Source organism: Struthio camelus, chromosome 4, assembly GCF_040807025.1.
Source record: "Struthio camelus isolate bStrCam1 chromosome 4, bStrCam1.hap1, whole genome shotgun sequence".
Taxonomy (NCBI): Eukaryota; Metazoa; Chordata; class Aves; order Struthioniformes; family Struthionidae; genus Struthio; species Struthio camelus.
Window position 1 is genome coordinate 25,362,470 of NC_090945.1, and position 72,089 is coordinate 25,434,558.

Sequence of the window (72,089 nt, forward strand, 5' to 3'; positions counted from 1 at the left end):
GTGGGCTCCCGACGCGGCCGCGCGCTCCCGACGCGGCCGCGCGCCCCCGACCCCCGACCCCGACCCCGACCCAGCAGGGGCAGTAGAGAGCGCGCTGAGCCGCCCAGAGCGGCAACAGCGGAAGTGACTGCGACCCGCGCCCACCTCCCCTCCCGCCGCGCGCGTGCGTCACCGCGCGGCGCGCGCACGCGCGCGGCGGGTTCCGTGTGCGGGGGGGCCCCCCCCGCCGCCCCGCCCCGCCCGGCCCGGCCCGGCCCGGCCCGGCGCCTCCCCCCGGCCCCCGGCTCCCGGCTCCGCCTGGGCGCGGCCCCTCCCTGCGCCGTCCTTGGGCGAGCCGGGGCGGGGCCGTGGGCGCGCACACGCACACGGCGGCAGCAGCAGCAGCAGCTTCATCCGCTCGAAACATCAGCTGAGAAGGCGCATCCTCGCCTCGCCTCGCCGCTCCCGCCCCGGCCCCGCGGCCATGGAGCTGCCCGAGAGCCAGTGCAAGAAAGTCAAGCTGAGCAACAGGGGGCCGAGCTGGGTGAGCGGCGGGCGGGGGGCGGCGTGCCTAGGGGGCAGCCGCCGGGCGCGCAGTGGCGGCGGGAGGGGCGGAAGAAGCGGCCGGAGGCTGTGTGGTGATGTGGCACAGCGGGCTGCGGCGGGGGACGGGGCTGCTCTGCCCCGCAGCATCTGCCGCCGGCCGCTCCCCGAAGCCGCCCGGGGAGGCGAGGGATGCGAGACGGCGCGCGCGGGCGGTTGGCGGTTGGCAGTTGGCGGCGCGAGCCCGACCGTTAGCGGAACGGCCGCGCGGGCTCCCTGAGGCGAGCGTCGCCATGGAGCCCCGGCGGGGGCGGCTGCTCTCCGGCCCCGGCTGTGCTGGTTTTCGTTCGCCGCCCTAGGGGAGCGGGGCCGGGCGTCGGCAAGGGCGGGCAGCCTGTCCGGGGAGGACTGCGGGGCGGGCGGCTTCGTCCGTGTCTCTTGCGCCGTGAGGCCTCTGCTTCCCCAATTTCGGGAGAAGGAAGACTTGAGAACGCGATGTACAATGTGGCTATTCATAAGCCTGGGATGGCCAAAGACTGAGGTTCTTTGTATCGTGGGTGTGATGTGGAAAACTGTCGAGACGGGGCTTAAAAAAATTAACTAAAGCCTGCATTCTTCTTCTTAAAGATGGGGGAAGATCAGTTTACAGTGAAGACCAAAATGGAGCTATTTAGAAGATAAATTGCAGGTTTTTACTAAGAACATTTGATGTTTTTGATGAGGAAAAAATAGTTGTATGATTATTTTCTAACAATACTGAGCAGAAGCAGATGAGAGATAAGAGCCGTAAAACATTTGATATGAAAGTACCACTGTAAAACAGTCTTTGAAGCCTTGCTGCAAGTAGTACGTGCCACAACTTTTGTATTAACGTACCAAATCTCTGAAAGGAAAAAAAAATCTTCGCTGTTGGCCGGTAAGTGAGGAAGTTGGTACTGTGCTAAGAAGTGTTCAGTAGGTATTGTGCCATTCCAGACCTTTACCAGTGTGTGCAAGTTCAAACTTGCTTACGTTAGAGGGTAGTTGGTAAGTTACATTCTTTACTTTCTGTGAGAAATCAAATGTTATGAAGAAGAGAGTAAAATAGATCACATCTGTGGGGCTGGTGAAGTGATTTCAAAAGTTATTCTGTATCATTTAATTTACCAGAAGCAAAACCAGGGAAATCATGTATTTTAAAAAGTTAATTAACATTAATTTGTTTGCTGAATTTAGTTGAGGCTGGCAAGCTCTGTAAACATTGTGAGAGAGTCTTTCACTTCTCCCTTCTTCTGTAGAACAACTCAGCTCAAATGCTCTTTTTTACCCCAGAACTCTACCAGAAGAAAATTCCTGCAGATTCACACACTCCACAGACAAACGTTTAAATGTTCTGACTCTCCTCTCTTGATGTCTGCTCATTTAAGAGCAAAGTCAAAGCAACCTTTTATACCCTGATGGGCTTGGCAGCCCCTAGCTAAAGCCTTGTTTTCCAAACTTTATATAGGCATCCAGCGCTATTCACAGTATTCCTGTGTCTGTGGAAACCCATGGTTCTTGTGCTTGCCATGCTCACCTCTGAGCACAGCAGACCCCAAGTTATAGAGCAACATGCAAAGTAGCTGCAAATACTACTGCAATTTTACTAACTTGATAGGAAGATTCATGAGACTTTTTTTTAAGGTTCTTAGTGTAGATCAAACTGTGGTGGTGCTAGGAAATGATGCAACAAGAACTCACTCCAGTTTTATTTCCGCCAGCATATTCAGCTGAGGCATTTCTGACTTTTAATACTTAATTTTTGGCCATTCCGTATGTCTCTGCTTTTGGTTACGCTGTTATTGCAGCAGGTTGCAAGGGAAGGTATACTTCTGGCAAGCAACTCAGTGAAAACACACTGTATCTGCTGTTACTGTAGAAGGTTCTGGCTGCTTTCTGTTGCAATGATTTGTGAAACCATCCCAGGATTAGAACATCTGGCAAAGAAAAGCTAGTTTGTATAAGTGGCAGGGGAGTGTGCATTTCACAGATTGGCTGGTGTTACATGCAAAACTGCTTGGATGCTTTATTGCAGCAGTATCACTGTGGCAAACTGCTTCTGCAAAGCAGTTGCAAGCATAAAGGTAAGAATTTCCACTATTGTAAAGGTAGGTAGGAGAAAAACGTAATGTTTTAGGCTATTGCGGAATATGGATTGGTGATTTGTAGTTTTTTTTTTAAAGACTATAAAACATTTTATTATTTCGATATTATTTCTGGACTTACCCTTCATTCCCAAGCACAGATATCCAACCCAAAGCACAAATTTTCAAACCAGAATTTGAATCAGTAGTCACTAGAAAGCATTTTGGGACCTATTTGCAAAAGATTTGCCCTGAACTTCATCTAAATATGTGACAAAACAGACTGTCAGCTGAAGTGCAGTAGAGGAAGAAATTGTGTGATTGTCATAAAAAATATATTGTTATCAGGGTGTTCCTGGTTCATAAGAGACACATGGTGAACAAGTAAGCAAGTGGCCTGGGATGACTGGGAAAGGGGGAAGGCATTAAAGATAAGACTATGTTATGAATAAGACATTCTGTATGTATTGCTGTTGTTAGCTTATGGAAGTTTTTAGCTTGGAGAATAAATATTAGAGTGGAGGAACAGGGATTTGGTCTCAGCTTCTTGAGTATATATGATTTGTTTAGAAACTGTGCCTGTTCTTTACACAGTTTTTTTTTTCTGATGTTTACTGCCTCAGAGCTGTCCATTTCAATTCATGCTGTAGCTTAGGAAGTGTCGGCCTGGTGTAGATGACTTTACTTCCTACCCCAAAGGTGTTCCTTTGCAAGAAGTTAATATGTGATGTAAGGTGAATGCAAAAGCATAATGTTTCATATTAGCTTCCAAAGTAATGAAAAATAAACTCACTTTGTGCCAGTGTAGAGCTGTTTGTTAACTGTGATAACATTAAACAATAATCTTTTCTTTCTGCTGTCTTTTGATCTTGGTGTTGCAGTTTAGGTTTGCTGTTCTTCATTTGGATGTCTGAGATTTTACCCCAAAGGTATTTGGCACTGGTAGTAAGATTTGGCTTTGGCCAAACAAAATTATATTTGTGACTGGGCAAAATGTCAAGAAAAGAAACAAAATCAAAATATGGTGAAAGCCTATCTTAGCAAAAATTTGCTAAGCTGGCAGAGTTAATACTTTTCTTTTGGTCCCCATCTCCTTTCTTTTTCCATTCTTGCAATTCTTGGATGTTCATATTAATTTGCCTGGTCAACTATCTAGCTTGCTAAACGGTTACCTTTGTGCTAAAAAAATAAAAAATAAATTGCAAGGAGTGATCCTTCTTTGTCCTTTCCTCATCGCATCTCACCTGTGCACATCTGTCACAGGCTGTTATTTTAATTTTACATTTTTTTAAATCTGCGCTTCAGTATAAAGATGCTAACCCAGTACAGCACTTCAAATTTCATGAGACTAACAAGGTACTGTAGTGGGGGAGGAGAAGAAAGGAAGGATGGTATGTCAGCCTTTTCAGCTCTACCATTACTGCTATAATGCAACCCAGTGGGCTGAAGCATTATTTAACATGACAAATAGAGAAAATATTAAAATGCAATGGTTTTGTAAGTACTACAGAAGCACCTGGTATGCAAGATGGGGAGGAAAAATTATTTTTGTGGACAAGTCAGAGTGGAAGCTCGAATAGTTGTGAAAAAGCGGATAAATAGACCTTTAAAATTGATTCATTTTTCTCATTAGCAAAAAAAATTATGAAAAACCCCTGCAGTGTATGCTTTCAGTAGAGGTTATTATAGTGAATGTAATTAGGCTGAGAAGTTTAAGAAGTTGAAAATAGCTTATTTAAAGAGTACTTGCTTATTGCATTGAAGTTTTTCTATTGCTTGTTTTCTTAACAGTTTGATTTCTTTTAACATCAGTTATATAGATTTTCAAGGGGAGCAATACTGTGATTATACAGTATAAAGTGAAATGATTCTTTGTTTCCTGCTGGTCTCCAAATAGAATTTGATGTCAATGTTCCACAGTATCTGAACTCAGCAAGATAACTTAAGGGTGTACTGATAGCACAAACTCAGCTCTATTTCATTCTACCTGTCATTTTGGATGACTGTTAATTTCATCAATTGATACTCATCCAATCTTACATATGGATTATTTGAAGATTGCCTAAATAACTTAAGAGCACAGCTGGTGTCAACCACTGATTTCTGCTCCTAGGTGTCTTTCTGTGTAGAAATACTACACTTTTCTGTGTAGTATTTCTAGTAATTGTGTGTATTAGAGACGCTAAATAAAACTCAGCTTTGAGGATCTAGTATTCAGCTTTAGCTGCTCTGTGCTGGCGGTAAATGGTGTAGTAGCAAAGTGTGCGTGATTAGGAAATATTACTAGTTTTGTTGCAGCAACTGAGAATGGCTTGCTAATTCATTAACTCCTCAGAGCACTTGCATAAATAGCTGTTTCCTATGGAAGATAAGAGAGGTTTTGCTACTTCCTTGCCCATGAGTAGGATGGAGCTGTCTTGTTTGCATGCATGCATATACGCAAAAGGTTGAGCTGCTGGGGAGGGTGTGTTTTCTGAATGGATACAGACTGTTCCTGCACTCTGTTCAGGGTTTTTTTCTTAACCTTTAGTTCTTAAATGCTTGCTTCTGAAGTAGAGCTATACTGTCGCTCCCGTGAACTTGCTGAATGCTCTGTTGCACTTGTTGCACTTCTACTCTAGCCCTGTGTTGGCCTTCTGGTTGTTGCGATTTGTAGTCTCTGCTAACTGATCCCTTACTTGATGGTTGTTTTTTTCTTCTTCTTTTTAAAACTCAGAAACCCACTGTCCGCTTCTTCAGGTTTTCAGATGTTTTTTAAGCATAGTGGTACTGAAATACTCTGTTAATTTCACAACTGCTTTTCTAGTTGGGGAAACAAAAAGCTTAGGTACTTTACCAAACACCGGCTGGAAAAAGCCTTATTGGATAAGGCAGTTGACCTCTAAAGTGTTTGAATACGATAATAGAGTTATTGCCGGGAATAAAAAGCTAACCGTTTTTTACAATTTGTTTTAATGTCTGTGTTTCTCTTGGAGATTTTTCTGGTAGTCTGCAGTTTTGGAAGTTCTTAAGTATGGACAAGGCACTTCTGTTAGTCAAACTGAGATTCTTAATATCTGAAACTGGAGGAAATATTACTTGTTAGCAGTGTCTACTCTAGCTTTACTGAGACTATTAGCATCAGTGGAGCTGTGCTTTGAGACCGTCTTCTGTTTATGCAGTGTCTAGTACAATATGGTACAACTGGAGTTAATGATTAAAGAATGTTGCTGTTAATGCATTAGTTTGGATTGTCGTGTGCATTCGTTATCACAATGAAGGGAAAACTGTGTGGATCTCTTTTAAATTGAAGGCTAAGCAAATGTATGCGCTGCTTTCCTCTCTCCTTCCTTCGTGCCTCCAAAATTGGTGAGATTGTCCCCTGTTTCCAGTGATACCCAGTGTAAAGCCTTTCTACTTTCTTAAAATGTATGTTGGCACCAAAAACATGGGCTGCTGCTGAATCCAGTCTTTGCCATGTGTGTCTTTAGAAATACCTTAAAATTGTGTGCTACGTTTTGCCTCTAAAAATACATGCCCCGTGTAAGTTTTGCTATAAAATGACCATAAAATGGCTCAATTAAGAAGCATGCTCGTGTCATTGTAATGCGTCAGCAAATTCTGTATTATTTTTCAGTTTTCTCCTTTTGCTGTGCCCTTCAATTATTTTCCTTATTTTCAATCCCACAATGAACACTTGTTCACTGAGATGTCTGATTTTATGAAGTGCATAGGTATATTATAAGAAGAAAATCTTTTGAGTTCTGCTTTTAGTTAGCTCTATTGCACTAACTTTATCTGCAAAATAATTTTGTTTTAGGAGACAAGTTATTTGAAGATAACGTTACCAGCAAGAATAGCTTAATTTATATGGTTATAACCTGTTTGCAGGTGGTGGTTTCTTCTTGGCTGATATTCAGTCTTCCTTTTAGATACTGATCCTTCACCACTGAATCACAAAGTGGTCGTATTTAAAATTTTGAACATCAGTTTCTAGCTTGTGTTTCTATCTGCATCAGCTACAACAAGCCCAGCTGTGTATAGAAGTGTGAACATATAATTGCTCAAATTCATGTATCCCAATTAAATAATGGATAACTAAATTTTGAGGTGCTTTTCTGTAGAAGGAAGAGGTATTGTATCCTCCAGCATTTCCTGAAGTCATAAGTATACTACTCTTCTGTTAGCCCTGCTTTGTGGTATCTCTTTTAAAAAGCATGAATCACAGAATGGTTGAGGTTGGAAGGGACCTCTGGAGATCATCTAGTCCAAACTCCCTGCTCAAGCAGGGTCCTCTAGAGCATATTGCCCAGGATCACATCCAGACGGGTTTTGAATCTCTCCAGCGAAGGAGACTCCACTACCTCTCTGGGCAACCTGTTCCAGTGCTCTGTCACCCTCACAGCCAAGAAGTTTTGTCTCAGGTTCAGATGGAACTGCCTGTGGTTCAGTTTGTGCCCGTTGCCTCTTGTCCTGTCCCTGGGCACCACAGAGAAGAGACTGGCTTCATCCTCTCGACACCCCCCCTTCAGATACTTGTACGCATTGATGAGATCGCCTCTCAGTCGTCTCTTCTCCAGGCTGAACAGGCCCAGCTCTCTCAGCCTTTCTTCATAGGAGAGATGCTCCAGTCCCCTCCTCATCTTCGTAGCCCTCCGCTGGACTCTCTCCAGGAGCGCCATGTCTCTCTAGTCCTGGAGAGCCCAGAATTGGACACAGTACTCCAGGTGAGGCCTCCCCAGGGCTGAGTAGAGGGGCAGGATCACCTCCCTCGACCTGCTGGCAACACTCTGCCTAACGCACCCCAGGAGACCATTGGCCTTCTTGGCCACAAGGCCACGCTGCTGGCTCCTGCTTAACTTGTTGTCCACCAGCACTCCCAGGTCCTTCTCGGCAGAGCTGCTTTCCAGCAGGTCAACCCCCAGCCTGTCCTGGTGCCTGGGGTTATTCCTCCCGAGGTGCAGGACCCTGCGCTTGCCTTTGTTGAACTGCAGGAGGTTCCTCCCCGCCCAGCTCTCCAGCCTGTCCAGGTCCCTCTGAATGGCAGCACAGCCTTCTGGTGTGTCAGCCACTCCCCCCAGTTTAGTATCCTCAGCAAACTTGCTGAGGGTGCACTCTGTGCCTTCCTCCAGGTCACTGATGAACACATTGAACAAGACTGGACCCAGGACTGACCCCTGGGGGACACCGCCAGCTACAGGCCTCCAACTTGACTCTGCACCACTGACCACAACCCTCTGAGCTCTGCCATCTAGCCAGTTCTCAATCCACCTCACTCTCCACTCATCTAGCCCACACTTCTGGAATTCCTGAGGACTGGCCTTAGCAGTAAAGACTGAAGCAAAGAAGGCATTCAGTAACTCTGCCTTCTCTATATCCTTTGTTACCAGGGCACCCGCCCCATTCAGCAGTGGGCCGACATTTTCCCTAGTCTTCCTTTTGCTCTTGATGTAGTTGAAGAAGCCCTTCTTGTTGTCCTTGACATCCCTTGCCAGATTGAATTCCAGCTGGGCCTTAGCCTTCCTTGTCGCATCCCTGCATATTCTGACAACGTTCCTATGTTCTTCCCAAGTGGCCTGTCCCCTTTTCCACGTTCTGTGTACTTCCTTCTTCTGCTGGAGTTTTGCCAGGAGCATCTTGCTCCTCCATGCAGGTCTCTCTCCTGCCCGCTTTGCTGGAGTTCTTACTCAGAGGGATGCACTGCTCTTGAGCCTGGAGGAGGTGATGCTTGAGTATTAACCAGCTTTCTTGGACCCCTCTTCCTTCCAGGGCCCTAACCCATGAGGTTCCCCTAAGTAGCTCCCTGAAGAGGCCAAAGTCAGCTCTCCCGAAGTCCAGGGTTGCGATCCTACTCGTTGCCCTGCTCCCTCCTCACAGGATCCTGAACTCCACCGTCTCATGGTCACTGCAGCCAAGGCTGCCCCCAACCTTCACATCTCCAACTAGACCTTCTTTGTTCGTTAGTACAAGGTCTAGCAATGCACCTCTCCTCGTTGGCGTCTCCACCACCTGTGTCGAGAAATTATCATCAGTGCCTTGCAGGAACCTCTTTGACTGTCTGTGCCTAGCTGTGCTGTCTTCCCAGCAGATGTCAGGGTGGCTGAAGTCCCCCATGGGAACCAGGGCCTGTGATCGTGAGGCTACTTCCAGCTGTCGGTGGAAGGCCTCATCGATGACTTCCTGCTGGTCAGGTGGCCTGTAGTAAACCCCCACAACAGTGTCACCCATGTTAGCCTGCCCTTTAATCCTTACCCGTAGGCTCTCCACTTGCTCTTCATCCACCCCGAGGCAGAGCTCCTCCATACATTCTAGTTGCTCCCTCCCATAAAGGGCAACTCCACCACCTCGCCTTCCTGGCCTGTCTTTCCTGAAAAGCACGTAGCCATCCATGACAGCATCCCAGTCATGTGAACTGTCCCACCATGTCTCTGTCACTGCAACGAGATCATGGCCCTGCGACCGCACACAGATCTCTAACTCTTCCTGTTTATTCCCCATGCTGCATGCATTGGTATACAGGCATTTCAGGGAGCCAGTCAAGCATGCAGGCTTCCTCAGAGAGGTGCAAGAGGATCCTCCATAGCCATGTCCCATGCTGTCTCCCCTGGCTGCATGCACCCGCTGGAGGCATCCTGACTTGAGCGGTGTTTTACTGACTCTCCTGCCACTGTACCACTCCCCTTCCCCCATCTTTCCTAGTTTAAAGCCCTCCTCACCAGGCTGGCTGGTCTGTTGGCAAAGATGCGCGTGCTTCTCTTGGTAAGGTGGATCCTATCTCTCCCCATCAGCTGTCAATCTTCAAACAGGGTTCCATGGTCATAGAAACCAAATCCCTACTGCCAACACCAGCGGCGCAGCCAGCTGTTAGCTTGGAAAGCTTCTCCACTCCTCCTCCCGTCCTTTCCCCTCCCTGGCAGGATTGAGGAGAAAACGACCTGAGCTCCCAGACCCTTGACCACCATTCCCAGAGCTCTGAAGTCCTGTTTGATGGTTTCCAATTTGCCTTTCGTGTCATTAGTGCCCACATGGGAAAGCAGCAGAGGGTAGTAGTCTGATGCATGGACAAGCCTTGACAGTCTTTCCATGACACCTTTTCTTCGAGCCCCTGGCAGGCAGCAAACCTCTCTGGACAAGAGGTCAGGTTGGTGGATAGGTGCCTCTGTCCCCTGCAGCAGGGAGTCACCCACAACAATCGCTCGCTGCTTCTTCCGGGGGTTCCTGCACGCCACAGGGTCTGCCAGGCCAGTTGCCTCCCTTGGAGCCATGCCCAGCTCCTCCTCGGCTTGGAGGGCACTAAACTTGTTCTTTAAAGGCCAATCTTGAGGAGAAGCAAGAGCTTTTCTCCATCTACGAGAGGTGACTAGCTTCCAGCCTTCTTCAATAGTGTTATGCTGTACCGTTAGACACGGTACAGAGCCCTCCAGCAACTCCGCTGCAGTGGGGGGGTGGGGACTCCTGGAGCTGCATAGTCTCCGAGAATGCCCTGTCAATCTCCTGCTCATCCTCTCGGATGCTGCGCAGCCTACTAACTTCCTCCTGTAACTCCTTTATTTGGAATGATGAATAGCTCTCTGCTAGTACTCTATGGATATTCCCTCCCTTTCTTTTTTTTCTCTGATTGGATGTCATGAATGTCTAATTTTTACTGTGCAACGAGTGCTCTCCTTTCCAGCTGCACCGATACAATGATGGAAGAGAAGATAGTGCAAATATCTTACAGTGTATATGTAAGGAGGAAAAATGAAAGCATTATTACGCGTGCAACTAATCCCTTTCCTTTTTAGAAAGCTTTTTTTTTTTTTTGTATTGCATTGCTCATACTCTATTGTCTGATTATCTAAGGTCATAATCTTAACTGAATGAAGCTCCTATAACCAGATACCCCTAAAATTAAGGGAAACTGAGAGTGATCTTCCTGTGGGTTCCTGGCTTTAGATTGTGAAATTTGAGTGATAGCCATTTTGTCTTACTTAAAATATCTATACAGCAGTTTATTATGATCAGGAAAAAGTTTTAAGAATGTCCTAAACCGAATATGTTTTTAATAAAATAATCTTACAAAATTCTAGCTTTGTAAGTAATTTTTTAAGAAAGTCACTTAGCAATATTACTTCCTTTAAACACTTGGGATATATGGTAACCATCTATATTTTCATGATTGAAATACCATGGGAAAAGGCAGAGTAGTTAGAGGTGTGACTGCTGAATTGAAACTTGGACCACACGTGCACGGTTTGCAATGAAAAGACCTCTTTTTATGGATTAAAAAGAACCGATGTTTAGCCCTCTTAGAAACCTTCAGCCCTGAGACAAGAATCCATTATTCATTTATTAGATTTAAATGACTTGAGCAGGAGTTCTAGCAGTTCATCTCAGTGGATTGATTTTCTTAAAGTAGTGGTTGGCTAACCTGGTAACTCCAAATTTCAGCAAAGGAGCACAATGTATGTAGTGTTTATTGGGTGGCTTTTCTAACTTTCTTTGTGCCCTTCGACTTATGCTGCAGCGGATGGATTGGCATTGTCTGTACTTTCATTGGTCTATCTCCAAGTATCTTTGTTTCTGTGAATAGGTTTTAGTAGGCTTTGGCAGCTTACCCTTCCAGAGGTCAAAGACATAATTGACAACTTCTTCTTTTGCAGGGAATGCAGAGGGCAACCAATGTTACCTACCAAGCTCATCATGTCAGCAGGAATAAGAGAGGCCAGGTGGTAGGAACGAGAAGTGGTTTTCGTGGATGCACAGTCTGGTTAACAGGTACAGTTATGGATTTCTGAGGCTCCTTGTGTCTTGCTTTGTTTGAAAAGCTGCAGAGCTGTAGCTCCTTTTGATTAGTTGAGGGGCCTTGGAGAAGTACAGAGAGGAAATACCTTGTTTGTATGTTAAAACCTTCTCCTCCCCCCAAGCTTTTACTTCATAGAAAGTTGAATTTTTGGAGAATCCAAGACCTTGATGCCTTTTTTGTTGTCTTTAGGCAAAAAAAAATGCCCTGGGACAGATAGTAACTTCAGAATCTGTTCTGTTGAGTACTCTAGGAATATTAAGTTTACTTGGCACTGTCCAGCAGTTTCCATTCCAGTCCATTCCAGTTTGGAATGATAAAGGTACCTTCTCTTTAGCATGTTATTATCTCCTTAGGTTGAAATAACATTTCGAAGTAAACCTATGTGTTTGGATAGCAATGACATGCTGAGGCAGTGTGTACTGGGATTTATTTTTAAAATCAGCACGGTGCTTTTCCACTGAATTGCTTTGATTGTAAAAAGAGGGGGGTAAGTACATTCTGTGAGAGCTGTGTTTCATAACAGTAGATTTTTTTGTTCAGTCTTTCAAAGTTATCTGGAGCTGTAACAGACTCCCTTTGGAGTTTTTAAGAAAAAATGAAAATAAAGCAGTAAGTGAAAAGAGCTATGTTTAATTAGTTTGTAAACCACTTAGAACACTCTTTTGTTGAGGTACAAAGATGTTTACAGAGTATGAGAGAAATTCACTACATTAAATTTTAAATGTTGAGTGTGTGGAGAAAGAATAATAATTACAATGGTAGTTGATAAGAAATTGCTGGGAGTCCAGATAAATGGATTTGATACAGTAACCTGTTGTCATGTATTTCTTTGGTAGCAGAGTGGAGCCCTTTTTCTCCCTGTTTCTGTCACATGGCTCCAGCCTGTGTCCTAATCCTCAAATGACCTACGAGGCTGCCTTTCTGTTTCTCTTGCTGATTCATTGATGTCCTTTTGAAAAAAGTCACAATAAAAATGTATTCTCAGCCATCCACATAACATCTTCCAGTCGTTCTTTTTGAACAAATATAGTCTTAACCCCCAGTTTCCCTTTTTCAGGAGGAAGAAGGGTGGCGGGAAACGTGGAAAAGAGGGAAGGCTAAGATATTAAGAAGAGTGTGTTGGGAAGGTTAGATTTTTTAGAGATGTCGGAGTACTAGTGTTAGGGAATTGAGATGAACCACTGAGATTAAAATAATCGATAATGGCCGTTCTAGAATTGTGCAGACATGATTCTTCAACAGCCTCAGTGAGCTTTTAGAATGAAAGCTGAAATGGTGCCATATTTCCTTGAAGGTTCTCACCCTGGTCAGGAGTCACGAGGTAGCAGTATAGGGAAAGTTAAAATTGCTCTTAATTTTTAAACTAAGAATTATTTGAGAGCTGAAGTCTAATGAATGATGTGTGCTGTCGAGTCTCTGGGTCCTAATAAGTAAAACTGAGAAATATATCAAAAATACAGAAAAGTATTACTTTAAAGTGTAAAGTAATGTGCAATTTTGAGAGGGTAAATTATTCTAAAAGACTTGTCAGCTAAAAAGCTCTTTTTAAAGCTTACAGTGATACAACCTTAACTTTTGTATTTCATTATATGTTGGAGCCCGGGTGTTATCTAGACAAAATGAGCATTTGAGTGAATGACAAACGAGATGCAGTGACAAAATTGTAAACCAAAGGCAGAATCAATGAAAAGTATATTATGAAATTATTTAAATTTTAGGCTGGACTACCATACTTATCTTTTCAGATGTGGGTATGCTTAATTGCTGCAAAAAAAGCTGTGTTCCCAGGCTTGCTCTTTTCTCCCACCTTGTGCAAGCTGTAGTGCTTGCCCAGTCTAAACTTGAGATGATTCGACTTGTTAAATAATCAGCAAATTTAACAAAGCCCAAAAAATAGAGTGGTTGGTGAACTGAGTTGGCTAATGAGCACCGAAGGTGCTGGAACAGAGAAGGTAGGATGGTGTGAGGAGGGAGAGGGAGGCCAAGAGAGCAGGACCTCCTCTTTTAGCAACTGAAACTGGCCTAAGTACTAACGTGCAACTTCATGTATAGCTGTTGCCCTTTTTAATGTAGACAGGTAAGCACTGACATGAGAAACTCGAGCTGTCTAAGGAAGCGTAGATAATTTTTATACATGATATCTCATTATTCACAGCTTACTGATTTTTTTTTTTTCAGAGTTCTGGGTACGGACCTAACCATATTGAAATCTGTAAGATATGGAGGGTGTTTCTGTGGTTGTTTTGTTTTGTTTTGTTTTTCTTGGTCTTTTGAGAGAGAGTTGTTGGTTTAGTCTCTTGTTGTGTAGGACTTGCCCCGGGATACACACACCTAGGTAAAAAAGGCACTTGTATCTCAACTAGATATCTACAAAAAAAGCGAAGTCATGCGTTGCTGCTGGTGCCTGTCGCTTTTGTCTTTTGTACCAGCAGTGGTACATGTACTACAATTTACCCTAAGTTGTTTCTGTGCTTACCGTATATGTTATTCTTTTGGAATATTTTAGGTCTATCTGGTGCTGGGAAGACTACAGTTAGCATGGCACTGGAGGAGTATTTAGTATGCCATGGTATTCCTTGCTACACGTTGGATGGTGACAATATTCGCCAAGGCCTTAATAAGAATCTAGGCTTCACACCAGAAGATAGAGAGGAAAATGTCCGTCGGATTGCTGAGGTTGCGAAACTGTTTGCAGATGCTGGTTTGGTGTGCATCACTAGCTTCATCTCTCCCTATACTCAGGTAAATACCCTGCTGCATTCTGTTCTTGCACTGCTGCAGTGCATGGTAGCGCATGCGTGTTGCAACTGTGAAAACTCCCTAGCTAAAGCGTAGGCAAATACAAAAGGCAAAACGTCACTTAGAACTTGAATTCTGGGAATCCTCCACAGAATTTATCTGAGATTAAATGCTTATTTGTTTTTTTATTTGTGATGCTTGTACTTTGTAGAGATGATTACTCAAGCTATAGAGAAGCTAAATTTAAAAAAGAATCTCCACTACTCCTAAAACTGCCATTCAGTCTGTTAGGCAAAATTACAGATTAGGAACAAAAGAAAAGATACTCCAAGAAAGACTCTAAAATTGGGGAGAGAGAAAAATGATGCATGAACACCAATCGTCTTGAATGACTGGGGGCTGTAGCTCAGCTGTTCCACTGCATGAAAAGATGACTTTATTTCTTTGGTTATGGTGGCACAAACAGTTCTTCAGATAATAATTTGGAGACCTCAAGATCTTCCAGTTAAACAGAAGTCTTTAGATATGACGAAAAATACTGTATTTGATGATAGATGGTTTTCGTGTTTTGGGTTTATGAAGATTATGAAGATGACTAACTGAAAATGATATTTAGAGTACGCAAGTCTTGTCAGATTAATGAACGTGGAGAAAACTAGTGTTCGGGGGCGAAGGGTGGTCGTATCAGGAGATGCAAGTAATAGCCACTTTGTGACTTCACTGAGCCAGACAGATGTAACTGTGGTGGCTGTAACTCCTAACGTTGTGGCAGGTATTGAAAATTCTGCACTATGTACCTATTATAAATAATCGGGTTATATCAACTCATTATATCAACTTTACCATGTGGCAAACTTCAGACAAGCTGTGGTATGGCTTGCAAAACGTCAGTGGATCAAATCCCATTGTTTGCTCGCGCTCGCTCTCTCTTTTTTTTTTTTTTTTTAAAACTTGTAAGCAAATTCTCAGTCAGCTTTAACTTTAAAAGCAGAAAGACAATAAAAATATTATTTGGGGGGCAATCTTTTAATACTTTTTCTGTTTTCCTTCAGGATCGTAATAACGCCAGACGAATTCATGAAGGTGCAAGTTTACCCTTTTTTGAAGTATTTGTGGATGCTCCATTGCACGTCTGTGAGCAGAGAGATGTTAAAGGACTTTACAAGAAAGCCAGGGCTGGAGAAATTAAAGGTGAACCTAGATATAGTCACAGCCTTCCTGTATAAGTGGATATTGTAGTTAAACTCCTGATAAATGGGTGCATTGAAGTCTGTGGTGTACCACCCTGAGAAGCAGCAGAGACTGGGGATAGGACTGAACAAGAAGTCTGTGCCTTTTAGCTGGGGGCAGCTGGCTCATTTAACTGCATAGGACAGCAGAAGGGCAAAAGCATCTATCCTTGTGTAGATGCCCTGTAATTTGCTCAAGATTTTTCAATTGCAAGCTCTTATGAATGAGGAGTAGTCTATTTACTTTTATGTGTCCGCTGACTGGTTAAAAAAGAGCCTGATTCTCTTTAAGGTCTATAAAGAATTGCAATAATACGAGTTACTAACTCTCTGCTTCCAGTAGGTAAAGTGTGGTCACAATCTTCCTGTACAGACACTTCAAGAATACCTTTAAAGATGACTAATTTTTATTTTGAAATTGGAGTTCTATACTAGTGCCCACAAATATGATTTATCTATCCCTGACCTCAAACAAAGATTTAAATAAAGCCTGCAAAAAAAAAAAAAAAACCCTAAAAGTATTTGGTAACTCAATACCAGCATTATTTCAAGTATGTCTTTGCTATATATTATATATAGTTTGCAGAGGTTGATGATGGCACTTTTTACCTGTATTTAAAAAGCAAAACAGTTTTTGAAGGAAATTCAGTTTCAGGAATGTTTCATTTTGGGAATGGAGTTTGCAGATGCTGTAACAATGACATTGCTGTTAATCAAGACTGATCTAAAACTCAGGAAGTCCAGGACATTGCAAGTGATTGGTTGCTTGATGTTTCCAGCACTATCAAACACATAGTGTGAAGAGCTAGGAATAAATACAGCTGAAGTAAGATTTATTCAGAATCAAAAAAAGACAGTTAGAGATGACAAAATTAAAAGGATATTGTACCTTATAGAATCATTATTTGTGTTACAGAGCTTCCTTAACTGTTCTTGTTAATTTTACCAGCCCCCTAATGGAACTGTATTACTTTAGAAATGAGAATGAAAGATAGCATGCCTAGGTAAGTTACAAGGGGATACAGCAGTTGCTGTGTCTTACAGCCTGGTTGACCTATAAGGGAAGGAACTTGTGAAACTTTTCACAAGGAGTGCCATCAACTATGTTATATTCCTTTCCTCTAGGCTAGGTAATATGACATTTTCTATTCCCCCTGATGTCACTTCCTCCAGTTCTGAGATATGCTTAAAGCATACAGTTTTAGGAGCAGATACTGGCCTTTATATACAGTCAGCATTGCAGCAATTTGACCTTTTCTCAGCTGCAGAATTAAGCTACTAATTTAGAGGATATTTAAGTCTCAAGTGCAAAGGTGATGCTTTACTTTCTGCATTTGCAATTGTGGCGGATACAAAAGTTCAGTTGCTGCAGCCCAACTGATGTATTTACTGCAGATCTGATCCTGTAGTACTTGTATGATTTGCCATTGGTTCCTGGGAAGTATAACTGTGAGCTTAATTTTTCCCTTCCTGTTTATGCATAGTTAGTTAGGGTCTCCTCCATTTCAAATGAGATTACTAGCTAAATAGGATGAACAGCTGTTGCTGGTAGCTTATGTGGGCTGTGACAAAAGTCATTATAACTATGTAACAGACTGACAGAAGACTTCCATACCTTAACCAGCTACCTTAGGATGGGTATACTGGCCAGACTAATATAATATAATAGATTATGGAGTTCCTTACTCTTCTGAGTAAGTATTGCTTGGTGGCATGAGTGGATATTTTACCAGTTGTTCTACTGTCAGGCTAAGTGTTTAAGAAGCAATCAGAGCTAATACTGAAGGAGAGCGTAAAGGATATGTATCTACTAACTTGGGGTTGATGTGCACAGTTCTTTTCCCAGTGTTGCCTTCATTCTCAGTAAAATGAAAGAACTTCAGCAGCAAAAATATGCCATGTATGTACTGTAGAATGATGAAGTTAAATGGCAGGACTGACAAATGGCTTGATAAAGCTATTGATTTCCATAAGAAATCCTGTATCAAGGAAGCCAAAACTTTTCTCTGGCCTGCTATGTTGCTTTATGTCCAGGAAATTATGCATGAACAATGTTAAGATGCAATCTATCTTTTGGAGAATGTGACTTTGTCTTCTGTTCTATAGGTTTTACTGGGATTGACTCAGAGTATGAAAAACCTGAAGCCCCCGAGCTTGTGCTGAAAACTGATTCCTGTGATGTGAATGATTGCATACAGCAAGTTGTGGAACTTCTTCAAGAGAGGGTGAGCAGAAATGCAGCTATATCCTAGTTTGTGTTTTTTGTTTTTTGTTTGTTTTTTTTTTTTTCCAAAGCGTTAGTGACTCAAACCTAACTGTACCAGTTGGGAAAAGCAGAGACAGTTTTTTCTGATTCAGATTTGTACATCTTTATATTCTAGCTTTTAAACTCATCCGATTGTGTGTTTTCTTTTTAAACTTAAACATTGCAACAGCATTGAATAACATTACTGAAATAAGTTTTGGACAAGAGAAAAACTGATTTCTGTTCATTGTCATAACTGATAACTGGAAGGGAGAGAAGAATGTCATAGTTGTTAGAGAAGTGATGGTGAGTGACTTTTAAATTGGCTGCTAGCATTTTTAAGGGCCTCAGAATTTTTAATCGAATTGTCCTTATAGCATAGATGTTTTACTACAGGAAATGTGAAGAGACCAGGGATGCAGTTCCACAGCAGCTTGAACTGACCTACACAGGGGCTGCTGTGGTTCTGTCCATTCTCCTTGGTTTATACTGCTTTTCTTGCCTGAGTAGAAGTGCTCCTGCAACTGTGTAATGACCTGTTCAGGAAGCTGATCTTCCTGACGTGGCTGGAGTTGAGTTATGGTTTATAGCTTCTAAAAATGTAGGTCTGTTCCCTCTTTCATACCTGCTACCTACACCATTCCTTTTGAAGCTCCTGTTGTTCCTCCTGTTGTCTGGTAAGTGGATTCAGTTAGTTAATGCAACCTTTAAGTTTAAAAAAAAAAAAAAAAAAAAGTAGTAATAGTAGAAAAAAGGAGGTAGTCATGAGGTGGCTTTATCTTCTTGAAGCTGTACCTCCAGTTCTTTTTTTATCCTTCATGTGTTTTAATTATCCCCTGAATCAGTTCGCTGCAAAGTCACATGAGACCTACTGATGACTTGGAGAAGGAGATGGTAATGTGGTTAGGAAAGGAACAGGTGGCACTTTGATTTAGATACGGTTGCTTCAGGACCTCACCCTTATGGGTATTGAGACCCAAACATCAGTAAAATAAAACTGAACGGACAAAGTAACTGTACTGTCCTCAGTTTTCAGCCTTGTTCTTCTGCCAGAGGTTGCTACCCAAATGGAGATTGTTATGGACATTCATTAAGTATCTTCTAAACTGCTGCTATTCACAGACTAATGTTATGTAAGTGGTGTTAGCCAACAGTGATGTCTAATACATTAATGTGCAGATTTGCATTGGAAATTTCAAAACTTCACATATTGAGAAGAAAGCCAAGATGAGAAGGTTGGTTAGTGGGTAATCTTATTTCTGGTATGGGATGGATTTTTATAAGCCTTTCTGCCTTTCCTGGTGGAGCATGATATTCACTCATGCGGAAAAGAATAGACGTGTCAGGGTAATAACACTGCAGCTGTCTGGTTTTAATTTACCTCTCTTTCCTAGTCCTCTGCCTGTTAGGAAGGAGTTTGCTAATTTTCATGTAGAAGAAGCTTGTCTCCTTAAATATTTACCTGTAGTCAGTGGAGAGAGAGAGATCGTATTTCAGACCATTATTTTCATCTAAATGGTCTGGCAGAAAATTATTCACTTTCTTGGTAAGGTGAGTTTTCTGGCTGTTTAGTGTGTACGCAGTAGGTTGAGTAAAGCTCCAGCCAATCCTGAAATGGGTTCAAGTAAGAAGACGTCATTGTGTAGCCAGCATCAGATTCATCTTAGCCTTCAGGGGAAGTACAGCTCTAGAAAGGTTTAGCCCCTCGTGGCTAAATTTTCAGGAGAGCTTTTTAAACAGGTCACTACTTGCTCAAGGTTGCTCAGGAGCTCTAACAGGATAGAAAGTGGCAGCAGCATGCCAAACTTGCACCCTAGTGCTCATCTGACTATCCTTTTGGAGAGAGAAAGGAGAGAGCTAGAAGGCCTATCTATGGGATGTGGCAGACTGACTGTGAGAAGCCCTGAACCCCCTACTCAGAAGGGCAATTCTTTTAAGTTGCGTAGTTCTAGAAACCAGGACGCGTGTACCAACATGAAGATCTCCAGACTTTTGCTTTAGTACACTTTCTACACAATGCTGAATTCTGGCTTCTGGCAGTCACGTGTGCTTTGTCCTTTGCTTAAGGCACGTTCTAGAACTTCTTTTTTTCTTCTAGGGAGTGGTACTATGGGTGCCAGGATGTATGAGTGGTTACTTTCTTTGATGGGAGACAATGAAACCAAAGCATGGCTGAACAGGCATATCTTGTTTTCAGGTTATATATAACCCAGTGTTATCTCGAGCATATAATTTCCATAGATTATCTTTAGCTGGAACAAGCTGTGGTTGTATTTTTTTTTTGTAATAATCCATTGTAATTAGTCAGGAAAAGGAACATAGGCAGGCAGCACTACAATAAATTTTTGTTCATTTTGTTTAAACACCTGTCAATACACTGAGATTAAGTCTACTCAAAATACTGGTAATCCTTGAATTTCAAGGGTTGTTTTTATATTGGTCCAGGCAATAGTGGCAGCAAAAGGCGACACAACTGAAAATAAATATATGTGTATGTATCTAAAATGTATATTATATACATGTGTGTTGAGAGAGATATCAGTATATTTACATGCATATTAGTAAACATATATATTCAATGAGGTTTGGAAACACTATTCTATCATGGGTGATACAACTACCTTATTCTGAGAGTTAGTTTTTTATAACACATGCAAAGTACTCTCAAACAAATTTATCAGATCTTCTCCAAAGAGACTTCTTTTTTTTTTTTTTATTTATCCTTTATGGAACAAGGAAGGGTAATCGCGCAAAGAGGAGTAATAAGCAACTGTAGTGTAACTCAGTTTTGAAGGACAGCTGATTTGGCTTTTCTGCATGTAAGTGTAGTAAATAGAACACTGAAGTTCTTGGGAACCTAGAATGTGAGTATCTTCTAAAGCTACTGAGTCTTGTGGAGAGTCATACAAAATTTTTTTTTGTTTTTTTAACTGCTTTTAAGTAATAAAGAAATCGGTGTTTGATCACTCAGTTTCTTCAGTCAAAAAGGCTTATGTGGCTGTTGAGCTTGATACATTTGGCATTCGGTCTGCTGATACCTTCCAGTGGAGTCAGATAAGCCTAGTATGGATGTTTGGCTATAAGGATTTCGTTGTTTTCTTTCTTGTTTATCCTGTCAACAAATGCAGTTGATCCAGCACAAAATTCTTATTGCTTGGTAATGAATTCAGTTTTTAACCAGTGAAATATTTTCTGAGGAAATTATAGCAAGTTTCTAAGCAGCTTGCTGTAATGGAACCTGCTTTGAGTAAGAGGTTGGACTAGATGATGTCCAGAGGTCTGTATGTGGTTCTGTGATAAGGCTAATAGTTTTTTTTATGTGAAAAGGTGGGGAAAAACATATTCTGTGTAAAGGCTATGTAAGTTAGTAATTACTGTACTAGTAATTTTATAATTCTGTGCTGAAGACTTTAAACACACAACAGTAAATATGTAAGCCAGAGTGAGCAGAGACCAGTGCAAGCTTTAAGTGCAATCAAAAAAACTCAATATAGAACTTTAGTAATTCCCACGTCAATGAAAGGTGGACTTCTTCTCATGCTTACAGAAGTAAGCAGAGCTTCCTGTATTTTGAAGCTATGTATTTCCTAATTTTTCAGGTAGGCATGTTTTGATTATAGGTTGTTTTCTTTTGAAAATACACTGCTGAATGTAATATCAAATTCAGTATCTCAAGCTGATAAAAAAGCAGGTGTAATTTTTGGGCTCTTATTAGAGAACAAACTTCAGTTACATTGAACTGTGTAATTATTAGGTACTGTAGCCATGATGTTGTCGCTGCTGTATTGTTTCTGGTTTGTTTTCTTGTTTTTATCTTCTGTATTCTGGGAAAAAACACAGATAAGCATTTGGTCCAGAGCCAATCTGTTATTCGCAGAGACTCCAGTAAAAGCAATTGTCCATTTAGATCTGCTGACTCTATGGGTATTTCCTAAATGGTTTCAGTCAAGATGAATTGGCTTGATTAAGATGTAGTGTTGAAGCTAAATGTGACTGACTGCCTGAAGCAAATGTCTAAAGGGCATCTACAGGAGAAAACCAGCAGTGAATAACTGGTCAGAAATTCCTCTTGTTGGCACAGTTGGAGGAGTGTCTCTATGGCTCAAGTGAATTTAAAATCGGACAGAATCAATGGGAGGAGAAAAGACTCAAGACAGAAAACCTTACTCCTGTATGTTAAAATTGTGGCTCTCTGTACTTTGCAATTTCCCCCATACTTGAAATACTGACAGACTTGTCTGCAAGCTGTAGATAACAAAAATTCAGTGGTGATTGTACTCAAGTAAGTACTTTTGTTTTTCCATATGTAAATAAATCAGTGGCTTTGCACCTCAGTTAATACAAACTTGTAACACCATTCACTAATGTAAAATGGATGACCCTTGTGAATGTCTAACTGCTGGAAACTTACCTGAAGTCCCTTTCTTTACTTACTTTATTAAACATGTTAGCATCTCAGCAACCACTGAAGTCTTTATGAGAAGGTGTGCCTCCTCAGCTTCTAGTTTATTTTTGTTTTGCAGTTATTTATATGAATGCGCTGAGAAATATTAAGCATTGAGGAGCAATGTGTAACTTAACCTTTGGTAGAATGAACCTTTGAGTAAAGTTACCACCTTAAAGTGGTCACTAGATGGCCTGCTAGCATAGCGTTTTCCTAAAATTCATATGGTTTAAAGACCTATGGATTCTTCCTGCTAACGTTTTTAATCTGAAGTGTTTTTTAAATACTATTTCTATGCCTGCTAGGGACCCTAGATTTACTAATCCTGTAAATTCCCTAAGTGCCTGACCCTTTTATTAAATGAGTTCATGCTCCAAAGTGACTTTTTATGCTGTTTCTTTAAAAAAAACAAAAACACCCCTCTTTCCACTTCCCCCTCTTCCCTCCCCCCAAAAAGTTTTGTGACCCTAGATCAAAATGCTGTCAAGATGTTTTGGTTACTGTCTGCACTTGGGTGGAATTACATGTTTGTATGGTCATGGCTGTTGTGGGTTTCTGACCTGATCTTTTAGATAACAGTGTAGAGGCATCAGCCGCTTTTCTAGCACAGCTGGATTGCCTGTTTTGTATTTCTTGTCTGCTGTCTTTTTGGTGTTGTTAGAACTGTCTTCAGCTTATCCACATCATAATAATGTGGTAGACAGGTGGTTGACAAATACTGCATTTTGGAGCTGCAATTTTCTCCACTGCTTTGCCCGTAAATGGGACATTAGAAATGGGCTAGTATTTGAAAGGATCTTTGTAATAGCTCAATTAATTTCAAGCTTTCGATGGGTTGTAAAACTAGGACATTATGGCATAGAAATAAACTGAACTCCAGAGCAGCAGCTTCTCTGAAGAAGCATGGTGCTTCGCTCGTAGGTCTGCTATTCTTTACAGCAGGTAATACTTGATTTGGTGTCTGGGCTTATTGATGTGGCAGGAGTCTCCTATAGCTCTCCTGGGCCATTATTCTGCAGCTCAGAGAGAGAGAATAGAAAGTGGGTTTTGCTTTGCTTACTTTCAAATAAAGGCAACTTCCCAAATGAGGTCTGATAGATAATGGATTGAGCTTTTCCTTATGAAACACAATTTCTAAGTGCTAGTTTAGTTTGTTTATTTTTTATCTTTGGAGATATGACTTACCTGACAGCCAGACTCACCAGCTTTTTTTACACCTGCAGTTGTTTTATCACCCACTTATTTACGTCATCCTGCTTTCTTTGTTTTACTTTCCATGGAGGGTAGTGCCCTATGACTGATACACTGCTTTTAAAACGCTTGGAGAAATGTTGTTTCCTGTGGTACAGGCATACCTCTTTACTATGTGCTGCACTTACTGGAAAAATAAAGATACCTTCTGTATTTTTGTTATGAGTCTGTGTATACCTTACAGTAGGGTATAAGCTTTTCTTTTTTTTCCCCCCTAAAAGTAAAGCATTACTTTAGAAAAGGATTCCAAAAATCTTAAAAGCACAGCTGCTTTAAAAAGAGCTGTCAACTGTTTTTTTACTGGGTGTGGTTTTTGGTTTTGTTTGGTTTTTTTTTGGCTACTGAATAGCACTGGAACACTTGACTGGCTTCCTCTCTAACTTTTTTACTTCTTTAGCAAGTATAAAAGAATGCAGTATTTCTTTTTACTGTAGATAAAGTATGCATTAATGATTCATAAAAACTGCACTTAGTTCAATTGTTAATATTTACAGGGTAAATGTTGTGTATGGGGTACTTAGAGACTAGAAAAAGCTTTTTGTCAGAATGTCTCACTCAAATTAGTTACTCAGATCAGCAGTTTGGCTAGCAGTATGTCAAAATCTTAGGCAAGTGTTGTGTTTCAATTAAGTAAGAGTTATTTAATGCATAATCTCTTGCCACAGGATGGTGCAACATAAAATTTCACTTCTTGACCATGCATTCAGCAGCCAAGAAGCATTCTGAGCAAATGTTATATTGATTCATCCTTTTTTTTTTTTATAGGATATTGTACCAGTGGATGCCTCTTATGAAGTGAAAGAGCTCTACGTGCCAGAAAACAAGCTCAAGTTGGCCAAAACTGATGCTGAATCTCTGTTAACTTTGGAAATAAATAAGGTACAGTGTGCTTGGCTGTCTCACTGCTGAAGCTGAAAGACGGTCCAATAAGTTGCTCAGCTGAAGGAGGTTTAAGTACCTTTATTGGTTACAAACTGTAACTCGATATTTTATCTGTTCTTTTTGAGGGTCATTGCAGCATCTGTGTTTTCTTTGATTGTTTGATAGTCTTCCTAACTGCAAAAATGATGTGGGTCCCTTCAAACAGTTGAACCTAAACCTGAAGATTTAAATCCATAGTGACATTTTTTCCTCATACATGCACTGAACTGTCTTACATGTGTTCTGTGAACAGTAGTTTCTCAAAGAGTTAATTTTTTTGATAGTATTGCTAAAATGGAACTTAAAACAAAGCATTTGCTCAGGGGTCTAACTAAGCTCAGAGTTAAGCATCGGCAGTAAGAGTCTGGACTCTGAAGGATCAAGACCTCATTCTAGGTGCTGAACTAAATTGTTCCTAAATTTTCCTAGTCTTCTCCTACTAATATGTTATACTTTTTCCTCACTGCGGCTTACTATATTCCTTGCACGTATGAGTCTGCAAAACAATTTATTGTTTTTGCAGGGGGATAAATATTTAGGCTCACCATTATTAATTTGCTGTACCGTCCTACTTAAATTGCTTCCTATCTAGAGAAATAAATCCACTTCCTCCCACGGCCACCACTTGCTAAATATCAAGCAAATATATATTTTAAGCTAGGGAAGAAAATGTGCATTGTAATTGTTTCAGTATAACTCCGTGTAATAAAATTAATCATTCTCTTTGCAAAGGAGACTTGCATGAGCAAACCCTTTCCTTATCATAGACTTCTGACTAAGTCTCAGTAGTGCACATGCAGAAGTAATAAAGGCCACACGCTAAGTCACACTGTGACTGTTTAAATGTCAAGGGAGGAAATTCCCTGTAAACCAATATCTCTTAAACTAAAATAAATACTAGTCCTGGGAGAATTTTATTTCTGGATTGTCTTATAGTACTTTCTGCAGTAAAAATCCTCTTTCTAATCTATTGTAAGTTTAGACCTCTTAATATTCACCCCCACCCCCCATAATTCTGATATTTTTGTCGTAATCATATGTGTTTTCTTTTTTACTTCATGGTTAGCTCACTTTATTAAAAAAACAAAGGCAGGTAGAACTCTCCAGTTCTACTAAGTTGAACTATACAAAACCTTTACAAATAAAACATACTTTTCTAGCATCTGGAAATTTGATCTGATGTTAGGACTGGAAAATAGCCAAAACTCTATATAAGCAGTGAGGAACAAGATGTTCCTCTTGGTTACTTGGAGAGACTTTGAACTCTTTGTGATTTAAAAACCATAAGAAGTCCTCCAATTACGTTGTCCTGCATTTTACGGATACGTACCTATTATGATTAATACTTAATAGCATTCATGGAGCTACTTTTATCTGCTCTAAGTATTTTTTTTCCATTTCTTTACAGGTGGATATGCAATGGGTGCAAGTGCTGGCAGAGGGCTGGGCAACACCGCTGAATGGCTTTATGAGGGAGAGAGAATACCTACAGTGCCTTCACTTTGACTGTCTCCTTGATGGTAAGGTATTTCCATTTGTAAAACTGAGCAAACTAATCCTGTATTATGAAATGTGATTGATGCTCTGCTTGTTAGTGGTGATACATTAACATTTTATCAGGTTTGTGACAAATCTGAGGTAAGAGAGTTGAGAGTTAAAATCGTCAGATTATACTTGATATTTTGTTCTTTAATTCCTACCGTCATGTTAAAATATGAAAAATCAATCCTTTTCTCTTTTGCTTTTACAAATTATGATTTATTTTCAAATGTTTCCATTCACCTCTTAAAAAGAAGTTGAAACCTAAAGTACACATTCTATTCTTGTTTTGAAGAAGCTGATTCTAGTATTCAGAACAGCAATTTAATTGCTGTTTAGCTCTGTGTGAGGAATGCCAAAAGATTTGTTCTGTATTAGTGACGAAAGTAAGGACAGCAGACTGACTTGAGTGCTGGAGCTATTGTAAGCATGAAACCAGAATTTGAAGAGGTGGCTTGACCATGGATGGTGTTCATGTGCAGTTGAATTACTGTGACTTCATAATTATCTTGTGAGATGTTATCTTGGAGACCAAAAAGGGTTGCATGTTCAGCCTCTGTGATCTGGTTATCCTTTGTCCCTCTTACTTTTTTCAATTCCCTTTTTCATAAGTCTCTCAGATGCTATCCTATCCAACAAAATGCCATCCTGTTATTTTGTAGTCTCTCCAAGTTTGCAGTATCTTTTGGGACTGTTAGTGTTGTTTTCATTACATTTGCCATCCGTTTATTTGTCAGATGAAATTTTATCTCTCTGATGACATGCTGTGTTTTCAGCCACTAAAATAGCTTGCAGTTCCTTATATCACCCTGAATATTCTGTAAAGCAGAATTTCTAAAAGACTTTTAAGACCTTGTATAGATGAGTGTTTGAGATAAGGCAGTATTTCAAGTTTGTAAACTTCTGTTGCATCAGTTTTCATTACCTCTTACATGCTACAAATAAAATACCAGTTATGAAAAATGATAGTGGGTAATTTTCAGGCCTAACTTTGAATAGAGCAGTCGTATTCCTTTAAATGCTGCCAGATTTCCTGTCAGCAAGTATCTACTGTAAAATTTATGTACAAGAACACTTTTGGTGAAATTTTTAGGTGCGTGGATTGACTTAAAGCTGCTTTGCTATTTGAGCCAGTGGCAACAGAGTTAAGTCAAAACAGTTTCCTGAAAGCTCCCTCCCTGCTTGGTGTGTTAGTGCTGAAGTCTAAGAGCAGCAGTTGTTTCCCAGCATTCTCATTCTGGAGAAAGGGAAATTGTTAAATAGCCACAATGCATTTCTTTCTCTGGGCCTTGAAAGAAATATCCGTACTGATTGACTTCTACATCATGGAGATCAATGCAAATGCATAGCTGTTCTCATTTTTAAAGCTTAAATTTTCTCACTTAACTACCTTGCCTTGGTTTTCCAGTTGTACAGTGACTGAAAAAAGAAATGTCAAAGATATAATAATTCTCACTCACAATTTTAATAATCAACAAGTTGATATCTTTTCACAATTGAAGTTTTCAGAGTATTTATCTACTTTGCCCGCAAAGCAAAAGAGCAAAAGATTTCCCCCTGCCCCCAAGGGTAGTAAATCACCTTCTCTGACTCTTGCCAAGCTCAATTTTTGATCTAGTTGCTTTGAGTACAAATCTGAACACTAAGACTGAATTTAGGAGAAGATATGCAGCGCATCCTTCATTTTGGATTATGAAGGAAGGAGGTAGAAAGAATTACTGATTTTTCCCTTAATCTTTTCACCCAGCTTCATCATTTTTTAACTTCTTGCCATTCAGCATATATTTGAGGGAAGATTGGAAAAAATAAATAAATAAATAAAACACACACCTATTGCCCAAAGAATGGGAAGTCACCCTCCTTTAAAGTCTTGACTCAATCAAAGCCAATGGCAAAACTCCCATTGACTTCAAGGATCCAGGACTTTTCTCCTGGAGAACACCTGAGAGTTTCCCACTCCTTTTGTATGTATACTTGTTAGACTTCAAGCCTTTGCGTCTGACTTTGTCCACCAGTTTCTCATGCTTCACTCTTGTGTGGTGGTCAAGGAAAAAATACTTCCACCATTTAGCAGTTAAATAAACATTTAAAAATGAGGACCACGTGTAACTTTAAAATTGAGGTGCATTAGATTAGTTCTGGAAGTTGGCAGCTGATAACATTCATCTGAACAGCTATGCAAATTGTCTACGTGACTCAACAGCAAATTTCTTCTGAAACATATGTGCTTGAGTAGTTTAGCCTGAACACAATTTTGAGTCTTTATTCAACAGCAAAGATCACCTTTTGAAATAATTGAATTTTACGTGCTAACTACTTGGACACGTTTGGTTGTTTCCATCTCATTAAGCTTCTCCTAAGGACCAAAAGGTATGGCTACTCAGGATGCTACTTTTTGCTCATTATCCACTCCCTTAGCAGTCTTGCCGAAGATTTTAGATGATCTCTTTAAAAAGATATCAGTTGTGAATTTCTACTTGCAGTATAGCTTCTTGAACAAGATTTTTGTTGTTTTGGAATCTCAAAAATGTAATACCCTCATAGTCTAACTATTTGCATGCAACTGTAAGTATTTGCTATTTTCAGTAGTGTCTTTGTTCTTTTTCAAACTTTAGTAGTTGCATTTCCTTAAAGAATGTGTAACTCTTGCATGAGTTCATTCTAGAAGTTGCTTTTAACCCCACTGAAGTAAGTACTTGAACTAACTGTTACATGATATAAAGCCTGGACTGTAACTTGTTAGGAAGGTAGATTTTCATAATCTCATTGATGATCATTACTAAGGATAAGGGCTTTTTTCACTCTGCAGGGGGAATTATCAATCTATCAGTGCCTATAGTGCTAACAGCCACGCAGGAAGACAAGGAAAGACTGGATGGATGTACAGCGATTGCCCTGGTGTATGAAGGACACCGCGTGGCCATCCTCCGTAACCCCGAATTCTATGAGCACAGGAAAGAGGAACGCTGTGCAAGGCAATGGGGAACAACATGCAAGGAACATCCCTATATCAAGGTGTGCTTTTAAAAGCTGAAAATCTAGTCCTATTATTTATCCTGTTTGTAGAGCTGCAAAACAAGAGGAGATGATGTCAAAACTGGCACCGATCCTAAACACAAAGCTTCCTTGAGAAATAACTTAAACGTTTGAGCAGAAACATTTGTTTCTGTTGTTGTTCTATGCAGCTGTCAAATAGTCTGTGCTTAGTGTGAAATTCTAATGTCAATATGTACACATGAAATGAATTTAGGGTGTAATGTAGAATCTGTGCTACAGAGGAGAGATCTTTGCCTTCTAGTGTACTTAGGAAATACATCCCTCTGTGCACCCACATGGGCCATCAAAGCTCCTTAATCAGCGTGTCTATGCATTGTGAAGGCAAGAAAACTTCTGTTCTCCTTGCATGTGGAGCACATGAGAATTGCCTAGTTTAGATGCTTTTGAAAGAGGCCTGCTTCCTAGAAAGTTCGTAATTTAATTCCCTGGGGAGTTATTTCCCAATCCGTCGTCTTCAGCAGGTCTTTTTTATCTTGACCTTGTGTGTGTGTCATGTAAGAATATTCTAATCGGAACATACTCGTCATACTGATGTGTTCAATTTTGAAAACCGATGTAAATGTTATGTTATGGCTCTACAGAGCCATGAATGTGTTTCTCTCCTTGTTTCTCTTCTCTACCATGTCTTTTTGTTTAAGTCTCTAACTCAAATCAGATAAAAGAAAGTCAAACAAACCTCAAATTAGGAGCTTCCCATTATAAAGAGGAAGCCTTTTATGTTCAAAAAGTATCTGTATGACTGAGCCATACATATGTAAAAACTACACGTTTCGTGACTTCTTACCAATGATTTTATTGCAATGACATCCGTTTACTGACTGAAGTTGTATTCAGAAGTGTATCTGAAATAGGACATCTTTTGCTAAATGCAAGTAAGAGTATTGTGGAAGACTTTCAAAGCCCTTGACGTGTTCTATGCTGATGGATATAAGATGACACTGTTACTGAAAGCTTAAAATAATGCGAATTTAAATTCTAAGAATCTTGTGCAGGGATAATTTGAGCGACTTGTTATAATAGGATAGCAATTACAGAATATCATGGCTGAAAGTAATGTGGAAGGTGAGGGACTATGTTCTCTGGTCCATACTGGTGCGTGTAATGGTATCAAGACCGCACGTGAATCTGGTGCTTAAAATCATCTGGTGCTTTAAATTCATCAGAAGTCTTTCGTTGTCCGAGAATTAAGTAGTATGGAGTTTTCTCATGCTCCTCCTACCTTTCTCACACCTTCCTCCTCCCCCCTTGGTAAGATGTCAAAATCTGGCATTTTCTGTAGGTGCAGCAAGGAGGTGGTGGCTGCAGCATCATTTAACCTCACTAGGTCCACCGTCTCAAAGGGAAAAAGTCCTCATTTAAAATTTTAACAACTTGAATTGTGGGTTTAATAGGTAATTTTTTTTATGTTATGTCAGTAACGTTTGTTGTAGTTTTTAAGTTCCGTAAGACTGAAAAATAATCAGAAGCGAATCAGTGTGAAGCTTGGAAGTATTATTTGTGCTTCCAACTCCAAAAGCAAATGCATTCTCAGAAATTAACAATTTCTGAGTGATTTCTCTGGCCCTTGTTGAAGCATGTTAAGCAGCTTGCCATAAATGTGTGGAGTTTTTTGGGTTTTGTTTGTTTTTTCCTTTTTGGATAAAGGGTGAGGTGATAACTTAAAGGACATTAAAAGAATTCTACTAGATGTACAAAATATGTTGCCTTGTTAAAGTGTTTGGTGAAAGAAATCCAAAAGTTGTTATACTTCAAAGATTCAGATTTTATTCATAATTGACTTGGATGAATAGTTAGTGAAAACTGTGCTCTTTACAAGATTACGGTCAGCAACAAAGTAATAAACTGCGGTGTGATACTGGAACTGCATTAGCTTTGATGAACAGCTCTAAAGCATGCAGTTTCACTGTACTTTACATATTGGGCTTTCCAGCCACTATGTTTTTGTCATGTAATAATGCCGATTGAGAGTAGTGACTGAATATATATATTTCTATATATAAATAAAATTTTTTTTTGAAAGAAAGGCATATACCTACTCAAGACTAATTTTGTGCATACCTTCTGCTCCATGCCATAGTATGTTTGAACTGTGTTCTGGTGAGTGATTGATTTATTAACGTTGCTGCTTGGCTTGAGACTCTCAAATAAAATTGACTCAGAACTACCCCTTTGGTAAGGAGATGTGCCTGCATTACAGTGCTCTACATGTTCAGGAAGAACTAACAGTCAGCCCTAACAAGGACTTTCATTTCTTTTCCTAGATGGTTATGGAGCAAGGGAACTGGCTTGTAGGTGGAGATCTACAGGTCCTTGATCGTATTTATTGGAATGATGGACTTGATCAATACCGTCTCACTCCTGCTGAACTTAGGCAGAAGTTCAAGGAAATGAATGCTGGTAAGTAAATTTTTCTTGCTTTGTGTCTTTCTATAAAGATTTATCCGAATGCCTGCTGCCTCAAGATAGCAGGGGCAAGCACTGTTTCGGGGATTCTGAATGCTTTCTATGCTTGATGTGCTTGGCATTCTTTGTCTTTTACTGGTGTTAACATGTATAATCTTAGACACTGCATTGCCTAAGTGCATAAGAGCAGGTTGGTAATCCCTGAGGTTCTGATTTTTATCTTTCCTTGCACACTAGGCGTTTTCACTAATGGATATTCAAGGAACAGGGATAATGTTGTGAATGTGGTAGAACATGATTTGAAAATCATCTCTGATTTTGGCTAAAATTGTAGAGGTATGGTTGAGTGCTGAGAACACCTCTTCCTAGGTCTCTACTCCTCAGAGAGCCCCTCTAGTAAAAGAAGGAAAGTACCTGGTGAATTGAAGGAAGAGTGCAAGAACAGCAAGAAAACAAACCTTGAAATAATTTGCTGCCTTGTAGGTTGACTTAATTCATCTTAGCTTGCAGAAGAAGGGAGAAATCCTAGTTGTGCCAGAGTTCTTATTTGGATGGTTTGAAATACTCTGGAATAGCAGTTAGGTTTATTTTGTGCTTGCTGAGTGTAAACTCTGCTAATGTAGGAAGTGAAGGAGACCTGCTAAGGCACGTTAAATTGCCTTATAATTGTTTTGTTGGAAGAAATGTGTCCATCTGTTCTTCTGATAATATGTTGGGCCTTTAAGATAGGTGGCATAATTTGGTTTCATCCTGGAATTTAACTTTATATGCTCAAGCAAGTTTGAAATCTCCAAAGAGGAGATTATAGGTGTTGGAGAAAGTAGAGTAGTCCTACTGAAATTTCAAAAATGAAGGAAGTTGATAAGTTTCTTTAGTGTGTATTATATCAAATAATTTGCTTTATTATATCTTTTGTCTGCCTGTTTTCCGTAGATGCTGTCTTTGCATTCCAGTTACGCAACCCAGTGCACAATGGGCATGCCCTTTTAATGCAGGATACTCATAAGCAGCTTTTAGAACGTGGCTACCGGCGACCAGTTTTGCTCTTGCATCCACTTGGAGGCTGGACAAAGGAGGATGATGTTCCTCTCATGTGGCGCATGAAGCAACATGCTGCAGTACTGGAGGAGGGAATCTTGAATCCAGAAACAACAGTGGTAGCTATATTCCCTTCGCCCATGATGTATGCTGGACCAACTGAGGTAGATACATCAAGAGAGTTAAAAACAAATCAAAAAAATTTTGTGCTATGCTTAATATCTGTGTTTGGGGGGGGTATTTTTGTGTGTTGCATGTGTATGTGGGTTTTTTTCTTTTTTCTTTTTTCTTTTTTTTTTTTTTTTTTAATGAGCAAAGGAGACTAAGGTCTCTTGGGAAATGAGACTGTAGAGGCTCCCTGTGTAATCAACCAAATCTTTCTTCTGTGAAGAAGCTTGTATATTGGAGGGTTTTGTGGGAAAAGTCAGACAATATTGTTTTCAAGTGTTCATTTTCTTTATATGGGTGTGATGATGAATTAATCTTGTTAACCTTGGAATTAGACCTATTAACACATTGAGTAGTTGTCTTAAATGTAAAGGTACTTCAGTTTTTTGACTCAGTTGAGTAGAAAGTTTGTATGTGGGAGGGCTGTACGCAAATTGGAAGAAAAAGGCTTTGTTTATTTTTGGCAAACTTAATCCAGTGAGAATTGTTTCAAGACTTTTGTATGAAGTAATTCTTTGGCAACACCTTATTTAGAAACCAGAACTTGAATTGGAACCCTCAGGGACTGCGGGACGCAGCAAAGTGAATAAATGTTCTGGTTTGGGAGTGATTGCTTTAGGGGATATGGGTTCTACATCTCATTACTATTTTTTTTCCCAAGGGTCAAAGGAAGTTCAAATTCTCACCAAGCTTACAAGATTAACTGTGTGATAGCTTTTTGATAGATAGGAGATACCGCTAGTGGAAAAAAGTCAGACATATCATTCATCCCCTCCTGGTTGGTTGACTGAGCAGAGAGAGCCTGCTCTGCCTTTCAAGTGCAGAGGAAGAACGCTAGCTCATATCAGAGTAAGAGGCGTGCAAGTGGGTTGCTGTAGAAAATCTTGCACTGTTTCTCATAGGTCTTTGTTGAGAATTAACAGAAATCTTCTATTTCAGTCCTGTATAGCAGCTTTCACCAGAAAAATATTTGTTAGAGGATTTTTTGTTTTAATTCCTTATTAGTGCTTTAAGAGCTTGGAAGTGTTTGAGTTGCATGCTGCTGTGGTGTAAAAGAACCATACCTCAGTTAAGTTGCTTATGAGTAGAAAAGTTCTATTTATTTCTGATTCATAACTGTGTAAGAAGAAACAAAATACACATATATCTTGAATAGAGGAAGAAATTTCTCCTAATTTATTCAACATTTCCAATAACCTCAAAATGTAGCCTGCCAATAATATGTTTGTAGCCACATAATAAGAGACTCTTCTTTTAACCATTTTCTGTAGGTCATTTAAAAGACATTTATACCAAATTTATTTCTGTAGCACAAATGATTTATAGAACAACAAATTGTTAAGTCAGTATGGTTATCAACAGGATAGATATGACTTTGCCGTCTGTAAAGACTTAATGGGCATGTTTCATAAGCTTCAATTTAGTGTTTTGTGTTTTTAACATTCCCAATAATTACTTTCAAAGAACAGAAACAAGTATAAAAGGAAAAATTGTGCATCAAAATGCAGTGAATTCACCTGATTTGGAAGGTAAACATGTTCTGAAGCAGTATGGAGGTATAGAAACTGGACAAGAGCTCCTGGTTGTATTCCTGCACCTCAAATGTATGGTTTACATTGTTCTAAATTGTCTGAAAGTTAGTCAGACACCATCACTTATATTTAAAACTGAGTTCTTGCTTGCTCTTACCCGAATGACAGCATGAAGCTTAATTATTCTTAACTGTGCTAGAATTGTTTGGGAAAATGTGCTACTAGCTGTAGTGGCATGCTGACATTTCATGTGTATAGCTCATTCTGTGCTTATGATACAAATATTAAAATGGTTAACACAAGTATCAGAATCCACATGCTTCCATAGTACCCTATGTGCTTGATCAGCAGTGGAATCTGTCATGTGTGATGTCAAGATGAAAATTGATATCAATTGTACCCTCGTAACTCATGACTGGTTCCTAATTCCATTATCTGACTACTAATTTGCAGACCTCTGTTCACATTAACTGTAAAACTTCCTTCTGGAATGCTCTCTGTTACTGAGGCTAGTTCCTGCTTTGAGAAGTCAATTTCTGAGCTTCTTACCTAAAGTTTATTAACATAGAACAACAGGAGCAGTGACTAAAATGCAAAGCATTCTGATCTTTAAATATTTGCAAGAGGAAGATGCATATAGTAATCTTCAGTGGTTAGTTAAACCTAATTTTTTTTTCCCCTAAGGGAAGGGAAAAGTTTATCCATCGATTTATGGTTTACAAGGTAATGGTAACAAGTATTTGGTAACAAATATCTTATCCCATGATTTGTTGCCCCCACACTTTTTCTTTCCCTTTAGTGCTTATCAGATGTCTTACTGAAGATCTCTTAATTACTGTTCAGCTTGCCCGGATACTTTACCCTATGTAGTTACTAAGTAGACTCTCTAATTTTTTTTGTGAAGGTAAGGCTGCACGTTCAATAGAATATAATGACTTTGGAGTTCTTGCTGCTTGGCTGATCCTGCATTAGGTCCTCTAACAGAGAATGTTCTGTTTAGTGATGAAGTTGTAAGTACTGGAAGGGAAAACTGCATGCATATGCTCATGTGTGTGTGCATGTGCGTACAACATCTTGTTTGTCAATATCTTATATTTCAGAGGAAACTTCTGGCGATTTTATCGAGGGGTGTTAAGTAGTCTAGGGAATTATTGCTGTATACGTGCTTAGTCTTAAACTCTTCTCCGAGTATTCGTTGGCAGACAATAAGTATTGAGCAATATAGATAGTATGACCCTTCTTTTAGGGAATATTTACTACTATGAGAACAAACTGATATTTGAAATGATTTATTTTTGTTACCTCAAGTAACGTAATAGTTATTTTAGTTTTCCCAGACTGTACAGTTAAAGCTTCTGCTGAAAGTATTACATCTGAAAATGAAGTAAGAAAATTCACCAGTAGTCCTCTGACTTAATGGATAATAAGTCTAAAAATTATAGATTATAGGCAGAAAAATTTCAGGTTCAGAAAGGGCCTTGCTCTGTCTTGGCTGTGATTTGCCCATAGCAAGTAGGATGTTGTCCTGCTTACAGAGGAATGTAGCTACCTGCATTCCAGCCTAATGAAGATAGTGAAAAGTAGCTAAAACTTGTGTTGGAAGTGCAAGGTATCTAACACTTTATACCCTACTAAATATTGCTAAAGGTCTTTTGGAGAAAAAAAAATCCTCTCCCCTTATTAAAAAAGATATGAGTTTCTGACTCATTCAGAAGCATTTCTTTGGTTGTAGGGTACAGATGTTTGAATAGCCTGTATGCAGATTTTCCTTTGAAGTGACTTTTTTTAACCTTCAGTAATAACTGAACTGTAAGGAAAAAAGTCAAAACTAAGATTTTTAGCTATGGAACACTGATTTTGCAATGTGCAGTAATGGGGAAAAGTTGTTTCTCAATATTTAAGATACTTTGGGTGGAAGGTAGTTGGCATCGAAACAAAAATGCAGTAAAGGTAGAGTTTTTGATTTTGATACTTGTTCCCCTTCAATTCCTATAGATATGTTGAGTCAAAAATTTGAAAACTTTCAGGAACAAGGTGACTAAATACTTACCAAAACCCAAGTTGCTTTGTCATTTGAAGCCTTTTGAGATTTTTGCAGTCATAAAAGAATAGAGCCTCATTGAAATTAGTTATATAGAACAAAATCAAAACTTACTGTATCTTTGTTAATTACCTAGGTTTCTTGAATGAATTGTTAGTCTAGAAAGACTAAACAGTAGGGGAAGGACTAGATAACAGTAGAGTATTTCTAATACGTGTGGTGTTTAATTACAAGTTTAAACAGGTTTGGGGATTGACAGCAGAGGAGTGATTATAACAGTACACACAGTGTGATCTAAGCATTTTTGGCATCTTCAGAGGGTTCTGTAGTGCGCTCCCAACACCTTTGTTCCTGCAGTAACAGTGAACAAATAGCAGAGGCTTGGTCAGGGCTCTGGATATGAGCTGCAGTGGTGACAGTGCAGGCCTTACCAAATGCAAATGCTTGCCAGGTGCTGAGCATGGATTAGAATCAAGCCCTGAAATCCAAGCTGATTGGGTTTTCCTTGCTGAATGCTTCCATTAATTTGTTTCCCACATTCACTGGTCTTCAGGAGTATGGTGGTTTTCCTCCTTCAAGAGAATAACTGAAACTCTGCTCTATAGTTGCTTTCATTTCAGTGGTGCATATTTGTCCAGGAAAAGAGGTATCTGTTTCCATGCATGTGATGAGATGTTTCTGTCTGCTTTGAAGGATTCTCCCCCTCTGCTCCAGGAAATGCTTGTTTCTAGTAGAAATTGTCATGCTGAATGTAACCAAGTGCATGGTGCAATGCCTCATGGTAGTTACATAAATTGTTTGAGGGGGGAAAAATGCAAGGTGTTCCACAGTAATTATTCTAAGTAAGGAATAACTCTCATCCTTTGAAGGAAGGTTCCATCTTTGTAGGTTAATTTTAATGCTGAAAAGTGAGGTTTTACTTCCGTTCTATTGCATAAGCTTTCTCCTGGTTGAGTTACTCGGTGTCCAACCTGGCTGTATTAACACCCAGCTGTTTGGCCTTTCTGCTTGCTAGGATACGGGATTTTTCTGATTAGAACATAGAGAGAACTATTTAGACAGAAAAACTTTACCCTTATTTGGAATAGAAGGGTTTATAGTTATAAAATGCACTTTCCATGTTTGTTCTGAAATATTTCTCATAATTCATTCTATTACTTAGCACTTGTTTTGGAAGTCTGTGATGTTAAATAGGTATTCTTAGTGCTCTGAAGGCTTATTCCAGCATTCATGTGCAGTACGTACCAGGTCCATCCATCCTTTGGGCCTGACACAGACTTGAGTGCTGAAACCCTACTTTGAGCAACATGCTTAGCACCTGCCCCACTATTTATGGGGAAGAGTCAGCTGGTTCCAAAGCCTTGCGTGAACTGGATAGGAGGGGATGTGTATGAGTTTTATTTGAAGTCTTGAAAATAGATAGCCGTTTCTCGGCGAAGACATTTATTAACAGGAAGATGTTGCTGAATTATTTTTTCACCAGGTTTTTACATTTAAAAAAAATGAATCCCCTGTTTACACAGCACACTCTTACTGTATCCTGTCTAAATTCTGGAGTCTGCTGCTTTGTACGAGTGATCAATAGAGAGAGATGTTGCATGTCAAAATAAACAATTTTGTGCATCATACTGTAATTTCTTTTGAACAGCTTTTCTTCTTCAGCCCACCAACAATCTTCAGTTGTTTTCCAGACTCTAATTTGAGGTTACTCCCTAAAGAAATGTGAACACTGTAGACTGACTGACAGGGATATACGTATATGAATCAAGATAGCATTGCCTTTAATTAGTTCCTGGTGTCTTTCTGCAGTTAAGAACTCCCGAGGTGACCTGGGATAGGGTAGGGCAGGACACCTTTCTGGGTTCTCTGCAGATATAAGTGGTGCTGTGAGTGTTGTGATGGATGAGGAGAAGTTTCTAAAAGACTGTATTAAAAATTATGCATTTCAATTTATTTCAGTTACAATCCAAAATTCATAGAGCTGTTTCCTTTTTCTCTGCTTCACCTGCTCTAATAGTTTGCTATCTTAGAGCATGGGAAGTGTGAGAAACATGATGTTTGCTAGCGTTTAGCCGCCTTAGCAGTCACTTTTTTGATATCTTGTAAGAAATGATCGGCTGATGGTCTTATCTCCAGGATGCCAGGTGCTTCCTGATTTACTTTGGCCTCCCAGTATAGTTTGAAAGGCAAAGGGAAAGCTCGGACAGAGAAATTTTTAGTTGTAGCCCAGTTTGATGGATATGAAAATGCTGAACCTGAGTAGTTTGTGTGTGTATTTTTTTTTTCCCCTGTAGATTGGCTAATTAGAGCTAGAGTAGCACTTGTGAACAAAGTTTTTTAACTAGGCTTTTTTGGCTTTGTTCATGTGGGATGTTCTGCAGCTAACTATTAGTCAGGATATCTTTTTAGAGAATAATGTAATTCAAACAAAGCTGTAGGGCTAGATCCCGTTCAGCTTCCCAAAGCAGTTACTTTGACATTAATCCTGTTATAGAAAAGGAAGGGTTGGAGGGTGAAAGTGTCAGGAACAACTGAACTGAAAAATGGGAGGGTACCATCTTTCTCACTCTCATTGTTTTATAAAATAATGAATGCAGATCACATTAGGAATGAGGTTTTGCAGAAGGAGTTTCTAATTCTGATTTTGAACAGTTTTGAAAAACTCACTGAACATCTGCATAGTTAAGATTTCTAATTCCACATAGATGCTGAGTGAGCAAGACCTTGCAAGGCAGACATAGGTGAGCATCAGATTTGGCAGAATGTGGGAGAGAGCTCAAAGCAGGGACGTTCACTGCCGTTTCCTTTTTGTCTGCTTGCAAATTGAATGGCTATGTCGCAATTCATAGCACAGAGCTCCCTACTCACAAGTAAGAAAGCGTCATTTTATTTTAGAGAGCAAATTAACGCAATTCACATATGGATAGATCCCTTTAAGGCAACCTCAGTTGCCTTGAGGTTATTCATGTTTTTATTATCTGTTAAATTGCTCAGATGGTCAATAGAGTGATTTCTGGTTGGTGTCTGCTTCACGGTTCTAGAGTGCTTGACAGTTAACAAAGGATTTTGTTACGTTAAGCTTCAGAAATATTATGAAGTCCTATAATTACAGGAAAAAACGTAGAAGAGTTGGTGTTTGAGGCTGAAAGAAGGAGCTATAATTTTAATGTTAAAGTAGGAATAGGCGTTCATGAATCTGACTGAGGTAACGTGACCAACACAAAACTGAAATGACTGGGTGAAAGCCAAGTGCTTCAGCTCTTTTGTGGTTGTCATGCTCATCGGAGCTGCCATAGCTGCTTTCTAGTATTTTTCTAGGGAAAACTTGATTATTTTGCTTAAAAATGTCAGATTTGTGACTGCTGTTTTTCTTCTGTGTAGAGTATCAGCAGAGTAACTATTAATTTTTGAAGCAGCATTGTGCTGCATCTTGAACAGTCACTTATCAAATGTGTACAATTATATTTTATTTGGCATATTACCTTTTAAATGTTAAGTTGAGAGAATGGTGCTTTAAGTTGCAATATTGTGAAATGAAAAGATTTCTTGATTTTTAAATCCTTACTAAACCACTATTACTGTTTTAGTGTGTCAAGACTGTTTTAGAATGGTTGAGCCCACATTCTCAAATTAGACAGTTTCAAACACTGTCGTAAAGTAACTTTTTGTAAGCATTTTAGTGTGCAAAAGAAACAGGGGAATAGAATGTCTCAGCTGTAAGTTCAAAGGGGATTCTTTATTTAGGTGTGGCCTCATTATAAAAGTTATGTTAGTCTGAGAGGGGGGAAAAAAAAAAAGTGGTAATTATACAGTGCACACGTATTAAGGGTCATATTTTAACTGTTTTCTTCTGTTAACTTATTTTCCCTGTCTGTGTTTCAGGTTCAGTGGCACTGCAGGTCACGGATGGTTGCAGGAGCTAACTTCTACATTGTAGGGCGAGATCCAGCAGGGATGCCACACCCTGACACTGGGAATGATCTGTATGAGCCAACCCATGGTGCCAAAGTGTTGACAATGGCCCCAGGCCTCCGAGCATTGGAAATTGTACCCTTCAGAGTCGCAGCTTATAATAAGAAAAAGAAGTGCATGGACTATTACGACTCTGAGCAGTAAGTTGTATTTAAGTTTTCAGACTTAGCAAGCTTTTTGAGCAATATCTGCCTTTTTTTTCCTCCTAAGTCTTACAATGCTTGTTCAGTTTTTCATTAGATTCATATTGATCAAGACGTCAGTCTTTAGATGTGTCTTCAGATCACTAAAGCAGCTTGACTTCAGAATGGTATGGGTGCAGTTTCACAGCACAGCTTACCTCATCCAACTTCAACAGCCACTGAAAGCTGTGCTTTTCCTCCCAGGTACGGGAGTTTGGTTCTGGAACAGGTTGGCACAGGCAGCTAAATCCTCAGAAAACTGTTAGTTTTCTTTTATGGTTAGCATTCTGCTGGTTAACCTTCCTAAGTGTGCTTGCTTTAGGTCGGGTATGCTTTGGATATGATGGAAGAGAAACAATGGAAAAGTGCAGCAGGGAGAAGAAAGTGGAGATGGGAGGGTGATAAATAGCCATTTGATCTGTTTAACAATAATCTGAAATGGTGCCCAGAGTTCATTTTATGTCCCAGGAGTCCTCAGCTGGTTCTTTGATCCAGTCACAGGATTGCAGGAGTGGTAATTTCAGTTTATATGCATTCTAAGGTTATTTTTCACTTGTGTGTGGCATAGTAGAGTCTCCAGAATTCACTCTGTTGCTGTGCTGCTGATGAGTGCTACTGCTAAGGAAGATGATTTGTTACTTTAGTTTAAGCTTGCTCTTTTTCTGCTTATTGAAACTGCGCTTGTGTTTTATATCAAGCTATATTTGAAACGTGTACTGAAATACAAACTGCCAAGCAAGATGCCTTTAAAAATACCTAGGCATTTTGTTTTGATTGGGCATGTTCTGACTACTTCTTACTACTTCTAATTGAAGAGATACACCTGTATATCACAGTTCATCTTTGCAAGCTTGGACTTGGCAACAAGGTCAGAGATGGATCTGTGGAAATGAACATGTCTCATCTCTTGGAGGTGGTTGTTCTGTGGCAAGGGCTGAGGTGCCTTACTGAGTTTCTTTTGCTCTTCAGCTGCTTGTGCTAGTTACACTGCTTAGAGAGGTCCCCAGAGATGTCACTGTGGGTTGTGACAGTCAACCCACAAGTTTTATTCAACAACTTGTGGGGAGGTTTTTTGTTTTTGTTTTTTTATGATGAGTTATACTTGTCAGTAGATATAACCTTGACTGTAAGTTATGTACCTTTGCTTTATATTTCAGCAGCAAATTCCAAGCACCTGAATTGGGCCAGTTTTGTTTTTAATAGCTCTTAAGTGGTATTGTCTCTTCCATAACTAAGTATAATTTTATGGTATGTTCCTGTGTTGTTTGGAAATTATAAGCAGTATGACAAAGGCAAATCTGTTGAAACGTGTCAGAATTAAAATAGCTCCACTGTACATTACTCTAAAAATATCCATATGTGTTTGGAAGTGTGATGATTTGCTGCACTGCAGATGTTTAAAATTGAAGTTAATCAGGGAGGTTTATTTAGCACTTGTAGTTTGTTGATGATGTTCTTCCTCTCTTCTCCCTCCTATACAAGCAGCATTCCAACCTGAGGCTCTCCTCCGTGCTGTGGAGCTTGTCTTTGGACAGCATTGCAGCATTTTTTTCTTTTTTTCTTAAGACAAACTAAGGTCTAATTTGATGCTATTAACCAATCTACTGATACAGACAGTACTTTTATTAGGAGGAATAAAACTAAAGAGGAAAGGATACTCCTAGTGTATATGACCAGAAGGTCTCTTTCTAATTTTATTGCCTCTTAGCCAACTAGCTGTTGAACACCTCGCTGCTGCTGTTATCCATTTTCTTGAGTTGCCCCTGGAAGTCCTCATTGCTGTGCGCGGTAACTCATCATGATGTAGATAATGATGTAAATTTTGCTAGCGTGTTGTGCAAATTCATCTCCATATACCATATAGTAAAAAAGGCCATTATAGTAAATATTATGGGTATTTTTCCTGTTTGTTTATTGTCCAAGAAATTCAGCAGTAGATTTAAAAGGTAAATGCATCAAGATTCAGGTGAAAATTATACCGGCACATCAATTTTTTTTTTTTTCCTAAGTTGAAATAGAAGAGGAGTAGCAATATGAGAGACCAGAATTCCCATTGTACGGAACAGAAAAACTTTATGGAAGAATATTGATTCTATGATCTGCTCTTGGCAGGACAGATCTGGTTTAGATTAAGTGAAGCAAAATTATACCTCTGTCATTAGCTGGAGCAAATAATAAAAATATCTGTGGAGGATGCCTTAGATCATAGACTCTATCTGCATCCCGATATCCTTTAAGGGTTTTTTGTGGGGGCACTTTGATTTGAGCGTTTTCTTTCTGTTCTGTCACTGCCTTGGAAAAAAGACCCTACTGCTATTAATATGCCTTGGCGCTGTCACAGTGCAAGACCGTTTTGTCGTTTTCTTCCCTAGATACTGTTTGCAAGCTGCAGGGTGGAGTGGAGTGTGACAGCAATCCTCTAGATGGCAATGCAGACACATGCAGGCTCCCTGAGCAGAGAGCCTTCATTACTGCTGCTTGCTGTAGACAACACTCTGTGGTAGGCTCCAAACAGAGTTTGGGTGCGTGCAGCTGGCTGCATTTTGAGATAATCTATATGATGATGAAAATGGAAAAGACTCCTGGGCCATGAGGTAAGGAGGACTCTGTAAGGAGTAAGACAGGAAACAGAGGGTTGTTTGGAAACCTGAGAGGATCAGTAGTAGATGAGGACTCTCAGGGCACAAAAGTGTGATGTTTGAGGAAGTCTTTCCCGAGTTTTCCCCCTGTTTGGTGAGAAAGAGAACGTTAAAGTGTGGAGAGGAAGGTTGTACGTGTATACCTTGCTCTGCTTTTTTTTGGAAATGAGTAACTCTTGATTTCTACTGTGCCATTCCCAATTTTTTAAGGCTTGGAGACTTGACAGCCATCTAGGCAATTCAGAAATTTACATTGCTAGTAGATGCATGGGAGGTATGGCAAGCATTTCTTGCATGGATTTTCCCCACTCTTGAGTTATAGCTGAGACGTGCATCTCCTACCCACTGGCCCTGTGGCCTCCTGGTTCTACAATAATAGATATGTGTCATGATGCAGGCCTTTCCGGACCACTATAGAGATTAAATTGTGGTTTCTGGTCTGGGAGAGTTCCTGTTTCCTGAGTTTTTCAATTCTTGCCTCGTGGAAGCCCTGCAAGCCAGATCAGCATGACCCTAGTGCCATGAAATCAGAAGAGCTGCCATGCAACCTGGTGACTGTGCCTGCCCTGGATGAGTCATTCACCAGTAATCTGGTCATCCACAGTTCCACATCAGTTACAACCAGGCAAACGCTGGGTAGTGTTTTTTTTTTTGAATGACAAACAATGAGTGCTTTGGCTATTGCAGGCAGAAGGCCCCAGTTCTGTAATTGCTTTGCCATTGCTCTGTTCGCGGTGACTTGCACAATGTTAAGATGTTGGGGGACTATATGTCAGAAGGTTGGGAGCAGGAAGCTGAATTGGAGCTTGCTGTGGCAACAGAACTCTTTCTGGTTCCTGTGTTTTCTAAGATCCAAGTTGGTTAACATCATGTGTCCTTGGATGTCTAAAATTCAGCTGCTCCTGAAATAGGGAGCAAAAAGTGATATTCTCTCCCCAGGTGGTTGCCTTCTCTACTCTTTCAGGCTTCCCTCTTTCAGCCTGACTCCCCTGTCTGGGAAGGTGCTTGTGGGACAGCCATAGCAGACACTACCTGCCCTCTTTAGTGTATCTCTAACTTGGCAGAGTTGGGGACCCACACCTGGCATGGCAGCAAGGACCTCCAGAGGCTCATGCTGTTGAGCTGTTTGCCGAAGGCAATGAATTTTCGTTCTGCTCCGAAAGGCAGGGTAGGAGCCAAGCTGTGGGTAGGAGGGGAGAGGAATATTTAGCTAGTGGTGAGAGGTTACCACAAGCTTGATCCCAGTGCCAGAAAGATCTCCGAGTTGTGGCTGCAGCAGTGGCACACAGTTGCTTTGCTTGTAACAGCTCTGAACTTTCATGTGCAGCTTTTTGCAAGAAGGAGATGCAATACATATGCATGTAATTCCATGTGTGCCTGAGGAGGTAGGTCTTCACGTGCTGGGTCGGTACTGATTAGGTATGTATCACAAGACACTGGGTAACGGTTCGAGACCTTCCTGTGGGTAAAGCGATCATGACCTCAGGGCGAGCCTGGGAAACACCAAAAATGCTACCACTGCCCCCAAACTTTAATAAACTTTCACTCTCATTAGCATCCTCCTGAACACATGCTTTCCTTGGAATTTCCTTGGAGATCAGTATCGCTGCTTGGGAACAGCCTAGAGAATGTGATTGTTAATTGTGTGAGCGTTTGGGCCTCACTCTGCTATTTGACAGTGTTGGGCTTCTGTGGTGCTGTGCTGGACCTGAAGTCACCTGGCAGCAGGTGTATCTACATGTATACCTGTGTATAAGGAAAGGCAGAGATAACCTGGTTGTGTTCTGGGCTACTCGTGGAGCATTGTGAGTGAGGACAGAGGGGGGAAAAAAGGGCTGAAAAAGCCTTTATACTAGCTATGTAGTAACTGCAGTTGCACAGTGGTGCACAAAGTTTAATTCTCATACATCCTGTTTGATTAAAGTTACCGTTTAAAAAGTGAAAATCTGTGAACCATCAGCGACTTGGGACTGGGTTAGTATTTTAACTCACGAAGCCACAACAATTTTTAAATATTCTATGGCATCCTAGAGCGAGGCTTAACATCTCATGGAACCACAGCCTAAAAACACATTTTGGAAAAAGTTATGTCTAAAACTAAGATCTATGAAAGGGAGTCGAAAAATGCATTTGAAATGATGTGTACTAGCACAAATAGAGCAAACTTCATTTTATTTTCCGTTTATCCAAACCAGGTTAATTTAAAAAACAAAAAAACAAAAAAAAATCCATTTTATTGCTGCTTATGTCAGAAAGCAAGCCTAATCTAAGCTTCTGTTGGAAGCTTGAGCACTTCCACTTGCATAGAATTGTGAACAAATAGTACAGGTAGAAACTGTATGTGAATCGTGATCCCTTGCTTATCCTAGCTTTTACCCTTCTAATTTCATAGAACTTTGGATCAATAATTGAATGTGTCCAAACAAGATTTGGAGAAATCTACAAAAAGAATTTCAGTTATGATGAAGTTCCAAATGAACGTCTTATTTGTGAACTGCTGTTAGACTGAGGTGTCAAAAAAACCCCAAAAAAGTGCTGAAACTACTGTTCCCCTACCCCAGGGAAAAAAACTGTTACTGTATTTCTTCATCCAAAAAGGCCTCTCAAACAGTTACCACAAACAAGTGTAACTTGGGATTGGTGGCTTAATACTAATTGTTTGCGTGAGCAGAGATTCCCCAGACTTTACAGAAAGTCAGTCCTGTAAAATGCAGCCACAGACTGCTGCTGGGGGGGGGGGGGGGAAAAAAAACTCAATTAAGAAAGGAAATTAGTCTGGCAATTAGAAAAAACCCACAAGTGTCTGGAAAAATGAATACTTCCTGTGTTCTGGGAAAAAAAAAGATATGATGAGGTCATCTTGGCTAAAAGAAACCCATAAGTAAGTTTATTGGAGCAGACTGTTCATGCTTTCTGTAAAATAAGAATGAAGCACAGGAATAGAGGTGATTATCACTTTGTTTATATCTGGGACCTTTAATATGGTTATCATGGCAGCTTTAATACTGTCAAGCCTTACATAGGGCTTTTCCAACGAAGGACGTACTATTTTCAATTTTTTTGGTGTAATGTCTAATTTTTGAAGTGATAGTAAGACTGAGATAGGCTCATTTGATCTTAAACCTTACTTTACATAACTGAATTATCAGCTAATATTAGGGCATAATTTAGAATATGCTACTAAAACATGACAGAAGCTCAGTCTTAAACCTTCCTGCTGATCAGAAAGGAATTTCATTCACAGCAAGTAAAAGATTTGCTTTGCTTGTGGTAATATTAAGCACATTGTTATGTTCTGCTTTCACAAGGAGTTTGTTCGTAGTCAGATTTTGAACCTAGCTCATTTGGCATGACAGGGCATTCCCAAGGCACCATTGCAAAGACTCCCACTATATGGAACAGGGATACTTTATTTGTGCTTTAAGTCATGACTTGATGCTCTGAAGTAATTTTCAGGCCTGGGGATTGCAGCTAAACTGTGAAGGCAAAATTAAATTCAGTAGAAGTCTTTCTGAAAATGATTATAAGGTTAGATTTGACCCTATGTCAAATGTGTCAAATGTGTGTGTTCAGGGGAGGTGGAGTTGAAGGAGGAAAACTGTTAAAAGACCAAACCCCAGATAAGGAGATCTGAATTGTCCTAGAAGTTAACTGAATCTGAACGTTTCCCAGCTGAGTAGACCATCATAGTCATCTTGAAGTCGAACCAGAGTGAGTAATCGCGTCACTGTTTTATTTCTATACGTTTGTCTCTAAAATACAGTCCTTTTTTCCAAAAATAAACATCACTGTGAATGAACTGTCTGTCTTCTATCCTGAATGTCGTATTTAGGAGTAATTTCTTAAAACCTTGAGGGCATCAGACATTGTCCTGCACAGGAATGGGAATTCCAAGAAGTTCATTTGCACAGTGCCAGATGCCCTAACATAAGGTCGAGGTCCCCAAGAATTAACTCGTCAGTATTCATCTAGCTGAAATGACTGGTGTGAATGTGGGTTATACAAAATGTTGGTTAGGAAGAGAAGTCTTCCATTAAGAAGTGCTCATCAAAGGCCCTTTGGCGTGCAGAAGGGCATACCAACAGGTATGCAAAATTTGGGAATCCTCTCAAAATTATGACCGTGATCTTTAGTGCTCCCAAGTGGAAAATGAGTCATGTAAGATTTATTATGCTTAGATTAAAGTGGAAGGGAATAACTACTAAAGTGAAAACTTTTTTTTTTTCTTAATCACTGTTAAGGTGCTGTATTGAGACTTTGGGGATGTGGCAGAGCCAGGAACCTACAGATTTTCTGTATGTCTTTGGGTGTCTTCGTGCTGTAGCTTCCCACTTGCAAACTGATGATAACTTTTTTCTTTTGTCATAAGAACTGTAAGATCATTGAAATTTTTGTTTCAAATACTGCTCCATCAGTGTTTGGGCACATGAAAAAACATAAGAGCTTTCATCGTTGATGGGGTCCCTTGTGATATTATGGTATAAATAACTATTATATGAAAAAGAAAAGGAAACCTACTAAACAGATTAAAACATTAGTCTTTCCAAATGAAGGAAAGAACTGGTATATGAATTCTCAGTTTTCTGCCCTTGGTTTGTAGTCTCCTTTCAGAGTGTGATGCTCAGTTACAGTATGAATAGTTAGAAGATGAATTGAGCAGCACAAAATCGTTGCTGTGTTATTGTGACCAAATCACTTAAAGGTGATTTTTATTGAAGCAAAGTTGCAGGATATGTCTGATTTTAATGTCTTAGTATCTTCATTTCATTTATGGGGCGTGGGGGGAAGTTGTGTGTCCTTCTGAAACCTTATCGGCAGGGAGGGGCTAACATGTTTTTGGTGCTCAGACTTTGGTGTTGCTACTGCACTGTGAAAAGCATGGAGAACCTTTATTTTTAAGGAATTTGCTTTGTTTTCTTTTCTAGATCAGCTGAAGACTTAATGTTGTTTTCACTAGAAAATTAGCCAGGACTCTCATTTCCCCCACATATGTTTTATGGAAATAGTTCTTGCAACAAAGGCAAAATATCTTCAAGCAGTAGTAGTGAACAGTAGGCATCTTCCTACCAAGGAACAAAATTTGCAGGCACTCTTAATGCTGATAACATAACTCTTCTTCCCCTGCCATGGGCTTACATCCACTTTTTACAGTTTTCATATTTATGTACTTTATATTTTGTAAAATTGAAGAATGGTGGGGTTGGGTTTTTTTGCCTTGCTGCCGCATTTTTAGGGACCCGGAGTCAGAACAGAACCTGGAGAACAGAAAGAAGAGGGCATGCATGGCATTGCTGCTGTGTAGATGCATCCAATCTAAATAAAATTATGGAGCTAATAGTTTTGTGGAAGGGATCTGTGGAATGCTTTCTGTATCTTGCTGATTTCCATATCCTACTGAGCATACATAGCTCAGCCCTTGGAAGCCAAATTCTGCCCTCTGTGCACTCTTGGCTCTCGTTTCTGTCTAAGGCATGTGCATCTGAGATCAATATTTGGCTTTTATTTCCAACAGACAAGTAAAGAATGAGTAATGGATACATTTTGCAAATTGAACAAATGGCGTAAGTAAAATCGCCATCTTTAAGAATAAATCATTTTTGCTTTGGAACTCTTGGTAGAGTTCTGGCATTCTTGTCTTGGTTTGACTGTTTCACTCCTGTGAGAAGTAGGAATTGAACTTGACTGGAGCTTTTTCTTATCTGAGATACCTGAGAAGTTAATATTAATTCGCATTGTCACATCAATAAATGACAGTAATCCTGAGTCAGGTTCATTTGTGCATCTGTCCAACTGAATTTTGTCCTTTTTGGAAAGACATCTTTAAAAGGTGTTTTCATTATTGCTACTGTTGAACTTGTGCTGCTGCTTTATTTTGAACTAGCTGTGTCACATATGTACTAATATGAAAGTACATATATACATGCATGTTAGGTGGCTTGCAGTGACCCAGCTGTGGAAGCTAGGGAGCCTGCCTCTAGATTCTGAGTCTTTTTATCTACTCTCCATTCTGTGAACTGTCCTTCTCTGAGGGATTTTTCTACTTACCTTGTTAAGCTTTTCCCAGTTTTCTGGTGGCACCAAAATGAACCTCTTCAATCAGCATGGAATGCTGGACTACTGCCTTGGCAGGAGGAGAAGGGGATGCAGAGTAGGATGGCTATTGTTTGGCACAGGGCTGAGATGGGAGGTGGAAATGGTTGTCCCTCAACAGCAGTTCCCTCTTTCCTCATAGAGGGAAATAGGCCAGATGGAAGCATAGACTAGGTTCAGCCCAGAGGGCATCAGTTGGACCGTGCTGCTAACCTGAGGAATTATCAAAGCTGTGTCTTATAGAGATTTTCTGGTATTGCTAGCCAAATGTCTGGAAATGACAGTTGCTATCCAGTATTACACTCCCAAGATGAAATTTTATTCAAGTATCAAAAAAGAAGAAATATGAGCAAATCTGCCTGCAGATCCAGCTTTTTAAGTACGTTCTTTTTGTCTTTCCCCTCTCCTCTCCCTCTATCCCCTGTCCCCTACTCCTACTCTACCAGCCATGAAGACTTTGAATTTATATCAGGGACCCGCATGCGCAAGCTGGCTCGAGAAGGACAAAACCCACCGGAAGGCTTCATGGCTCCCAAGGCCTGGACTGTGCTGACAGAATACTACAAATCCTTGGAGAAGGCTTAGTCCTCTTATTAACTGCAGATCAACCTTTGACGCCCGATTTATTAACAAGAAGGGGACCACACAGTTGCCATTTGTGTTGCTTTGTTGTGGTGTCTGTCAGGAAGTTCTCTGAAAACGGACTCTTTCTCCCTAACTTAGCATCATTCTTTGCCTGTCCTTATGGGTTCTATTATGTCCTGGCACCTAACTAACTGCTAGTTTTAATGTCTTCTCTTTTATTGCGGTTAATATTCTTGCAGTAGGGTTTTTACCTCTTGTCTTTTTCATATTTTACTGCCTCTGTCCCATGAATTCTGCAGCTGTTAAATTGATGCAACTTTTTCACGTTATTTAAACTGTTGGGTATTTTTTGGTTTTAGTAGTTTGTAGGAGAAAATGTAACAGGTCCTTAACGATGGATAGATGCTCTGTAAGTGGAAAGAGTAAATAAGTTTTAAAACTATTGTCCAAGTATACTCAATCTTCTTTTCAGCAGCATCTCCAGAAGCATTTGACATTAATTCCTTGCTATATGTAATCAAAAGAGAGCTCTTTATGCAGCATAATTAAACTTTTTATTTTTTGCTTTCTTTGTTTAGTTTTGGAGTTCATTGAGTTGTCTGGTACTTTCCTTCTGCTGTAGACCAGTAAGCTGGAGAAGATGGTCAGGTGATCAATAGAAAAAAATACCTAGTTTTCCCTTTTAATAGATAACTAATCCAGAGTTTATTTTAATTTTTTTCCTATGTGCTTATTGCCTTGGGTGTAGTCTGTAGTCAGTAGGGGAACATTTTATTCATTTGATTAATCTCTTGCCAGTGTTGGGTGCCAGATATACTTGTTGAGCCAACTACAACTTAAAGAAAAGAATGGGGGAATCCTGGAAGAAAAAAAGTTCTTAGATCTTGGTAATTCTGTGGTACAAATGCTTAGTCCTGAAGATTAATGCAGTGAAATTTTATTGCTCAAAATGCAATGAAAGAGTAATTTTTTTCTTGGTTCAGCTTTGCTTGCCTGAAAGACAAAACCTATGTACTACTTACAGGATTTTGTAAAAATCCCGAAGTTGGCTAAATCAGTGTATGGAACACTAACTGCTAAAGGAAGATGCACAAAATGAAAACTAAAATACTTGTGTGTGTGTGTGTGGTTTTTTGTTTTTTTTTTCTTCCCCCTTTAAGCATCTTAAGTAACACTGATCTATTGGGATCTTGTCAAGCGTTTGCTTGTTACCAGTGGAACAGTCATAAGCCTCTTTCCCTATTAGGAACTTTGGCTTACTCTTTTCACTGAAACAGAAACCAACTCAATTGTTTTTAGCATAATGATACAGGCCTGCTGTTGAGCCTGAATGAAACATATGTTCATCTGGCTTTTGTGGGGAAGTGCTGTGGGATAAACCTACATAATGAATGGGATGAATGCTCCTTGCAGTCTTTGTTTACTTGTCCACGGTAGTATTTGAGACAAATGCTTTGTGTATGATTTTCTTCTCTTTTCCTCCTGTGTTGCTTTGAAGAGTTGTATAGTGAGTGTCTTTTAATGGGATTTATACCTCTGTAAAAGAAGCAAGAGAAGTAAGATGGAGTTGGGAAAAGGCAAGAGGCATGCATTTCAGCTAACCACATCAGTTACTTAAGACTGCTTTGGGGATGTGCAACTTATCACTTCAGAATCACTGAGCAGATTTTCTTCAAAACTGGCTTTCTTTTTTGATTGTGTCAGTTTATAGCATATACAAAATCCAGAGGAAAGAGTCAGTTCCCATGTGTGCAGCTGTTTATACAAAACTTCAAATTTAAAGCTGTGAAGGTGAACGAGAGTGATCAGCTGCTAAAATGGGATTTGCTGTGGAAGTTGGAGCTTGGACTCTTTGCTGTCAGGTTTGATTCTTCTGCTAGCTATGATGTAAGATAATATTTTAGCAGAATGGCAAAGACAGATGAAAGTGCAGAAGTTAGTATTTTTAAAATATTTGCATGATATGAAGCGAAATCGAGAAAACAAGTGGGAGTGGTGAATACGAATGTGAATCATCCTGTAGAATTAATTTAGAAGCAGTAATGCCTGCAGGCAAATTAATACAGTGATGACAAGAAACTCTAGTTTTCTTGCTTAGCCTATTTGATGCTGAGGCTCCATTGTAATGGTACTTCTGGAGAGCTGTCCTTGCAGGGCTCTGTATTTAAGAAGCTTTCAGGTTTATCCTAACTTTAGGCCAATAGCTGTGACGTTCCCAGTGTAATGCTGATTAAAAACAGGACAGGAATGTATGATCAATTTGTGGGCAGAACTTGCTCTATGCAACAGCACTTTCTCATAGCATGTGCGTTTTCACTGCACAGTTCTAATTTGTTTTGTCTGTAATTGCCTCTTGTAAGGAAGTTGTACTTATGTGAAAAGGCTACAGGCTACCCCAGAAATGAACCTCTTTGTCAGTGTCTCCCTTTCTCTAGCTTTTCTCCGCCTTACCTTAGTGGATAGCAGTATCAGTTGGCCAATCCTTTACATTGTTTTTTCATAGTAGGTTCAGCATTACTAAGGTGCTGTGGCTTTTGAGGCTCTACTGAGACTATAGTTGGATGTCTTTCAGGAGGAAGCAACGGGACTAACTAGGTAATGGTGAGTGCACCCAACCTGTCTGTTCTCACGCCTGTCTTCCCACACCTGTGCTTTCACCAAAGGAAGAGAAATGACCTAAAGGACATGTCATACAAAAGTAAAAATTCTCCTGAACCATGTAGTTGACACAAGGACAATCAAGAATCAGCTTTCCAACTGGGAAAATGGAAAGCTTCATTGTCTCAGGTTTTTTTCATTCCTAAGGCATCTCTTTTTTTTTTAATTGGAAAAATTACTAATCTACACATGAATTGCACAGCTGAGCAGCTACATATGTAGCTGAGCAGCTAGGAAGGTATTTTTTTTTTCTTCTGCAGAAAAGCAAAATCAAACTTACAAATGTAAGTCCTTTTCCTAAAGATCGTTTTGCATTAGTAACCAATAAAAGTCTTAGTCTCATCATTGAGATGAAAGATGTCACAAAGTGTTCCCTCCCACCCCACACCTTCTACATCTACCGTGATATTCCTTACAAATGGTCCTTTCTCTGCTGCTCTTGCACAGGATAAAATATGGCTATTATCCCATGCTTTTTGTACAGTCCCAGGATGGTTATTGACTTCTAGGTGGTCATTGTGATGTACTGAGCATGTGATGTACAAAAATAAGACCCTTGATCCGTATGATGCAAGCACAATGTGAACCCAGCTTTCCAAAATACAGAAGGATTAATGAGGTAGGTGGAGATCACCAAACCCTAATCCAAAGGGTTATTTAAGTGCTACAAAATCACTGCATTGCCTAGGTGAAATGATTAGTTCCAGATGACTCTGATTCCCCCAGTACATATGAACAACTTGAGAAAAAGGCAAGAGTTTTCTGTAAAGAGCCACAAGGCTGAGAATTTTGCGTGTGTGTCATCTTCCATATATCTACATTTAACTAACGTGAATATTCAGAGTGACGTTTCAAGTCAGAACAGGAGGGTTAAGATGGAAAAAAATAGTTGATAGAAGCCAGCACCTTCAGCAGTTAGGTGGATTTTTTTTTCTTTTTTTCAGCAGGGGTTCTAAACGTTACCGACTCAGTAATACGTCAGACATTGAAAATGTAGAATGAATAGGTCACAGCTTTTTTTTTTTTTTTTTTTTTTTTTTGGACATAGCTTGGAGATAACCAAGCTTCTACATCTAGAATAATTCAATTAAAGGCAGGAGGGGGAGGAAATGAATTGAAGTCTTGGATGCAGGGGCAGGTGGGTAGTGGGCATGGGTGTAGAACAGGGCTATCATGGAGCTGTACTGGAGTAGCCAGTGCTTTAATTGGTTTGAGCGTGAACTTCCCTTGCCTTTCCTATTTCCTTAACTTTCAGCAAGTTCTGCAGGTAGAACGCATGGAGGTTTAAATTTACTGCCGTTTTATGCTATAACAGGCAAAAAAAACTACCTTGAGCATCCTGACCAAATACTAACAAAGTAGTCCAAATCCTTTTTCCTTCCTGAAGGATTTAAAGGTGTTAATCAGGATCTCCCTCCCTTTCCCAGTTAAAGCTGGAACCTTCAAAGACAAGTACGTGTGTCTCTCTTTCAGTATTTACACACTGTTTGTGTCTCCGCTCATGAACTTCTAAGCTTTTGTGCTGGACACCATAGGAACAGAGAACAAAGCTCTCATCTCTAGTATAAATTAGCTTCCCTGTGAGCCAGAAGACAAGTTTACTGCATCTATGGCACAGTCTCCAAAGATGGGAAATGGAAAAGTCAGTCTTCCTGTTAATATAGGAGAATCCACAGGATAAAATGAGATGCAATCTAAGTCTGCGTTTAACTTTGCAAGGATGTCTGTTTATCCATCTACAGAAACTGGATTTACTGTGATATCTGAACACTGGTAAGAAGCGTGAAGGAATGGTATTCTAGTCCTCAAAGCTGATACAGAATCCTTCACCACCACCCATAAAATAATTGGGACTTTAGCCTGGAGCAGGTTGGCTAAATAGAATGCTGGAATGAAAACACCTTGGTAGCTCAGAATAAATGTTTTGTTCTGGCTTATGAATTGATCTCAGGAACTTGCTTACCAAAACTCTTGATTTTAGAGGCTGTGAAAAAGGAGTGTGACACTAATTTCATTTCTTTCATATTTAGAATTTCATAAGACATACATTGTCAAGGGTAACTTTAAAGCCTGCCGCGGCCAGTTTGTTGGATATGGGAGTTCTTTGCTGGCAGGGAAGCAGCTCTTAGGGAACCGTAATTTAAAGGAATACTATGCTAAGGTTTCTGCTCAGCTGTGGTGTTTTACCTTGAAGGAAGCCTGAGGGCTGGAATAGCAGGGCCTCCTTAAAATTTGCTTTCTCATTTCAGAAAAAACTTTGTTTTGATTATGAATAAAGCTGGGTTTTTTTACTAGGCTTTTGAAGTGTCCATCGAAGGGTTTTCTTTGTGTCTCCTACAAGCTTTGTGCCTGCTCTTGTGGTATTATATATTTTTTTTACCTATATCCCTTTTCATTTTATTTAGTCGTTATTAAAATTGCTTTTTTCTTCTTTATGGGAAGGTGTATATGTTCATGAGCCAGAATCATTCGTGCAACATTTCCAGAGCTGTTTGCCCTAGAAACATCATCTTGATATCATTTTGAAGTTGAAGGGGGAAGGCAACCTCGTTGAAAGCTAGAAAACAGTGCTTTAAGGACACATCTGGAATTCTTAGACAATAAATGGCTTCAACTTAAAACAGAGAATAGAGAGATTTTATATGCCATAAAACTCAAGCCTTGGATTCAGTGTGAGGACTGTCACCCGACCTTCATGTTAAAAACCAACACCACCACACTTTGAAATATGACTGTAGTCAGAATGCTACTTGAGTAGAAGGAGGAAAAAACCCTCATCTTTGTCAACATGAACTTCAGTGGGGTGCAAAAAGTTCCTGAATCTTTCTGTTATTCTCTGCAAACAAAGCAGTTTTTTTGTCTGTGGAGTCCTACACTCAGTCTAAATTGCATATCATTAAAAGCATACACACTTCTTGCCATTCACACTTATTTTCATCTCATAATGGCAGTTATAATGTCAAGTAAAAGACTTTTAGTTCAGGCTGAGAGTCTGCAGTTTTTCTTGAGCACCTGCAGATCTCCAGGCTTTCCATCCAGATGACCTATATCTGAATTTCTGTTGTCTAAATCAATAGTTTTTGTAAAGATTGACAGTAAAATTTGTTGCAAGAGTTGCGATGAGACAGATGAGACCAATATCCATGTGTTAATGCTGTCTGAACAGTGTTGGCGAATTTTATATGGTACAAAAGACAGGATTTCATTCAAAGGACAAACCTACCCTTCTGACTTAGAAACATTTTGCTGATTTCAGTAGCACTACTCAGAGAATGAAAAAATATTTAGGCCTTCATGCTGTTAACTTGATTTCATTGACAGCCTTCTCTAACGGTTAAGTGGGAACAAAAGACACTCCTTGACTCTTAAACACTGCGCTCAAAAGCCTTGCCCGCTGTAGAATGGTAGACCACAGTCTGATAGTCCACGGAAGGTTGTTTGCAGGACTGATCATGTGACAGTGAGTTTTCTCTTTTGTTTCTAGATGATCTCAATATTCTACAGCCTGTGAAAAAAGGTATTTTGATCATTTGATTCATTTGTTTCCAGACAGTGCAGACAATCCTGAGTTAGGATCATGTTTAAGCATATCTTCCCTCTAGGAAAAAGTTTAGTACTACTATAGTTCATATTTAAATGATGATAAAATATGAAGGATCTGATGTGATAATTATATGAACAAAAATTTCCTATCACACTGTGCGACAGAAGAGCAATAAATATGCCATCAGAGTCAACATCAAAAATGCTGTTCAAAATACTTAGTATTATTGACACTTCTTCATTAGAGACAGTTATAAATAGCTCCTTTGTTCATTGTTTCTTCGGGGGAAAATGAAGACTGAAAACTGAAAATCTGTTTGCCGTACTTGGTAGTTTGAGGCAGTTAGAGTAACAGTGATTTAGTGTTTACTGTTTTGCTTCAAATTTTTCTAATGGCACTTTCCTGAGCTCCACATTTGAAAGGGCTTTGCAAAGAATATCACGTTTAAAGTTTTTCTTTGTAAACATCCTTGGCTACTTTAATTATAGTAGTTTGATCACTTTTTCTCTCTAGGAAAAAAAAAAGTCCTATAAAGGTCAATCTTATATAGAGATTGGGTACAAAATTTTCATCAACTAGTGAAGGGCTATAGCTGATTTCCTTTTCATACAAGCTTTTGGCTCAGTGCTGTCCTTTATTCATGTTGGTTGGGTTTCTTGTGAAGCGCTTCATGTGCTGGAGAAAAGTATCATTTCAGGGAAAGATGCTAAGTTGATGATGGACAATTTCAGGATAGCGTCACTGAAACACTGACAATTGAAAATCCGCATCTTGTAATATGTAGTTCTTTCAAAAGAAAGCAGAAAGTCTTTTCTGTAATCGTTGTTGGGATGTAAATGCATATTCAAAGCAGCAGGTGCTGTCTGAAAGATGCATAGAAGGAAATGAGTGTTCTTGGGTCAGTGGGTTTCTGAAAAGAAATAGGCAGCTGCTTTTTCATGTTTATGTTTCATTTTTTTAAGCACACTGAAAACCCCTGATCTACTCAGTTCCTTACTTACAGATATGACTGGATATCATAAGGATATCCCTGGAGTTTGAGGGGCATAAAATTAGACTGGATTCATCTTTCTACTATTTGATATAGTTTAAATTGTATTGTAAATATTAATGAAAATAAAACAATAATACAATTCTATTCATTTGAATCAGTCATTTCAAATGATGCGGGTTTTAATGCTCAGCAGTTTTTCAGCTCTCTTCAGAAGAACTTGTCACATCCAACTTCTGTCGCTTTTGGATTCTCTGGATTTATACCTAAAAGATATTTATCCTCATCAGCCATCACACAGATTGTTTTACTTGTGTAGCTTAACTAGTTTAATTAAGAGTAAAAACAGACATAAAACTTCAGCTATCTTTAGAAGCAAACCATTTTTTTCAAACTAAATTTGCTTTCAGTTTCCATGTTATGATAATTTTCTTTTTTACTGGGGATGTGAACCAGAAATACTAGCCCATTTCCAGAGGACCAGCTGCCTTCTGGTGAGCAAGGTGTATGGAGAAATCTTGTTACTAGATGAGTTTTATCCTAACTCCTGGTCAAGAGGTGAGTTTATTACTAATTCTTTACAGTTTGCAAAATTAGTTGAGTAGGGTTCTAGCACCGTATGTCATTTAACAGGAAGTACATTGTGGGAAATACAGTAGAGAGTCATTTTTAAAAAGTGCGTATAATGTGAAGCAAGGTTTTTTTGGGGATAATGAGGTGACAATTGAGAGGCATATATTTTTCTTTAATGTTCATGTTCAAGAAGTCTTTAAAGTATTTATATGTGTTTGTATATACATCTATGTACAGATCCGGACAGAGATGTAAAAAGAGAGAAAGTATCTTAACCACAACATATGTTTCCATTGAGTCTCATCTGTTTTCTTCAGTGGCAAAGACATAGGATTATCCATGTTGGGATTGCAGGCCTGTGCAGCTATGCAAGAACGAGCTGGATTCCACGGTGCATAATCAGCCAAGCAGTTGCATACAGTCTGGTTATTTTGTGTAGAGGGCAGGTGCATAGCTTCTGAAAGAAATAATATTATGTGATTTTTCACATCTTGTGTTGTTTTTCCTTTGCAGACAGCTGGGAAAAGATTTATGCCGTACACCCAAACTTAGCCTACTGAAAATCAATAGTATGAAAATCAATGAAGAGCAAACAGGATGAATCAGTATCTCTTTCAGGCTCGGAACATTTCTTTGAGATTGAAAGAGCATACAGAATATTATTTGAAGCACCTTCAGGTTACTCACTCTAGTTGTCAAAATTATCTAGCCAAACTTCCTAGGCTCCTTGTATGGTCAACAGAGAACACAAGAGATGCAAAGTTGATTCAGAATGTGAACTCTGTTATGAATCGCCCTCTGAAGGAGATTTTTCTTCTTGTGGACAATACAGGAAGAAGATCGGCTGACTGACTAACGTGACCTGGTAAATAGGTACCTGTTTAAGTATAGGTATCTAAAGCTAGAGAAGACTATATTTGCCCTTAGAGGGCTGTCTCTTGTGTTAATGAGGAGTGATATTCCCATAGTCAACACATGAGACCGATCTCTAAGCACAATCATGAAACATTTGTCCTTCTTATATGCAGTTTTTGGTTTTAAATATCTATAAATACTCTTAAAAGCATTAGTAATACAATAATCAGCTTGCTTGAAAATTTATTTAGCTCTCTTCCTCCTTTGTTTTCAAAAGTCAAATACAGTATAACACCTATGGGGCTGCAAATGTGATCTGTCATATAGTGTGTATTTTCAACCCCCCAAATTGATAAATACGTATGAAACAAAAGATGAATGGATGAAAAGGTGCTCTTCCTTCCCACATCCCACCGGGAAATTGCAGCGTGAATCTTCATTATTTCCCAATTGATTTCTCTTAATAACTTAGTTGGGGGACAAGGAAAGGGAAGCTTCTCAGAATTCAGCAGAACGCCCTGCCTGCTAAGAGAAGCATACTCAATGCAGCTTTACAATACTTAGCTTTAGCTTAACAGTGCATGTACAATAACAGAGAAAGAGCAGTTAACAGTGCTGAGTTTTCCTGTTAAGCCAAAGATGAAGAGACTTTAACTGCTGCTAGCTTTTATTACTGTTCACTTTTAACTTTCATTTAATCACTTGGTGAAACTCCGTTTGAGATCATTTTAAGAGGCAAATTCCACTTTAAATTAGTGGGGAGTTCTGCAAGACCTAAGCTGTGAGCTGGACATAATCATATTCCACATACAGAATTTTTTTTTCCTGTTTGAGCCATTGGCAAGCCCAAAGACAGTATGTCCCTGATGATACGAAGGTCTTTTTCTGTATGCAGTTTTTATGATTAAGCTACAGGTCAAGATTTAACAGGTGTTGATTATCCTTTTCTCTCATGCCAGAGAGTATTCTGGGTTTATTAATGAGAAGATATTTCTTACCTGAAGGAAGTGGGAAAGGAAAAAAATCTCACAAATGTACATGGTTTTTCTTTTTTTAAAACAACCCTCCCTGTTCTTATGCTATGTAACAGAAATGTCATGAATTAAAAATAATCAAAGAGTTGAATCGGCAGATCATACTGGAAAAAAGAGGGTCATGTACAATAGACTGTAACCTCTGGAAAAAGAAATTGAGATAGTTTCCTGGAGTTTGTTTAACTTGTGATCCCTCTAGTACCTCTGGATAAATCCATTCATGGCTCTTTCCCAGCTTCTCTTGTTGTTACTCTTCCTTCAACCCCATTTCAACCCCAAGTTTTAATTTGTTTTGGGTTTGTATTTTATTCTGTTGTGTCCCATAATTCTGTATTCTGGGACTATTGTGGTTAAGAGGTACAAAACTTGTTATTGTCCATGGAACTTAGTATTTGCTGAAGTAAAGCTTTCTACACTTAACTGATGTTCTAGAACTTAATGTCCTTGATTTTTTACCTTTATTTTTTAGATGCTTTAGAATGCATGTCATTCAAATACATTATTTTTTCAGCTGTCCTTTCCCCTTTTAAATTTTGTATGTATACTGATCTCTGGGAATAGCTAATCTCAAAGAAAACTTTATTGTTTAACAAGGGTGGCAATAGAACATTTTTGGAATCACAGCATAGCCTGACTAATGGATGTTAGAAAGGAACCTTTTGCTGAGCAGCGTGCTGCTTTGCTAGCTTTGAGTGCAATGATGAAATCTATCCCAATATAGAAAGCTAATACAGGATTTCCTTACCACTTGTTGGGAAAGTTCACACTGGTGGGAATGGATGTTGCTCTGCTGACTTCGCAGGAGCAATGCAAGCTTACGCATTTGGATTTGGCTCAGAAACTTGAAATGTTGAAGGTCCTTGAAGGCTCAAGTGGAAAACAGGCCTTTGAGTTTGGTCTTTCACGTGCGGGTGAGTTTTACCTTGGGTATATGGATTATCCTACATAAAAGGCCTTCATCAGTTTGTACCATATGGTTAAAACATACATACGTATTTTTTCTGTTACCTCCAGGCACTCTGAAGCAGCTGGTATTAATGAATAAAAATAGCCAGCAAAATCATGGCATGTGGTTGCTAAAAGGAACAATTTATAGCCAAGGAGTCTTGTGGATTACTAGAAAAAAGAGGGGAAAAAAACGAAACACAACCTCTGAAAGCATGTATGAACTCTAAATTTCATCAGCATCTTCGGCACCTGTACTGCTCAAGGCAACAGAATACGGGACTGATCAGCAAATATTAATTCTATTCCTATTGCTGAAAATTACAGGGAAGGGAATTGGAGGCTTGGAGGGTGAGGTGGTTTTGATTTTTTTTTTTTTTTTTAAATACCACTGCTGTAGTTTGTATTCTAGTTGACCATAGTAATAAAGCTATTCAAAAATTCCTGGAGCGCTTCAGAAAAGATGATGTTTTGCTTTTTGTCTTTCAGAATAAATGAACTGTAAGTTGAGCCTTGAACTGTAAGTTGAGCCTTGGAGGGTGGATGAAGAGGGTTTACTTTAATGCAAAATTATGACCCCTCCTAATCTGTTTCATAGCTCTAGGTTAGAATTTTACCTTTTGAAGAAATAAAGCTGGCCTTCCCTCACTTACAAAGGGCAGTGACAAATATTTCAGGAAATGATTTTAATAGCTGTTAGTGTTTCTTAACCGATAGTTATCGTGCTTAGTGGAGGAGCAGCAAACTTTCTTCTCCCTCGTGTTTTTTTTCGAGTGTTCTCAATTTGTGTGTCAGTGAATTCATCATTCATTTCTCATTAAGGCAGTGGTTCAAACAGGGGAAGGTCAATACAGGATGCAAAGCTTGTAGGATGCGAATTCTAAATAGCATTATGACATTGTAGTAGAAAAAAATGCTTAAACTTAATTTGTGGTGAGACTAAAATGGCTAGTGCAGTTCTAGATTTTAAAAGCAGAGAACAGGAGCAGCAGGAGGTAGGGGGCGATTCTATTATTTTACAGCCTGGGGAAGACTGGCACCAGAATACCATCTTAGGTTTCTACAGGTGGGGAAAAATAATAATAAAAAAAAAATACAGAAGAATCAAAATAAATGTAGAGCTGGAAAATATTTTGCGGTAAGTATCCATGTCTCAAAGCTAGTCAGAGAAATTGAAATGAGCAAGAAGGTGTTACTTTGAAGTGCGAGTGCTTACCAATTGGAAGAATTACCTAGGGAAGCTATGATTTCCTTCCTCCCTGCCTTTTTTTTTTTTTTTCCCCCATAAAAGGGCCACATGCCTTTGAAAGATGTTCTAGCCCAACAAAACTAAGAATAATGTTAGGAGAGTCTGGGTGAAATACTATAGGTAAGAGAAGGGGCTATACAAATGTATACAGTTGGTCCAGAAGATGGTTCCTCTACTGAATATGTTCATCTATACTATAATTTGTCTTGAATGAGAAGTTCTCAGATTACATATGGTGCTCTGGCACTGAAGTGACAAAGGAATGTGACTTGTAAAAGTGTTCAGCAGTAACGAAAATTCTTCTTCCTTATAAGGTTGAGGGGAACATAAGCAGACTAATGATGTCAAAACAGAAACAACCTATTTCCTGAGTATGCTGCTTGATGGATCTCTGAACTCCAGAAAAGGCAACAGGGGTAAATGCCTAGTGGTTTTGTGGCTTCATTGCAGAAAAATTCTTGGGATATGGAAATCGTAAACAGCAGTAGTTCGAGCATGGCGATTCTTTTGGCAGACAGGCAACTCTAGCGAGAACTCTTAATTTCACAATTGAAACACGTTAAATTGTTTCAGCTATTTTAACTTCTTTCAAAGGATAGTGCTGGGCACTATTGTGAATTTTGAATTGTGAATTAGATTTTTGTTTACCCACCATTGTTGGTAATAGCCTATCAGAAGTTTGGAAATATATATAATTAAGCAGTGTTATCCTTTATGCATTGCCGTTTGGCAAATGTGAAATTCTTGTGTATGGATGGTTCTAATATACTGCTTTGGTTTTGCGTTTGAAAGAGCTGATCACCTGCAATTCTTGCAGACTTCCGGTGTCAGTAACCATTTGCTCTGAACGTCAGACCAACCTTAATGCTAAAGTGCCCAGGGGAGACACATCTTGATTTCAGCAAGGAACGTATAAGGACAGGAGGCACTTTTAATTTAGCGGTCTCTTCAAAACCTAATCATAACAGAAGATGTAGTGGCAAACAAAAAATTAAAAATTACTTTGGCACAATGAGACTTTCTTGTAACAGAATATTAATATGAGCCTTGAACAAAAATAGTCTGTAGTTGCTTATAAAGATGGAAATATATATCTGTGGTAGTGAGGGACTTTAAAACTTCTTAGAATGGAAAAGTTTGTATACAAAATTTCTGCATTTTTGCCAAGCCAGTTCATTTCCTAAGCTCCCACATGTGCTGCATTTCTAATTATACCCAGCTGAAACTTAGCATGCCAGCTGCCAGCCCTGATTGCTGTGTTTTTGTTGCTGTGGAGAAAATTTGAACTTCTGATTTTTGGAAAAATTTTGCCCACAAACTGCAAATTATTCCTCATTGTGATTTAGATAGAAAATATTCAAGTTTTTTTTTTTTTTTATTTTTAAGTAGTATGATTCTCTCCCTCTCATAACATATTCTTGGTAATAAAGTTTTAAAGTGGAAATGCTGTATGACAGAACAACTTGTAGCATACAAAGCCTCTTCCAAAGGAAAGGACTGATTCACTCTGAGATCAGTGGTGCAGACTTGCAAACTGGTATTAGAAAGCAGTGATGTAAAGGCATAGAGAGCAAGCTGCTCCCTGGAAATTGCTTGTGTGCAAGTTCTTTCTTCTGCTGCCTCATGGTAAGTTACCTCTTTCAAAAGGAGTAACCTCTGTTAAGTGTGCATATCTGTGGTTCTTTTAGAGCAGCAGGCTTGCTATGTCCTCAGAGTCTAGCCTATACCATGGTAGCTTTGTTACCTGGTAGTGGGGTAATATGTGGAAAGTAAAGAACTTTTGTATCAAAATCCTGGGCCATATCTACTCTATTATGCCAATTTGATGATAACTGTTTGTTACGGTGAGAGTTGTAACAGTGTAAAATAGGTGCAACTATAGAGAGAGAAGAAATAAAATAGTGCATGTCATTGCATGGTTGTGACACATTCCTGTTTGATCCAAGTAAAAACTTCAACATATTTTTGCATTGCAAACACTATTTCAAGGAATTCCAGCATCTCTGTTGCTGACCTGACTAGCGTTATACGTTATCCTCAGTTAATCAGAACCCTTTATTAAAATCCAAGAGTTCTGCAGTATAGATTTGAATGTTACCATTAGTGCTACTGACAGGCCAAAGCATGGGGAAAAAAAAAAAATATATATATATATATATGTCCGAAACCACCCAAGCTTGGAGATGGTGATTTCCCAGAGAGTTTCAAGTTTTTCATACACGTGTCTGTTCAGGCATGTAAGCACACAAATTCACAATCCTGGAGTTGCATTGCACTTGCTATTTAAGGAGTGGATTGTTAGTTGGCAGAAAATGAAAGGTGTATAAAATTACACTGCTGTTTTCATTGAAGGTTTGTATGTATCGTATCGTTCCTACTCTCATCTCCTCACATTTGAACTGATATTAACTGCCCGGTTCTGCATGCTTGCTCAGAAAGACTACAGTTGTCTAAATACACTATTAATTCTGGAAAACATAAACTTACTGTTTGCCAGAGACTCCCCTATGTCGTTTAGAAGTACAGGATACGTATATAGATAAGCTATTATATACCTTTCATATACATGAACTTAACAGCCCAGTTTTCTGTATTCAATCTCCTGTAAAGTCCATCCAGGGTGTATTTGGTATTGTATCTATTAATGCCTGAAGATAACATTTTTAAATCTTTCGATACAAGGGATGCTATTGCTACATCGAATTGTTGAGAGTGATAGGAATTACAGAAATCTCTATGGCTGTTCTGTTGTTGGCATACATTACATGTGCCTGTTAAAACGAGTGCAGTCTGAGTTACCTGGGAAGCAGCCTGCTGAAGACCTTACAGCTCTACTTTCAATGCCATAGAAGAAAACACAGTTGCAAGGTAAGAAAATATGACAATAAGCCATCCTGTGTTGAGAAACGAATGCTGAGTACTTTTGGTGTCCTATCTTAAGAAGTATAATTTTTTTTAATTCCCTATTCTCTTTCCATGCTTGAAAGAAGACTCTGTTCTCACTTAACCCTGAGAAGGTCTGAGGCGGTGATGTGATTAATCTTGGTAAGAAAATTAGGTACTGTTGTGAGAGGAGGTCAGAGATTTACATGAGTACCAGCTGTATCCAATAGTCTTACTACAAAAAGCATAGGTGTTTGTTAATTAACTTTGGGGAACTTATTTGTTCTACCATATGCAAAATTAATTGAACAAACAAAATGTGTAGTCTTCTCTGATTCAAGAATTTTATACAATTCAAATGATTAAAAAATACATTATAAAGGCTTCTTAAATCTTTTAATGACTGATGGGAGACTTTCTCTTTTTTTGTATGATGAGGACAGCTTAGTCCTTTCCCCGGAAGGCCTTTCTTCCTAATGAATTTCTTTATAAATTCCTTCTGTGTCTTGGTATTATGTAAGTTAACCAGTCCCTAGGCTATAATAAATATTGGTTAGCTGACCTTTTTAAACAACAGTTTAGGTGGTTTGTTTTCAACCCGAAGTTATTTGTAAATGAAACAAATGCAACACTTGCTTTTATTTATTACTCATATTGAAGCAATTCATTTTTCCATAAAAATCAGATTATTAAGACCTGACAGTGGACTGAGAAGTGAATATACCTAATTTGTCATTCATCTTATCAGATCTTGGTAGAAGAGCCACTGGTAACACATGCAAGAGTGCCAAAACTGTATTATATTGGAGATTCAACTTGGTTGTGAAGTTTGTACCTTTTAAAGACATTTGTGAGCCTCTCCGAGTCTGTGTTTGATCTTCTTTCCAAGTAAGACAAAGCATCTATTAAGACTAAGCATCCAAATCTTCAGAAGAGAACTGATAGAATCCTAAGACCCTGGTAAAGTAAAACACTAAGATCTCTCACTAGAATTCCTACTTAAAATTATGAAAATTGTTAATTCCTTTTTTTCATTTAAGCTTAAGCTCTAAAGTGGCAAGCGTGCTGAGAAGGTCTTGGGAACCCTGGTGGGCAACAAGCTGAACCTGAGTCAGAGATGTGCCCTTGCATTAACATGCTGAAACAAGTCCGGGAGAGGCCACCAAGATGGTCAGAGGACTGGAGCCCATGAAGTACAAGGAGAGGCTGAGTGAACAGGCTTTGCTCAGTCTTTAAGGAGAGAAGGCTAAAGGGAGAACTTATTGCTGTCTACAACTATCTAATAGGAGTGTTCGGAGAAGATGGAAATAGACTCTTCTTGGAGGTACATAGTGAACGATTAGATGCAACAGACACAAGCTGCAACAAGGGAAATTGTTAGTTATTAGAAAAAAAATTTACAGTGTGGCTTGTCAAATAGTAGAAAAAGTTGCTTAGAGAGGATGTGGAACCTCCATCCTTTGAGGTATTCAAAACACAACTGAGCAAGGCGCTAGCAATGTGCTTTGAGCGGGTGGTTGGAACAGATGATCTCCAGTGATCCCTTCCAACCTAAATTATTCTATGTACCTTAGAGAAGAGGGGAGAACAAAAAGTTAAAAAAAAAAAAAAAAAAGAATTATTTACTTTGAGAATTGATTGCTTATTGAGATGTTAAAACTGACCCATGGAAGAAAATGCACCTGCTATGATTTCCATAAAACAGACTCAAATGCTTTTAAGCTCAAAGCCAGGGTTTAGTACAATAGGAATTACAATAATTAGCCATTTGGGTACTGAAGATTAGAAGTGATTGAGAAAGATAGCAGGCATAAAGAATTTTTTTCACCATTCTCCTGCCTGCTGTATTTTTGCAGATTGGTCCTTGCTCTTAGGCTTAATTGTAAATTCAGTGACTCTTTGGCCTCTATTTGAGCTGTAGGCTGCCATCTTCCTGCAGCAGTGCTCTGGCCTGCTACATCTTGCAGACCCTCTGGCCACCTTCCATTGAACTGGCCTCGTTACTCCCAAGCATAAGCAGTCTTGCTCATGATGTGTCCGAGGTGTCCACATAATTTCTTAAAGGAGCAAGGAAATATAAATCATCTCAGACGTCACAGAGGGGATAGGCACAAGTCCAAACCCTCTTGGTATGAGATATTTCTGTATAGAAGGACTGCTAGAGGGCCCTGTACAGCTCATGTGGAGAGAGAAAAATGTCATGATAGTTATCTCCCTTTGTGGGCAGAGGAGGAGACTGAATTTGAGAAGGGTTTACTTTGATGGTTGTTGGACAGCTATGTTTCTGCACCCATAATTCAAAAGGTGAATGTTTCACTATCTACCTCCCACTATAAACTTATTGTATTCAGGGAGGAAAAGAACAGAGCTCATCTGTCCTTTCTATAGGAGAGGAAACATTGAGTGTATTTTGTACCACAGCCCAACTTTGTTGAACAACTATATGCTCAGTGTTTTATTATTTCATTTTTCTTTCGGCCTTTTTGAGGAATCTCCTGCTGCTTCCAGGTGTGTCCATCTCAATTTATCTACCACCTTTACTTGGAGCAATCAGAAACCACTAATGAGTAGTTCTGTTACAGCTGTGCCGGACTACTACCTGTTCTCAACCAAACTCTGAGCTCCTCTTGTTGCATTTATTAATACCATCTAATCCAAAGAAGCATGAATATTTTTGATTTCCACTGAACTCAATTGTAGCTAAAGTACTCGGCATAGTATAGAATCAGACTTATGAAGAAATGCAGAAAGGAGCTTTGCTAATGTGTCTTCAAAATTTCAAATATAGACATGTGCTGGTTGCACAGAACAGTCAGAGGCTGAGGTCTTGCCCCAAATCAAGTTATAGAACAGTAATAGCTAAAAGCAGCAAGATCATATCCTAGGATGACAACTCTGGGTTTTTCTTTTCTGCTTATTATTTCTGTTGCTTTAAATGTCTGAGTTGGTCTCCTCACTGGGCTTTTTTTGAGTAATTGCTGTCATGCATACGCACTTTTCACTGCCATTTTCTTCTCCTCATCCCACAGACGGCTGAATGATTTGCATGCCAGAAGCTTGATGGGAGCTGGAAAGAGCGTGATAGTGTCCTTTCTGGCTTTATTTCAGTATCTTTGTCAGACCCTGATGTTGGGTGGAAGCCAGAAAGCATTCACACAGAAAAACAATTAAGAAAATACCATAAACTGTATTAACTTTATTTTTAAAATGTGAACTTAACTTACTCATTTGAATAATGTTTATTTCAGAGGCTCAGAAATGCTTCTTTTTCATTAATCAATTTAAATAAAAATGTACTGCATGCTCTTTTTTGTAGGTACTAAGCAAGCTGCATTCAGAGTAAAATAGTCATAATTCCTTAAATTCATTAGGACAAAATTGGCTTCAAAGTAGTGGATTTGGTCCTGTGTAGTATATATTGTCCATTCTTGTTGATCCTATTATTAGTAATTCCACTTATTTTGTGTCATAGTTATTCTGTAACAATAAATTAACCAACAGATCAATAAATGCATCATACACATGCTGATGTAGGTGAATTCATAAATTCCGAAGAAAATTAAACAACTTTGTTCAATCTACTAAAATACAGATTGACTACTTCAACTAAAGTTGTCCAGTGATGGATAAATAATGCATCTGTATACAGTGGATACTGCAGAAAAAGAGCCTTAAAATAGGTATAGATACCTTAAAATAGGTATAGGTACGATTTCTTTATCGTAGAGGTAGATCTGAGTCTTTGTGTTTCAATAAATTAATAAACTTGTTCTAATAAGATTTCAGTATTCCATAAATTAAGGTTCACATTTTTCTCTAAGCGACTTCCTTTGAGGTTTTAACACAGTTAACCAATTTGCCATACAAACGGCTCTTCCTACCAATTTTCTCACTTTTTAGGTGAAAGACAGTATGGGCCAACAGCAGTTCTTTTTGATTCCTTTTGTTGTGATCATGGTGAGTGTAGTTCTTTTTCAGCTTGGAGAACACAGGCCCCAGTTGCAGACTGAATTTTGCTCTTGAAGGAAGAGCAGTGTGGCTGAGTAACACTCGCTTCAGCCATGGAGTAAGAATGTAATAAAAATGTCAGTAGATTAATCAGACCTAACATCTGTTGCAGTAGTGCTGCATACAGTTGTATATACCTTTTCTTTTCAAAATGCTTTATATTTCTTATGAGAAGCGTAGGCTTGCATCCCTGTGCACTGAGGTTGGGAGTTCAACCCTAAAGGCTTCATTAATGTCAGAGAAGAATTTTCTCTGTTGACTCCATTCATGTTACCGAGATTCCAGCTTCTAAAGGGGACCAAGTAAATTAGAAACATAATCTCCTGAGAGAAAGTAATTTTCTAGATTTCTCTTGTTTTTCTGGAAAAGAGTGAAATGTTTCTAGAAAAGGTAGACCTGTTCATTTTCAGTCAAACATATTGCAGAAGCATGAAGTCTAAATATGATCTTATCTCTTCCTGAAGGATTGCCTTAGTATGTATCTGCTGATTAGCATATTTTCTTTTAATAAACAGAGTCTTTAATGGCCTAGTTCTTCAGCTGGTTGCTTGGCTGAACATAATCAAGTAGGGACTGAACTTGACTTGGCAGCAGTTACCTTGTTAGGCTTATGGAAGATTAGTTGCTGAGCTAGGGCCCAAAAAAGGCAGGACCAAACTTGAGACCATCTTAAAACTTGGAGTTATGTTCAGTGAATTTGCAAAACAATCTTATTCTCACTTTGTCTGGCTCTTACTTCCTTGAGTATTGTGATATAGCATGCCGGATACCTTCATGCTTGGCTTTTGGTTGGGCTGAGTGAACCAAATTGCAAACTGTGAATAATGCATCAAAACCACCTGTTCAGCATTTGGCAGCTTTAAAACAAGGCAAAGTTAAACTCATATATGAATATTGAGAATATAGCACATTGGCCATTGGTTATTCTGGCATTAAGCAAGGAATAAATGAGAACATGTTGGGAATACTATTACAAACCCTTCTAGCCACCATTTTACTGAGAGGAAATTGCAGAGACTGAAAACATGGTGCAGGTGAAAGAGGGTTTATATGTAGAAGTTACTCTGATAAACTTTTCAATATAGCTTAAAGATGACAAAGCTAAGGAAAAAGGAGAAGTGAAAAAGTAATTAATTTCCGGAGAGGTGAGGTACAAAGTGATATCAACAACCAGGATGTTTGGCAACATCACCCGCTTGTTCCACAGAGAGTCTCAGAAGGACAGGGACTGAACCATTTCTTTTTTACTTTGGCGGGAAGACCTATTTATCCAAAACCCAACCCATTCAAGTCAACAGAAAGATTTCTAGAATTAGTTTTTCCACTAGCAATGGGACACGTATATCATCAGTTACAGTGAGTAGGGGCTACACTGGGCTCCTATTTAAGAAGAAATAATTCATGAACAACACTAGGCAAATTCAGAGATGTCTTTGGCAGTGACACTGTGTAACAGTACATTGCTGATGACCGGAACATGACTACCCAGCTGTACAAACATATGTAAGGGTAGTAGAAATCCTTAACAGTTAAAGTAGATGAGATGGAAGTAGAAGAAAAGAGGTGATTTACTGATGACACAGCAAATGGTTCAAGGTCAGAATAGATCCTGGATATCTTGCTTGTCAATTCGTTGTCCTAATGTTCACTAATTTATGGTATTAATAAAGGACATTAAAAGTAGATATTGTTCCAGAATCAGAACGTGAACCTCTTGTTACAAAGCTGTTCAGAAAGTTGACTGTCTGCAGCCCCAAAACGCCATAGTGCTGTCAGTGTCTGAGATAAGGCAGATAAACGCTAATAATTTTTAACTTAATATGGATCAGAAAACCAGTAGCAAACCCTATACTGAACTCCTTTCTTAGGCAAAACTTCAATTGAAATCTCTGGGAATTGTTTTTGAGTGAAGTCCACAGAACGGGGCATGTGCCGTCTTTTCTGATTAAACACAACGTTTATTTCAAAAATCTCTCCCCCCAGGCTTTGACATTGACTTCAAGCTACCTTGAAGTCAACTAATAGATTTTCTGTTAATAATTTGCATGGAACAGCATGACAGCTTCTGTTTGATCATTCATAGTATTAGAGAAAGATTATAGCAGTGGATGGCCTTCGTTGAAGTGTTTTAAATCAATCACTGAATATTTAGAAGATTTTTTTTTTCAGTATTCATTTAGTCCAGATCTAAACCTATTGGAGTTGATAGCAGTCTTTCTATTGGAGTAGACTCTCATTAAGGCATTCAACTAGCCAACAATGCACCAAAGCTGTATGTTTAAAAACATTTAATGTTAATGTCTTGGGTTTTAAAAATACTTTAAAATAGTCTTCAGCTAGAAAAGTTTTGCTCAGCTGTAACACAAGAACAATTTGCCAAATCATCAGCTGAAGCAGGAGGTTCCAATTTTGCAGATCTTTAGGGACTCCTGGCAGAGAGGAGAGCTATCTTCTATACATGCTGACAAGTGAAAGATAAGCAAGTTTTGCATTCACTGGGATCTTGTCAGTTTAATTACCCTCCAGTGCCTATTTGTAATAAGCACGTGGGAAGTCAGTGCTGATGATAACAAGTTTAAGTCAGATTCTACTAGTTATCAAGGAACTGAACATTTTGACTGAATAAATAAGGCCTGGCTTAAAAAGAAGGGAAATTACCACAGCAGAATAGCTTAAAAGAAATACCTCTCCATAGATCACTTTCCAAACCTATGCTCAGTGAAATTCCCAAATCAAAATACCTCTTTGCAAAGTGAGTCAAAGCTGCTTAAGTGGCAAACAATATTGTCATTTGCATAATAGACAACTAACAATTAAATTTCTTGCTATCTGTGTTAATATAAGTCAATTTACTCCTAAGGATCTGTATTATGAGTTAAAAAATGGAATTTTCCTTTAGCATAACCTTATCTCAGACCCATGGAACGAGGGATTGAGGCAGATTCTGTAATGTTTTGAGGATTTTTTTTCTTCTGGTGGTTGAGCTACAAAGGGAAATGCTACCTATTTGGTGAAATATTTGTAATTTCCTTTTCTTGCGTATTGAGTAGTTGATCCTGTTACACAAGAAAAAAACAACCTAATGACTTTGTAACACCTTAATACTGTGGAGGTTTGCCCTTGAGGATGACGTTTTATTCATGTTAATAACAACAACAATTTTCTTTCTGCCTTTCTTTTATTTAAGTTGCAGTTCAAATTCCAAAGTTCCCACTGTCAATATTTGAAAAGAACTTTTCAATTTTTTTTAAAAGGGCCCTATTTTTAACACTTAGCGCTCTCAATTTTTCAATATAAATTAGCTCCAAATTGTTCTTAATTTTCTTGTTTGAATTTCCTTCCCATCTCATGATATTTTTCTTGTAGTTTATTTGTGAAAGGCCGAGAACGAGAGTGCGTTGTTAACAGCTCTGTCTTTATACATAATTAATAGCAGAGGGGTGCCTCTCTGGTCCATGACATGATGTAATTTTAAGTCATGCTTTCCTGATCTGCTGGCAGAGAAGTCTTTGGGGACTGGGCTCTAGCTAGTTCTTTTTCATGATGCCTAACACAGTAGGACTGTGTTCCTGATTGGGGCTTCTAGGCACTGTTGCCCTATGCATACATGATAACATCAACACTGTCTGACAAGACATTCTTCTAATCGACTGTTGGTGTTTTCAGTTATTTTTCCCTCCAGCTATAGTGTGTTAGCTTCCGTTCCCCACCCGCATTGTTTATAGCCTTATGAGGTCTTATGTAAATGATTTTTCTGTCCTTAATGGAGTTCAGACTTAAGTTCTGGATTAACATCATCTTCAATTTTTTCTTTGTTTTTAGCTAAATAGATTATTTAGCCAAATAGATTATTAATTGTAAAATTAATAATGTAAAAAAATGTCCA

The 72,089-nt window shown here is 39.2% G+C and overlaps 1 protein-coding gene across 4 annotated transcripts; it reads left to right on the plus strand.

The window, feature by feature from the left end:
• The first annotated feature begins 236 nt into the window (after positions 1-236).
• PAPSS1 (3'-phosphoadenosine 5'-phosphosulfate synthase 1) lies at positions 237-50,032 on the plus strand. Of its 4 annotated transcripts, XR_011140886.1 has the most exons (13): positions 237-523; positions 11,246-11,360; positions 13,895-14,130; positions 15,180-15,318; positions 17,463-17,581; positions 24,062-24,175; positions 25,626-25,737; positions 28,566-28,771; positions 31,075-31,210; positions 32,150-32,418; positions 39,878-40,107; positions 46,362-46,499; positions 49,325-50,032. XR_011140886.1 is itself a non-coding variant. In XM_068941947.1 (12 exons), the coding sequence occupies exons 1-12, from the start codon at positions 464-466 to the stop codon at positions 49,461-49,463; spliced, it is 1,875 nt and encodes a 624-aa protein (XP_068798048.1). In that variant the 5' UTR covers positions 272-463; the 3' UTR covers positions 49,464-50,032. The 4 variants fall into 4 exon arrangements, 3 of the variants coding, with proteins under 3 accessions (XP_068798048.1, XP_068798047.1, XP_068798046.1); XM_068941947.1 differs by lacking the exon at positions 46,362-46,499 and having other exon boundaries at positions 272-523; XM_068941946.1 differs by lacking the exons at positions 46,362-46,499; positions 49,325-50,032 and adding an exon at positions 40,197-40,348 and having other exon boundaries at positions 274-523.
• The last annotated feature ends 22,057 nt before the right edge of the window (positions 50,033-72,089 follow it).

Bases quoted from the DNA above. Each gene is read 5' to 3' on its own strand.
- PAPSS1 (XM_068941947.1), top strand. From the start codon at position 464: ATGGAGCTGCCCGAGAGCCAGTGCAAGAAAGTCAAGCTGAGCAACAGG. The intron at 14,131-15,179 runs GTAAATACCCTG...GTTTTCCTTCAG, and splicing joins TCATCTCTCCCTATACTCAG to GATCGTAATAACGCCAGACG. The intron at 32,419-39,877 runs GTAGATACATCA...TCTGTGTTTCAG, and splicing joins TGTATGCTGGACCAACTGAG to GTTCAGTGGCACTGCAGGTC.